This window comes from Mastigoproctus giganteus, chromosome 6, assembly GCF_048544385.1.
Source record: "Mastigoproctus giganteus isolate SK-2022 chromosome 6, ASM4854438v1, whole genome shotgun sequence".
Lineage (NCBI taxonomy): Eukaryota > Metazoa > Arthropoda > Arachnida > Uropygi > Thelyphonidae > Mastigoproctus > Mastigoproctus giganteus.
Window position 1 is genome coordinate 3580656 of NC_143580.1, and position 72089 is coordinate 3652744.

At 40.0% G+C, this 72089-nt stretch overlaps 2 protein-coding genes and 4 non-coding genes across 6 annotated transcripts; 4 read left to right on the forward strand and 2 right to left on the reverse strand.

Moving 5' to 3' along the window:
- The first annotated feature begins 5028 nt into the window (after positions 1 to 5028).
- On the forward strand, positions 5029 to 5101 carry TRNAV-UAC (transfer RNA valine (anticodon UAC)). Its single transcript has one exon. It is a non-coding gene; the product is annotated as a tRNA-Val (tRNA).
- Positions 5102 to 7713: 2612 nt separating this feature from the next.
- On the forward strand, positions 7714 to 7786 carry TRNAV-UAC (transfer RNA valine (anticodon UAC)). The gene has a single exon. It is a non-coding gene; the product is annotated as a tRNA-Val (tRNA).
- A 4683-nt stretch (positions 7787 to 12469) lies between these two features.
- LOC150083823 (clotting factor B-like) lies at positions 12470 to 52954 on the reverse strand. The gene is made up of 5 exons (XM_090375387.1): positions 52928 to 52954; positions 20842 to 20942; positions 17569 to 17825; positions 15944 to 16107; positions 12470 to 12628 (listed from the first exon to the last, which is right to left on the reverse strand). Exons 1-5 carry the CDS (start codon positions 52952 to 52954, stop codon positions 12470 to 12472), a joined length of 708 nt encoding a protein of 235 aa, XP_090231513.1.
- TRNAV-UAC (transfer RNA valine (anticodon UAC)) lies at positions 40791 to 40863 on the forward strand. The gene has a single exon. It is a non-coding gene; the product is annotated as a tRNA-Val (tRNA).
- On the forward strand, positions 43485 to 43555 carry TRNAE-UUC (transfer RNA glutamic acid (anticodon UUC)). Its single transcript has one exon. It is a non-coding gene; the product is annotated as a tRNA-Glu (tRNA).
- Positions 52955 to 59375: 6421 nt separating the features above from the next.
- LOC150083826 (clotting factor G beta subunit-like) lies at positions 59376 to 70254 on the reverse strand. The gene is made up of 6 exons (XM_090375388.1): positions 70230 to 70254; positions 66608 to 66672; positions 65625 to 65725; positions 61428 to 61684; positions 59825 to 59988; positions 59376 to 59534 (listed from the first exon to the last, which is right to left on the reverse strand). Exons 1-6 carry the CDS (start codon positions 70252 to 70254, stop codon positions 59376 to 59378), a joined length of 771 nt encoding a protein of 256 aa, XP_090231514.1.
- Between the last annotated feature and the right edge of the window lie 1835 nt (positions 70255 to 72089).

Below are 72089 nucleotides of genomic sequence, written 5' to 3' on the forward strand. Positions count from 1 at the left end.
TCTATTCTATAGTTATCGAGGTAACAACTGGGAGATGACCTGTTTGATTTCTGATTAATGCCTTTAAACTAATATTTGTGTCGTTTTAATAAGTCCTTAATCTATCGGATACGTCTAGTTCGTACCCGTGTCCTACAACCTGAGCGTCTAATAAAACAACTCTGTCATTACGAATTCACTAGATCGGGTTTCCTCAACCTAGCAGCTGTAAGACAGAAGAGCTCTTTCAAAAGCCTTCACTGTTTCTGGGAGAGACGATGCACAACAATATTCTCAATTCCATCATATGTTTTGATGCTGGCACCATAAGAGAGGTAACATCGTTCAGCAACATGGGCTAGAAAGACTGCTTGACCTGGCTAATGTTGGTAGAGCATTGATTCTGGTTTTAATTAGTTAATGTACTCATGGCCGTATAAGAGCCGGGAACTGTATTTAACCCAACGATGCTGGGAACACACTTCTGAAGATTCTTTGAAAGTATTCCCATCATACTATGCTCATGGGGCAGACGGTAGTACAACAGTGGGTCCAAAGTGAACGCCCTCGTACACCACTCATTTGTGTGGATGGAAGAAAATTACTGATATCAGGCGAGCATTAAAAAGAGTCTTCGAAACATAAAGACTTCTTCAGTGATTTTACGTGCAAAATTTACTCCAGAATGAAGTGATTTAGCAGATGGATTTTAACGAAATTTTCACATCGTGCACCATTTCATGAGGTGCGTTAGTTCGTGTGGTGTACAGTAAAGTGCAAGAAATATCTTTTGCATCGGTCACAGCAAACCCCACTTTACTTTCTGCAAGAGAGCGAATTGAGTCGTGTTGAATGCGGTAAACAGCGGAAATATGCGATATTGCCAATATGCAATAAATAGAGTGGCAGATAAAATATTTATGGACCCTCTTCTCAACGAGGCTGGGTTAGTCGATTTCAGGCGAGGGTAGCATGCTTTTTCTCCTAGGGAAACTCTGGTTTTTCGTACGGGAAACAGAAAATCTACCTCAGAACGGATCCAATTTGCAGACAATATACACGGAACACGGATGCTCCTAAAACCCTATTACAACAACAACAACAACAACAACGATAACGAATTATGAGTAAGCACAAAACCTTGCATATTTAAAAATCTGATCTGCTAATGCACGGATCACAAGAAAATATGATGGCAGTTTTTCTATCAAATCTCGGTCCGTTTCTTTTCCTTGAAGAGGGAACTTTTTGGCTTATTTATGATTGGCCTAAATTGTCCAATTTAAAATTAACCAAAAATAATAAAGAACTGTTTTAACACAGATCAAGACAAGAACAGATTTCTCGTAGGACACGTTCTTTTTTAGGACTTTTAATGTCATGATTTTATTGTGAAAATAAGGCAATATCCATAAAATGCAAAACACAAGTAAGACTTGCTCAGTCCCTTTCAGCTGCCCTGTAGTACTTTTGTTTTGGGGATAGTTGAGAGGTAGTGAAGCGGAAAAGGGGCACAGAGAAGGCTCAAACCTCACTGCAAAACTGTTTATTTTCAAGGATATTAAAAAAAAAAGAGTATAATGTAACGAACGTATTCGCCGGGGATTGAAGAGGAAACCCTTCGCGTGTTGGACGTATGTGATGGCAACTGTGCCACAAAAGGGAATGAAGAGAACTTGTTTTCTGAATCTTTTCAAATATGATATTTGGTTACATTGGTTCACTTTTCAGGTGGAATTAGTTTAATCCCTGAAATAATGCGACAACGAAACGAAAGATTCTTTCGTGATTGGGGGTGGTAACTGCCTCCAAGTAGAATGCAAGAGATCATCAGTTACATGCATCAAAATACCCGTGATAGAGTGGGCACGGATATAAGAGATGAGCTTGAATCATTTCATTTCCACTTTTCTTTTTAGGGTACCAACTCTTTAATGCAATATTAAGAATAAAACGAATATTCTTCGAATTGCCGTAATAAAATTAATCTAGATTACACCGCCTTGGATAGTTATTACTGTGGGCTTTTATTTGTAACAGTTATTACTGTGGATAGTTATTACTGTGGGCTTTTATTTGTAACAGTAACTTTGGCCATATCGCTCTGTATACAATGTCAGCTAATGGTGTGTGTTCTGCAGTCTGTTTGCTGAAAAAAAACTCAAGTTTTAGGAGAAAAACTATGCAACCAATGTCTGAAATCGAAAACCTCAGCCACGTTGTGAACAAGACCCATAAAAATTCGTCGCATCATTGACGAGATTCGACCCCGAAGATATTCCTGCATGGTGTTAAGAGGACGGTGATTATACCAACTGTGCTACCGACGAGGGCGCACTGAGAGCTGTTGCACTGACTAGTAATTAAAAGTGAAAACCAAGCCATACAGTTCGCTGTCCATAAACATCTATAGAAAATAATTGATAATGATTCCTAGATGTTTATAGTCAGCAGAAAACGAACCTCTCTTCCCTGCAACACATTCAGAACTTCCAAAAGAAAGTCACCCACTTTGCGGCGATGACATTTAGGATATCACGTCGACGTTGGGACCTAAATCAAAGTTCCATTCGACTTCTTTAACAAAGAGTCTTCGTGCTTGTAGTCGCTGACGCTGCCAGTATCGGATTTCATAAAGCAAAATTTCTTACCATTCAACATAAACTGAACACCGTGTACAGTGATGCCTGTTGCTTACCCTATTAAGAACGTGTAGAACTGTCTCCACCTGTTCTCTTCAAGTTCTTGCAGAACTTCTGCCTCTTGACCTGCTTATAATTTATAAATGATCTTCATACCATATCAGAAAGGGCTATCCTGTTAGCTCTTCTGGCATCACTGATAACCCATCTACAAATTCAAAGACAAAAAATCTTGTACTGAACTTAGTAATCAATGGCAGAACAGATGGTCCACTGTGTTGAATTGTTGAAGATTATTGATACGCCGAACTTAATTTCTGCTAGTTGGATGTAGATGTCTGTGTAGAGGTTATCACAATCCACTATCACGCGAAGGTTCAAGGTGCAGTCCATGAAAAGAACAATTTCTTTTTTAATCGTCCTCCCTCTTCATACTGGTTTTCAGTCAACAATTCAGGGTCTCTTCTATAATATATCTACGTGTACGTGTCGTGGGAAGAACCAGAAATTTTCTTTCCTCGGTTTATTTAAAAGCAGATTTTGTTGATTCGTAAATAACTCAAAAAGAAAATTCCTGCTGAAAAAGAGAAAGGGACATTTTCTGCTAGTGGAAGGACAGTGTGGTGCTTCTCCAAAAAAAGGAACAATATTTGCGAGAAGCACCTTCTGAACTTAATATAACATTTCTACATACGACTCCTAACATGGATAACCGTGTGTTGCCTTAATGAGACCCTTCGTGTCAGCTGGAACATGAGCCATTTTCTTCTTTGCATCCGGGCCTATGAAACAAATTACTCAAACGGTTGCGTAGTAACCAGCACTTGATATATAAATATTGAGGTACTAAAGAGTGCGCAAAGGGAGGGGGAGGCTGATGTCCGATTTAAAGTAACCAAAGGGGAAAAGAAAAACGACATCTGGGAATTTTCCTGTCCTTTGAAAAACAGGAATGTAAAAGAGAAGCAAGATTTAATCATTAATTAATTCAGCTCCCCTCGATTATTCCTTTATTCGAAACGCTGTGCATGTGGTCGAAAGGAGCCACTGCTTGTTTTTAACACCGGTCCAAAAACAATGTTCTTGCCAGGTATCGAACCTGGGACATTCCGCGTGTTAATCAGATGTGATAACCACTCCACCACAAGTACAACTTGCCAGGTTTTTATTCTCTTCTGTGGTGTATTTCCCTCATGGTACTTCCCTGTTGCACAAATATTTTCCCCAGAAATAATGCGACATTCACACCGAGATTCTGTAGCGATCGCAGCAGAAACCACTTCGCAGGACTGAAGAAATAATTTTTAAAGCCAGGGAAATATCATTTGAAAATATAAAAGATGAACTTCGACTACTAAATGCGCGCCCACCGTGTCATTTTCTCAAGGATAATACTAACATTATCACATGTCCATAAAAAGAGTTAAAACGTAAAAAAGTCAAATCACTTTCCAATGAGCTGATAGCCGATTGGAAAGTAATTAGCGTATAGAGACAAAACTCGTATATCCAGTGACTTGCTCTAGATTGTCCTAAATCCTGTTGCAGTAGCCGACCGTCATTAATGCCATTAACCACCCTGCCAACCTTTATCATCTGTATATATCGTTGAGAATATATCTGCCTGATATATCCTCACCGATATCAATAATAAATATTGAAAACAACGATGGGCCGGCACTGAACCCTGGGGACTGGAATAGTTGAATATTGCGCCATTTCATGAGGTGCAATAGTTGATCTAGTCTTGACGATAATATACCAGGTGGCCACTTTGTCCCAGTTTCACACAAAATTCAATCCCATGCCCTCCCTTAAAGTGCAAGAAATATCGTTTGCATCGAGCACAACAAACAACAAACCCCACTTTACTTTCCACGAAAGAGGGAATTCGCTCGTGTTTAATGGCAGAATCTCTTGTAGTGCGAAAGAGTGGAAATATGCAAGAGATTGGCAGATAAAAGATAACAAAGAGGAAACAAAAAGGCTGAGGGAGAAGGTGATTACATCATGTTTGCGATGATTTAGACACATGAAGAGAACGAGCTTGGAGAGATTACCTTGTTTGGCATGAAAATGGACAAGAAGAGACCGAGAGGAAGACCCAGGAAGAGATGGCGAGATCAGATTAGAGAAGATGTGGAAACAAAGGGAATTGAGTGGGACAAAATGACAGAAGTCAAGACAAGACCTGGGAAGACAGAAAAAGATAGCAGGCTTTGATGCACCTGAACCAACCTTAGGTTTGACCAGTGATGAAGATGAAGAAAAAAGATAAGAAATATTATGGGTAAACGCAAAACCCTGCATATATAGAATTGTGAAATTATGTGAAATTTGTTAACACACGGATAACCAGAAACGGCCGTGCTATGCGAATTGCTGTTAATTGGAAAGAACTTCATGTGTACTTGTGGTGTAGTGGTTATCACATCCGCTTTACACGCGGAAGGTCCCAGGTTCGATGCCTGGCAAGTACAGAAACGTTGGTTAATAATTTTTTTATCTGTCAAATTTCGATACATTTCTTGTTTTTCAAGAGACCTTTTTTGGCTTATTTATGAATGGGTGATGTCAGATTTAATATTAACCGAGATAAATATAAAGAACTGTTTAAACACAAATCGAGACAAGAACTTATTTCTCTTGGGATAGTTTTTTGTTTTTTTTTGACACCGGAGATTTTTCTATTTCTTGTAAAAATAAGGCAATAAGGGAAGGCAAAACACAATTAAAACTTGCGGAACACCCTTTGAGGTGCCCTGAAGTAGTTCACTTTGGAACTGCTGAAGGGGATGGACGACGAGAATTGAAGAAGAAAACGAAGCGAGGAGAAGGTCGAAATCTCGCTGCAGAACTGTTTATTTTCACCAGTACTCAAAAAACGAAAAAAAAAAAAAAAGAGATAGAGAGAAGGAGTGAGAAAACCGTAGCCATTGCACTTGCCAGGGATCCAAGTGAAAAAATCAGATCCAGGGATCTGATTTTTTTCTAGCATGAGGTTTTGTCACGAGGGTGTCCTTTCCTGGGAGATTTAATTTTATCCCACAAACAGAGCGATAATGAAGCTCAAGTTGTTCTCTTGTTTGTGGCGAAGGACGCACCCAGGTAGGATATAAAAGAACATTGGGTAGGTGCAGTTTCATATGCAAAATAGAGTAAAAACAAATACAAGGAATAAACTTAAATCCAAATGACCCATAAACTTTTTTCTTGTTTTGTTTCAAGGGCCCTTTATTCCAAAACGATTAAAACCAAAATATGGAAATAAAATTAAATTACAACACACGGCGTATAAAAATTTGACTCAAGGACAACAAGCATTTCTAAAAAGATGCTAACAGGTTATTGAAATACAATTCAGGTACCAAAGTTGAATGAAGATATATGCCACTATTTCACGAGATCCGATTTTCTCTTTCTCTCCAAAATTTTGTATCTGACTCCCCAGTTATTTTCTCTTCTTCAATTGAAAACTCACCCTCGGCGTTCTTTGTGCAGGTTCTTTTATGTACTTCTAGCAGTCCTCTCCCAACTAAGATCATTTGCCGAACTTTAGTCTGAAGTCTGCACCTTGTAATCTTTTCTTCACATGACATCGATTACCACCCTATCGCCATCGTGGTTGCCCTTCCCTAAACCCTTTCAACAAGTTCTATGTCTTTCGTCGTGGGGCCTCCACACTGGGACACAACATTGCAAACACGAAACAAACGGATAATGACTAGTACCCAGTGCATGAAAAATACGCTGAAAATTTGGTATCTCTCTCTCTCTCTCTCTCTCTCTCTCTCTCTCTCTCTCTCTCTCTCTCTCTCTCTCTCTCTCTCTCTCTCTCTATTGAACCATTCAAACAAAACTTGACACTGCAAGGATGTTTTTATCCTGTCCAATTAACAAAGTGTACAAGATCCCACCTGCTCTCTTCAAGTTCTTGCTTGACTCCTGTGTCTCGACCTGCTCACAATTTATAAAGGATTTTCATACCATATGAAACAGGGCTTTTCTCCAATCACTCATGACCATCTGCAGATGCTAAGACAGGAAAAAATCTAAATATTCGTCTGAACTTAGTAATCAATGAATATATGGTCCAGTAAAGGAAAAGGAGGCAGAAAATCCATAACTTTTCCCCCTGAAATAAAAAATACCTCAATACCAAACAGGACACATTTGCTAGGGTACAAGATTTTGCTGCACGACAGGTCTTCAAAAGTTGCCCTTCTCTAACAACTTCATCTGCAGCGAGTCTTTTGTAACACAAGCTTTCTCCTCCTTGGACTACATTCATTTTTTCCGTTATTCTCTTTCCCTTTCTTTGCTCTTTTCTTTTTATTTATTTCTTTTTATTTTATTATTTTTTGCAGGCATTTAGATTTGTGCTAGACGCTGGATTTTGCTGGCTCTAGGATTTGGGTTCTCCGGCTACGGGATCGGTGGTATCGATCGGTCTTGCTGAATGCTCAAAATCAATCCAATCTCATTTTCGACAATCAGTACAAGATGTCGAGGCCTTTCACATTTCGCTCTTTATTGTAGTTCACTTCTTCGTGTGGGCTTTACTGTGGTCCACTTCTGAGGTGATCCTTCCTGGTGACCAACTGGCCAGAGACATACTACACATACATAACATTTCACCCACATTTTTGACTGTTTTACACCGTTCTGCTTTTTCACAGAGTAGCACAGCGGAGTTGAACTAACATTCCGGTTCCACATTACATAAAATACTATACTTATCTACATTTCAGGTCATGGTTCATTGACCATTTATCGTCAAGATACCTGATCACAGAAGTTTTTGTTTTTGCTTTTGTAAGTTTAAACTTAAACTGAAACAGTTCAATCACTGCTCAGTTTCTTGTTTGAAGATTTCTGCCCCTCGGATTGCACATTCGACGTATCATAACGGACGAAGTTCTCAGGTTCGAACCAAAAAACCGCATTACCACAGAAGCAATTTAAACAGTATTCTATGAGCGACCTTTGCTCAATACAGTTACCTTTCTCGTGTTTCATTTCATGTCGATCTGCGTCAGTGGATTATTGATCCTCTGAACTTAGTTGCTAGTAGTAGGATATGCACGTCCGTGCACTTGTGGTGTAGTGGTTATCACATCCGCTTTACACGCGGAAGGTCCCAGGTTCGATCCCTGGCAAGTGCAGTTAGTATACGTGAAATATTCTTGTTTTTTCCTTGAACTTCACCAAATTTCAGTTCCTCCAAGAAAATAGTTTGTTGGCTTATTTATGAATGGGTCATAACCGATTTTAAATTAACCAAGAAATATTTAAAAGAAGCATTTTAAAATAGATGAAGACAAGAAGTAAGGGTATGTTTAGAGTATTTTTAAGGTAGGTTTCCCTAGAGATCGGGAATGTTCCTTTTCTTCTGAAAAACAGAGCGTGAAATAGGAATGTAAGACACAAATATGAGTTGCTCACCCCTCCAGCACTGTTTGAGAGAAGTTTTTTTTAATCAAGACAAGAAGTGAGTTTCTGTTTTGGTGCACTTTCGTAGAGACCGGGAATTCTGTCCCTTGAAGAACAAAGGCCAAACAGGATTACAAAACAGATATAAGATTATAATATCATGTATTCGTATCATCATATATCAAGATCATGTATTAAATTAGTTCCTATCGATTATTTATTTTCGAGACACTGTGAAGGTGGTCGAACTGTTTACTGTCAAAGACAAAAAATAGAATAAGAAAGAATTGTTCTTGCCAGGTTCGAACCTCAAAACTTTCCCGGGTAATACAGATGTGATAACCACTACACCACAATACAATCAAATTGTTCCCTGAATCATTCTTATCCAGGATGTGATTGGTTAGATTGGAGTATTCCAATTTAAACCAATCACAAAGCCCAGGAAAAAATCTACCGCTAGAGAGTCAATTTAATCCAGTTTGAATTGGTCCTGGCCCTGGCCCTCTAATGGACCTCTAATTGGACCTCTAGCAAGCCGCTAGAGGTCCAATCTAGTTGTGTGATTTTTTGTGCCAGAGTTATGATTGTATCGCCTAAAAACACAATTATAACCCTGATATGCAAATAATATGAAAAATAAATAAAATATGCTGAGCAGACAAGAACAGGCATTAAAGAAATGAAACTTAACTGTACCAACAGCAAGGAAACAATGAATACCTCTTAAAACAAAGTGAAGAAGTGGATTGGAACAACGCGCCACTTAAGTCCTTGTGGGTGTCGCAGACATTCTCTCGGATATGCCAAGCTGTGCTTGCTACCTGGGAGTCTAAAACGCTGATGGAGCTGATATTTGGGTGACATTCAAATCAAGTGGACCCAATTTTGTCGAAGTCCTGTCGGTCTGTGACAGCGAAATCCTCTGCTTTGCGCCTTCGCGATGATAACACTGTTAGTAATCATGGGTATAACCCCCATGTGCAAGACCTGAAATATGTCAGCTGGCACACTGTGGGTGACCACCGAGGTGCGACCCAATGTAAGCAGGAGTCGACGTGTGGTTCCCGAACCACACGGAGGAATGCCGCCCCTCTGTGTTACCAGAAATACTAGGTGGTAGATGACTCTCATCAACCGATGCAATGCCAACATTTGCTTATTGGAGGAACCCATGTTTAGTCTCCAGAGCATATCTCTGGTAAACCCTCCCCCCATCTCTTACACACTTTCTCCAGGCGCTACAATTTACAGAGCTTAAGCCTTTCTTCGTAAGAGCACCCCTTTGTAACAGCACCCCTCACCAGTCTTGTTGCCTTTCTCTTTACTCGTTCTAGCAACTCTACATCCTTCCTAAAAGAGGCCTCCACACCTGTACACAGACCTCTACGTGTGGCCTGACCATTGCCTTATAAAATGGAACAATCACCTCCTTTTCCCTGCTAGCAAAATTCCTATACATCGTTGACGATACCCCATGACCTGCTATGGCAGCCTATCTGCACTGCTCTGAAAACTTCATATCTGACTGCACAATCACCCCCAGGTGCTTTTCATTCTCCACTACCCTGACCACAGTTGGTACGTTCCTCTAGGGTATCCAATGGGGGTCATGGGGTATCGTCAACGATGTATAGGAATTTTGCTAGTAGAGAAAAGGAGGTGATTGTTCCATTTTATAAGGCAATGGTCAGGCCACACCTGGAGTTCTGTGTACAGGTGTGGAGGCCTCTCTTCTACCCATATGCAGTACTTTGCATTTGTCAATGTTAAACTTCAGTTGCCTCTTCTCAACCCATCTGCCAATTGTTTCCACATCCTGTTGCAGCAGCATACTGTCATTACTATCATTAACAACCCTACCAACATTTGTATCATCTGCAATAAAGAAATAAGCCATTAATACTTACATGATTACAAATGATTACACTGTCGTATATCGCACGATCCTGGTGTCATTATCAAGTGTCAACCAACAGAATTTCCCGACAAGACAACAATATAGTGTTCTTTGTTTATATCATAAAGTACATGCCATGGCAAAATAGCAGTATATCAAAATAATACACTGGTGTGCAAAATTTAAGGACCAGTCAGTTTTTCACCTGTAGCTTCTCATAGTAATGGCGTGGATATGGGTAAAGCATACCAAAGGAACCTCGTGAGGTACAGAAATGATGAAGGAAACAAAACGGTACAGAGGGACTTGATTCAAAAATGGCAACATAGCGCTGGCTGCCATGATACAGATGCATCACTTTCAAAGATGGAACAAAGAGAAGAGGTGGTCCTCAGTAGGAGATATGGCCACCCCTAATGTCGATGCAGGCTTTCACCGCTGTCCGTACTTAAAAAAATGTTGTTGATAAGTTCTTGCGGTAACATCGCCCATTCCTCTGTCATTCTTCAGCTGGTGAACATTTTCTGGTGGGTATGGACGTGCCGCTAGGCGTCTCCCCAGAGTGTCCCATATGTGTTCGATGGGATTTAGATCGAAGGGAACGGGCAGGTCAATCCATACGAACAGTGTCCTCACTTTACAAAAGCATATCAACAGCTGCAGTGCGATGGGGCGTGGCGTTATCATCCATAAAAACGAACTCGAGGCAAATGGCACCTCGGAACAGACGCAAATGGGGAAGGATTACCTCAGTACAGTTACACCGATTACAGTTACACCTTCCAGTACCTGGAGTTGTGTTCGTCTATCCAAGATAACGCCTCCCCAGACGAGAACACCTAAACCGCCATATCGATCCCTTTCAGTGATGTTTCCGAGGTGATACCGTGTGTCAACCTCTCGCCAGATTTGCTGATTCCAGAATCGCTACCGAGACTGAATCTACTCTCATCAGTAAAAAGTACCTTAAGTAAAGATTTTGTGGTTGTAACTTTTAGAAATAGTGTTGGTCCTTACGTTTTGCACACCAGTGTATCAAAGCTGTAGTATTCTACAACTGTTGAAACTGTTGAGGAAAGACAGTTTTATTCTACAACTGTCTTTCCTCAATTTCAATCTATGCTCCCTCAGTTTCGTAATCTGAGGAAGAGGAACAATCCCATCAGCATTGACCGAAGGTTTGCCTTCGCTCAATTCTGATGTGATTCTTCCTCTGTTCAACCCTTCCAACGCCTTAAACACCTCAATAATGAATGCATCAGTATAACCACCCTCTGCAGATCGTTGTATTGCGTCATATCTGTCTCAGCGGAAGTCGAGGCTCACATGGAGAGAGAGAGAGAGAGAGAGAGAGAGAGAGAGAGAGAGAGATATTAGACATCAAATTCAAGTAAGTAAACAAAATTTATTAAGACATATTCTCTTCATTTTCAAATAAAAATTAGATACTTTAAAACACTTAAAAATATTTTTAATTAATATCTAAAAAAATCCCATTACAAAGTTGCAATAAAGAAATTATTGAAGATCAATTATATCTTATTGCGGGGAAAATTCCAAATATACGATTGTGTTGTCACACAACTGCGGGAAGGAGAAAAAGAGTTCAGAATAATCGCATTGTACGTTGATTACTGTGAGGAGAAGAAGTACTAACGGAGATCTTTGAACGAAGAATGAGTACCGATATTTGTAGTACCTTGGAAAGCAAAGAGTGGGAGCTGTGTTCAAGACATTAAAAATGGAATGAAGAAAAAGCAGACAGTGGGAGGGGGCAATAATTTCAACTACAGTTTTGTTGTCTGTGGGCGACTGCATTAGAAGATCTGTACCTAGCTGTTGTCATACAACCGTTTGGACTGGTTGCAACACTTTTGACCTCTCACAGGCCTGTCGAACACGTGGGCGCACCACCATATATTGTAACTGATTTCATCCCTACGACTAAAGAGTCAAAGGGCAAAATGTCCTCAGTGTGCAGGTAGCCTTAACGGTACCCAGCATCTCGATATTGAGTCACAGTATGTGTCTGGGGAGACCCAGCTGTCCAGTAAGAGAGAGGAGAGGTGTAGGGGGGGGGGGGGACTCTGCACTAAAAGCTCTACAGATCAATATCTGGCAAGTACGATGGTTTGCATATGATCTTTCCCATTGGAAAGATCATAAAGATAGTTTTTCTAGACCAGAGGTGAGCAAGAGTCGATCACAACTGACTGGGTGGTCGCCATGTTTAGAAATAAAAACGTATGTACTCATTAAAAAAACAATCCAAGCATCCAGGAAAACATAAACAGTTTTTTAAAGCATGACAAAATTTGTTTGCGGTTTACTATTAAGCACGATGTCGGTGGCCGAGTGCTATCTTCTAATGAACCCGTCTTGCAACAACATGGATTGCTGTGATTGCACAAAGAGTCCAGTAACGGCAATTCCATAGCACACTTCCAAAGGCAAGCTACTACGTGTCCTAAAGAACTAAGTGGCCTTATTATAAAGCTTATCGTTAAACGTTATATTAAGATCGCGTGTTTTCTTTTATCCACTTCAGAAATTGGGTCACTCTGGTGTATACTCCAGGATAACCGGGTGAGGCACATCCATAACCAAAGGAAACGATTCCGAATATGGTCCACGCACGGCCTTCTTTCCTCATCAGCGGGCCTCCAGAGTCACCCTGCAAAGACCATAGAAAAATCTTTAAATATATGCTCTTCAATAAAATATCGCGGCAAGCAATTACTTTAAAATTACCACTCCTCTTTCCGTGGAGTCTCTCTTGAAAGTTGCAGTTCTTCATGATTGTCGTAGGGTTTTAGGCGATCAGCAACTAAGACCATGTTACGCCATAAGTATTATATGCCTGTACGTTGCGTGTACACGTTACTCTTCTTTACATTCAGCTTATTGCGCCAAATGTTAGGCCAGGGGTTAACAAAGACAGGGGTTAACAGTAATATTACAATATGTAAGAAAAATAAATTAATAATTTATAATAAAGTATAATACAATTAAAAACATCACAATGTACAAAGAATATATAGGTGGAAAACTGCAAGGTTGGTTGGTAAGCCATCTTCATGTCATATTGCTGGCTTGCGGCATTAAGGCGAGCTTCAAGGAGTAACATTATGGACAGGGGAGTACAATTTAAGGATGCGGCCTCTGTATTCCCATCACAGGAAAACTTATTAAGGTCAGCATCCAAAGACTGGGCACATGAAAGTAGCTGAAATGGCGAAACCTATCGGATAGGTGGAGACGGCTGAGATGTGGGACAGAGTTGGAGTCACTCTGTGGGAAAGCTGAGAGATTCTCTAAGAGCACAGGTCCCAAACTGATGGTGCCAAAATCTTGCCAGTGATCATTTTTACAGTTGTGGTAAGGTAATTGTAATCAGCTAGAGTAGGCTATCCAGTCTTGAACACTTTGCGACTGCTTCCACATTTTGTGCAGATGCTGTTTGAGCTTGAAGCTCATATTAAGATGAGGAGTCCACCATGCTCTGGACCGAGGCATAATAGAAATTCTCGTTGATGCTGAAAGTTTCGCAATCGTCTTAAGCCAATTAGTAAGCAGATTTACTGCAATTTGAAGATCACAGTTTTCTAGGACTGACCACTGGATGGCAGAGGCAGCATCAGCACATTTAGCAATGCTGAAAAATCTGGAACTAACTATTACTCTGTTTAGTTGAATTCACAACATTGAAGTTTGGAGCACGTATCTGTAAAAGAACAATAATTGGCTCGTGGTCCGAATTAAAATAAGTCTCTGGCAGGTAATCAGGTGTGCAAAGAAAGGAGGCAAGGATGAGATCTAGTTGCTTGTTACCTGTGGTCGGGTGGTCGTTGATCATTTTTAACCCCGTACAAGGTAGATTTGATAGGAGCATTTGCTGAAGGTTAGCTAGCTGGGGAGGAAGATTAAAGTCTCCACAGATAACGTGCAAGGCTGAAGGATGAAGCTGGTTAATGATTCAGTTTGATATTTCATGGATGGCGTCATATGAAGGTGCTGGGGGTATATATATAGCAATTACATCTATAAGGACGCTATGGTAGCTGAGAGTAACAGCGAGAGCTTCATGTGCTGGTGTTTGGCTAGAAACTTGATGAACAAGTGAGGCCTGTGAGCTCTTAAAGAAAATGGCAACATCGCCTCCTCTTTGGCCAATTCTAGAAGTAAACGCTGATTTATACCTAGCTGGAGTACAAGATGTAAAAATTTTTTCTTCATCTTTATCAAGCCAGGTTTCTGTAACACAGAGAATATCGATATCATTAGCGAGCAAAATTTGATCAATGGTCCAGTTTGTTGAGGAGGCTTCTAACGTTCTGGTACAAGACGCTGATTATGCAAGTTTTTTGGATCTTTTTAAGGCATGTGTCTCTAGTATTTTTATTCAAGGCAGGCTTTCGAATTTGTCGATTCGTGACCCACGTTGGAATGAGCATTCTCGAACTGTTTATCATTGGTGATTGAAGGCTGATGGTACCAATTTGATGATGCCGATTTTTGTCACCACTGGTATAATTTTGAATTATGCTGCGCACATTTTGAGAAATTGCCCAGAATATGGGGCATTCGTGCTTGTTCCCCTGCAGCCTGATTGCTATCGAGGAGGGTCAATTAGTTGAGGTTGTTGATGGGGGCTCTTTTTCTCAAAAAATGGTCTGATATATATACCTTGGGGCCAGGAGGCTGGATCTATAACTTTTTGGTAGACATTATAAGGAAGGAGGCATAGTATGTTTGCCGGCTTTTAAGCCGCCTAAACTGAATTAAGAGTTTCATATAAGAGGTTATGTTCCTCGTTAAACATTCTCCTTATAGATTCGGAAGATGTTCTAGGTCCAAATCTGATCCAGTTTATAACATCTCCATAGCTTTATGGAGATGTTATATTTCTTGACAGTGTCAGACAAGATTTGGAAGGCGCCTCCGTAGCCAGGTGGGAAGGAGCAGCACACGCGTCTTGATTAGACTGGGGTTCGAGCCAGTGACCACCAAATACGGAGGATGCGGAAAGGTCAGGGAATGACCACCGCATATCCCGGAGCAATATGTCCTTAGTTGCTAATGCTCCTAAAAATCAAAACAAACAAACAAACAAGATTTGGAGGCTGTTACTTGGCGGGGTAAGGAGATCTGGTTATGAATATTAGCGTGATGGGGAAGGTAATCAATATTGGTATTATGAAGGCATCCAGAGGAATTTGAGGTAGGGTTGGCTGTGGTAATGAGGGAATTTTGTGTATCTCCAGATAGGACGTAAGTATCACTAGAAGGGCTGATGGTAAGCATACCGGCATGTGACGTGGGCAGCTTGATGGGCGTTAATTGAATTACTGTTTAGTTCTTGGGCTTGTAGGGACTGTTTGTTATTTTCTGGTGGGTTCTCTGGTTGGGATACTTCTTCACAAGATTGCATCTGTAGTTGGTCACCAGCCTTCTGCTGAGTGCATGACTGGGCCCTGCTAACGTGCTCAGTCGGAGTGTCTGGAGATCTATCTACTAATTGTCTCGAGTGAATTTGAGCGTGGGAGCCAGGCTTTATAAAGCTAGGAGATTTGACAGGTTGGGTAGTTTTGTCCGTTTAAGTATTATTGGTGGCTGAGATTTCAGCTTGCCAATTTCGCTCACCAAAGAGCAGTGGTTGGAGAGCATATGAGTGATATGTTTATTTTGGTTCCTCAGTGAGTAAACCTCATCCTTCAGATCCAAAATTTGGGACTTCAAATGGTAAATTAGGAGGATCAAGAAGTCTACATTGTCTGGCTGTAGAGGAGGGGTCAATACTGTAGCTTCGGCGTTAATTCTTGGAGAATCATCTTCACTTTGAAAAGTATCTGTTGTGACTAGTGTCTGGTTTGAGGTGGAGAACACGTTAACGACTGAGGCACAGTTTTGATCATTAGTTTCCAATGGAGAATTGGACTGATAAGCGCTGCATATACGCACGTGCTTAAAAATAAAGTTATTATCCTACCTGGCAAGCATCTTTTCCTCCTTTTGCGAGTCCTGCGCAGAGCTGGTGGTTTGTAATACCGCGTGGTAATCGACCCAACAATTTCCTGCTGTAAGAATTGTTACATTCTTTATTTGAAACCACTGGAACTGTTACCTCTTGCAATACTTTGCTGCTCACGCCACCTGAAGGAAAAGGAGAATTCACTGCATGTGATTAGTGGATCAGCAATCACTGTTAGACAATTATAATCTCTAAAAACAGGTCTCGGTCTCTCTCTCTCTCTCTCTCTCTCTCTCTCTCTCTCTCTCTCTCTCTCTAAACAAGAACTTTCTGTTTGAGATCCGTTTTCAACTATCCTGTTGTATCCTGTTTCTTATATTCATATTGCGCCTTATATAATATTCTGTAAATTGGGTTTGTTTTGTGTTCTTTGCTGCTTGCTGAACGAAAATCCTAAGTTTCTGGAGGGGAAAAAATGCTGCCCTCGGGTGAGGCAGACTAACTTAGCGACGTTGTGGAAAAAGGCCCATAAAAATTCCTCGAATCGTCAATGCGATTCGAATGTACGTATTTTCCACCAGTTGTGGGAATGACGTTGATTTTATGCGATTGATTCTACCAACTGTGTTACCGCGAAGGTTTCACCTATCTTAGATGGCGCACTATGGCCATACATGCCCATTCGCCTAAAAATTTCCAAAACAAACAAACAAACCTATCTTATGGAAAATTAAAAACGGATGAACATCTACAGATGAAACTATGCACTGAAGGTTTCCAAACACTCTGTCAGGTACACTGACTCCCGAGTTCCACGCGTGGTGGGAGAACCTAGCAGTATGGCAGCTTCGTCACTGTGAACATCTAATAGCCAAGAACACGTCGTGTCAATCCTTTCAAATAACCTGCAGTCCTTCCCGTCCACAAAATGTGGTATTACTGGATTTCAAATCTGGCCTGGGAAGGTAAGGAAGAAGATTAAATTCTTCAAGACATAAGATTCCCACTCAACATATCAGCATAGAAAAGAAACAGTGCGCTGTAAATCCACATGCCCACAGGCCAATTTGCTTCCAAAATGTTTGAAGTTTAGAAAAGAACCACCCGACATTTCGAGATGTGCTTCTTACACTGACACAACAATTCACCAATCCTTCAAATTCCCTAGCACTCGAGGGGTAGCACAGGGCCCGTTCGAATCCCACCAATGATGCAAGGGATTTTTATGTGCTCTTTTCCATAACTTCGTTCAGTTCAGATAATTGGTCTCAAGCGAGGGCTACATGGTTTCATGGTTTTTTTTCTCCAAGAAAACAGAAGTTTCCGACAGAAAAAACTTCTTTCTTCTGTCAAGAAAACAGAAAAATCGACAACAGAAGAAAGCAATACTTTAAAGTCACAGTAAAATGTGTAACTTCTTCCTGTAAATAAGATATTTTGAAAAGATATACACTGTATTATCCTCAGGATCCTACAATTTTTCCCTCAGGAAGAAGTATTACTCGTGATTGCTGTGAATAAAAATATAAAATAAAATAAATTCGATCTGCTAACATCCCACGTAAGAGTAAACTGGCTTTTGATTCTGTCTCTTTCGCTGGTGTGTTGAGGGTAGGAATAAACTATCAACTCGCGACACCTACCAAAACTAACGTCACCCCAACCTATAACCGTCATATCACTGCCTGCGAAGTTCTTCTTAGCCATCTGGGGGGTTGGCAGACAAATGGGCTTCATCCTGTCCGTGTATCGAACGTTATTTTTCAGACGAATAACAGCGATGTCGTAATAATCTCGCCTGTGGTTGTACCTTTCGTGAAGTTTTATGCGGTCGACGTCATAAGCCGCACCATCTTGCCGAGTGTGGGCTCCTAAACGGACCACGAAGCGAGAAGGGGTCCTGTAAAGGGAAAAAACACCAATCAGTAAAGATCCACCTACAAAGAAAGAAGATACAAATCCAGCAGTTATGCGATTGATTTCATTCGTTTAATTAAAAGACCACTTCATGCACGAAGTGTAAGAAGGACAGCACAACGTGAATGGCGAAACCACTCCAAACTCCGTCGCAGATGGTTTCCAAGTGGAAACCATCTGCGACGGAGTTTGGAGTGGTTTCGCCATTCACGTTGCATTCACGATGGTTTCCACTTGGAAACCATCGTCGCAGATGGTTTCCAAGTGGAAACCATCTGCGACGATGAAATTTGCAAATACGAGGTGTGGTATTAAATTCCCGTCTAGTGCAACAAAAAGAAGAGCAAGTGAAGGAGCTCAAAAATGGTTTATTTTTATTCAAAGTAATCACCACCTGATTGAATACACTTATTACACCATTCTAAAAGTTTCTAAAAAGAATCATCGAAGGTATCCAAATAGATTATGTTCAATTGGGCGGTTACGTTTTTCTTGATGTCCTCAAAATCCTGAAATTTTTCCTTTGAGGAAATTTGCCCCTTTGAGAAGAAGAAGTCCTCTTGTGCTAAATCGCGAGAGTAGGGCAAAAGGTTGAACTGTGCAGTTATGTATTTCTTCAGAAATGTCTTCGCAACAAGAGCGGAATGGGGGAGGCATTGTCATGCAACAAGAACCAGCTGCTTTTCTCACCAAATCGCTCCCTCATCAGGGAAATACATTTCAATAGTCTTAGAAGCACTTGTACATAGAACGCAGCATTGACTCTCAAACCTTGAGATATAAGGGATTTCCAAAAAGTACGGTAAAGTGTGTTATTGTCATACGGCACCAGGGGTTTCTCCCATCTCCGCGTTGCTTTCATTGTGGATGAACCAGTTCACTGGGAAATGCCAGAGATTTAAAAGTGTGAGGGACTTGTTCATGTGTAGTGTCGTGTACCGTTGTTCATCTGGTCATTTAGCCGCTAGACCCCTGCTGAGGCCCAACGTTGCCCCACTTACGCCCCGTGGAGGTAGACCAGGAACCCAGTAGACTCAGTTTTACTCTGGCAAGTCCTGCCGCTTACTTTCCTGAGATTTCAGCGGCCAGGACCTATAAAAAAAAAATAAATAATAAATAAATAAAATAAAAAAAATAAAAAATAAAAAATCCTTAGGTTAGTGACGATGCACACACATATATATACACATGTACAATTTCATACACATGTATACATACACATATGAGTTGGCGTGGGGGTATGATCGCTAAGGTTGTTATGCCGAATTTGGGCTCAAGGATTTTTGGCATGTTAATTTTTGTTGTGTGGGGCTTTCGTTAGCATAAAGATAGAAGTGGGGAGGAGACAGAAGACTGGGGGGTGAGAGACAGAAATATGGGACCAATAGAGTAGGTAGCCCCAGTTTTCAGTGAGGCATGCCCATGCCCCACCAGAGTAGAAGACGTAGGGTGGCGAAAGTAAGGTAACACATTTTTTTCTTAATAATGGTGAAAAGGAATGAGATGAAACTCGGTGGACAGATAGACCCGTTAATAACGTTCAAAAAGACCGCCAGTGCAGTGTTGCGGTAATGTCGCCTCCCACCAGATTCCAGTTACAAAATGGCGACTACCGTGCGAGTGTGGTCCAAAAGAGGTGTTCGTGAAGTTATTCGCTTTTTGCAAGCAAAAGGGTCTTCACTAAGTGACATTCACCGTGAACTGGTTGCTGTGTATGGCGAAAAGGTGATGACATAGAAGAATATGTGTTTTTGGTGCAATGAATTTAAAGTGGGGCGTGTTGACATTGAAGATCGACATTTTAGCCACGGTGTTCTAGAATCGTTAAGGCGTTCTGTTGGTGGATTTCTTGCCGAAGGGAGGAACAATCTATGCACAGCTTTACTGTGCAACGTTGGAAAAACTGAAAGCCAACATTCGACGATTACGACAAGGACTCCTGACAAGCGGTGTGATTTTGTTCCACGACAAGGCAACTTCACACATTGCCCACACCGCTCGTGAGTGGTTGCGCCGTAATAGTTCAGAAATTCTGTCACGTCCCCCACCCCTACAGCCCAGACTTAGCGCCTTCAGACTTCCATTTGTTCGGCCCTCTGAAAAAACACCTTTCAGGAAAGCATTTCACCACGGATGAGGAAGTTCATCAGGCGGTGCGATATTGGTTACAGCGTGTGGGCATGGACTTCTTCAGTACTGGTATTGATAAACTGATTCATCGTTGAGACAAGTGCATCAATAAAACTGGAGACTTTGTGAAGAAGTAGTGCATGTTCACTTATTTCTTGGTGTGTAATTTCAAATTCATATTATTAAACATCATCGAGAGAAAAAATGTGTTACCTTACTTTTCGGAAACCCTCGTATAAATTCCATGTGAATAATTGCAAAAGCATTACACAGAAAGTTAAGAGGTATAAATTCCGCGTGAATAACACCGTACTTGTCGAAAACCAAGTCATCCCCTTGATCTTGGACTTCTGCAAACGAAACTTTTTGGGCTTGGTGATGATTTTGACGTTCACTGCATGCTCTGACGCCTGGTCTTTGGGTCATATTGAAACACTTAACCTGAATCTCCAATGACCATATAGTTGAGGAAATATGGTTATCCATCAATTCTAGATGAAGACTTCGCAGGATGAGTCTCTTCATTGCTTCTGCTCATCCGTGTGACTGAACGGCACAAATTTCGCTATGCTCTGGGGTGATCATAAATTCTGTATGGACATGTCCACAATGCAATAACCTATTATGTTGCTATCTACCCGTCATTTTTGATTTGGAACATTTCACCTTTGCAAGGTGAAATGTTCCAATACATGTTGGACAGTGAGTATCATTTTTAAATATTTGCTGAGTGCTTTGGGGTTGGTACACGCTGAATACTCAACGTACACAACACGATACAACATCGGATACCTGCATTCATATGATATGCAAATTGATTTGCCGTAGCATAGACCAATCGATTGTCATTTGTAGTACACACCACTCACCTGCTAGACTGCAAACAGTGGGCGGCCGTCAGGATATACTTGGGAGTGATGAGAACACCACCACATTCTATGCGATTTCTTCCTGCCCTCATGATGGCGGCCTGAAATGGAAAAAATAATATGATAATAATAGAATTCACAATCTTGCAAATTAAACAACGGTGTAGTGACAGTGAACAGTAATAAAATACAATTGGATGTGTTGGGAGTAAATTGAGGGCCGTTCTAACTACCTCACCCAGTGACCCTTGGTGAAACTTCCCGAATTTCCAGATGGAAAAGCGATTAGAATAGAGTGCAAAAAAAATTCAGATATATACTGTAACATACTTCCCATTACCAGTACATTCTCAGTACATTCTAAACACACAAAACGGATTATTGTGTACCGAAAAGCTGATGTCAATATCGCGTGCAATTTAGCAGCCTGCGCCCACCTTTAGCTGAAGTAGCCAAACCCGCGTGCCACAGGGAAAGGAGCTCTGTCATGCTGGCGAGAGGAGGGGCTGGAAAGTGAACTTGCCGCTGCGATCACCTCAAAGTATCCGATGTGTTAAAAATGCATGAAAGGAGCCAGCTGCTTGAATGTTTTGTGTTGGAGAGCATTGGAGGACTGCAGTCTGATCGGTGATAGATAGTGTGCCAGATGTTGTTCAATATTCATCGAAGAGATGACCACAGACCCAGGGGAATATTCCAAGTGTTTGAGACTGTCAGTAGACCAAGGGCAAAGACCTGATCTCAATTCTCCATCCTGTTTACATTTAAATAAATAACCATCTTGCTTACATTTAAACAAATAGCCATCTTGTTCATATTTAAACTAAAAAGGAGACATACCATCCAGGGCCAGGAGAAAGGGACTGCTTCTACGCCGCCGACTATGAACTTTCTGCCATTGCTACCTGAAGAGAAGAAAGTAAAATCATCGGTCAAACTTTGTAAACATCAACTGATTTTTAAGAGTTCATATATAACAATTCAGATCCCAACCCGCCCGTCCCCTATATTGACTTGTAACTTAGGAAAACAATTGCCTCCACGGAAATCCTTGGAGTGTAACAACAGGGGTTGCTTAAAGTTTAAAAAGATCGAATAAAAAAGCTACAGCTTATCAAAACTCACTCACTAGAAGGAGTTTCTACATAGCTCAGATCGTGAAGAGGAACGTAGATCCGCATGACCAAGATAAGAAATCCCAAAGGCAGAGATACAAGTGAATGTGCTTGTTTCAAAAAGTCTTCGACTCTAGACTTATTAAAGTCTAAATATATTGTCAAAATTATTTCTGTGTAACCATCTTTTGTGTAGTCGTAGGTATCACAGTTGGTATAATCACCGTCTTTCCCACACTGGATGGAAAAGACGTGGTTCGAATCCGGTCGGTATTATGTGCAAAAATTTCGTGTGTTCTCTGGTCAGTTTCCCTTTTAGCTGGACTCAAAACCAGAGTTTCAGGGAGAAAAATGCTTGTTATCCTTCACTGAGACCAAATTCACATCCACAAATTGAAACGATCCCTTATATTTCACCCTGGATAAATTCTATTAGCTCCTCATTCGTTTTTCACATCTAAGTGTGACAAAATTTCCCCTCCAATCTACTTTAGGGATCGCACAGTGACGTAGTTCCTGGTATTTATTAGCTTATAACCTTATAAGAATATTCACATACGAATATTGATGCAACAATTTATTCAGCTCATCAGTTATCAGTTTAGATAGCAAATGAGCAAAAAAAGGGATCAGAAACGGTCATCAATTATGTTTCCACAGCTAGAAGTTAGAGAACAATATAGCTCGGCCTGATATTCCTGGGGTTTGGAAAAGAGAGCCATTCCCATCAGAAACAGGTTCTCGTGCCAGGAATGAGGTTAAAGTAAGTGTTCACGCTAAAAGTAAGCAGATGAACTAAACTCAGCAGACGAGTCAAGACGCTGAGCTTCAACTTACTACGAGCAGTAATCAGTAATCTTTCTTTTAACTGTCAAACGTCTAAAGAAAAACTGCAGCGATCTTCGCTAAAGAAAATAACACGAAACGAAACGTCATAGTGCTACAAAGCTGAGACCATCCTTAACTCATCATCAAATACAAGGACCTGATATTACACAAGGACGGCAGGCGGTGGGCTGGATGGAATCGCTTTGTGCTGCACCTCTTCTGTAAAATGCGATTCCATCCAGCCCACCGCCTGCCGTCCTTGTGTAATAGGAGTATTAGCAACTAAGGTCATATTGCTCCGGGATATGCGGTGGTCATTCCCTGACCTTTCCGCATCCTCCGTATTTGGTGGTCACAGGCTCGAACCCCGGTCTAATCAAGAAGCGTGTGCGCACTGCTGCTCCTGATCACCTGGCTACGGAGGCGCCGCTTACAGCACCGAAACACACTGTGGACTTTCATAATGTAAACTTATCGTAACTGGTCCAAGGAATGTTGGACCAGGTACGATGTCTTAGTCTTAGACAGTGTGTCGTCCCAATTGTAAAGTTTGGAGGTGGCACCAAAGTCTGAGGCTGGTCCTCGTGAACAACCAGTGGTTTGAGCCTATTGGTCATCATTTGTAGAAGAAATTATCCCCATCAGAGGTTTAGTTACATATACGCTTATAATACTGGTATAAATCAGTATCTTGAGATAATCCGTGTCTCCTGCTTTTTATTTTGCTCAATTAAACCCTTAACTTCTCTTGTTATCCATTTGGGCATCTCTGTTTTGCGGAATTTTTCCACTGGAATAAATGCCTTCTTAGTTACAGGATAAATTTCTTGAAAACTTTCCACAATGAATTCCTATCTATCAGCTTATCTTGTCTTCAGTTTACACAACCCCAAGAAATATCACGTATATCCACTAAGCCACTTCTATTGAAACTGAAGCTCTCCCCTTTTCCCTTGATCACAGAAATCTCTTTGGACACTACGCATTTTATGACACTGTTGTCACTCCCCGTTGTTGGTTCTCGCACTGTCAAAGTTCTGGATGCAGTTTGGATCCTTGGTAAGAACCATGTTGAAAATAGAGCTTCCTCGTGCTTTCTCAGATGTTGAAATAAATATTAATCATCCAGATTGCTCAAAAGGTTGTCCTTCCACGATTTTTAATCTACAAGAGGCAGGTTGAAGTTGCCCATAATGATGCAATGACCCTGGCTGCCCATTCAAGTTGCCGCTAAAAATTTTTGTCAAACGTCTCAGAGTTGTTCGGTCTCTGGATGGCACCACGTTATCGAAATTAAAATATTATCAAACTGAAAATTATCATGGAATTTATACACCAAACTTGTAAAGTGGCATGTGCGTGCTCTGATCGAAGGCTGTACAGGCGCAAAACAATAACAGCAATAATTTCTTTAATAATTACAATAATTTATTAGGAAAAAACAACGTACTTACTAGTTCTCCCGACGCTTCCACTGGGCCGAATTCCACACCCTATATAAGAACATAGAAATTACACCAATCAGGACACGGTATTGTGGGCAAAACATGTAGATAAACACATGCACGTAGCAAACAGATATGCAGGGCCGAATTTAAACTTGTTCTGCACTAAGCTACAACATGTATGAGGCCCTTCTCTCTTACCTTTCTCTCTCTCTCCTTCATGACAATATTAAAATTGAATTTTTTAAGGTGGAGCGAGGTCCCTTGTAATGTGAGGCCCTAAGCTGTAGCTTGTTTAGCTTATATGTAAATCTGACCCTGCAGATATGCACAAACATTGTATGCCTTGTGCAGAAAACGTAAGTACAGGAGTAAAGATGTACCTTGTGCAGCGACTAAGGTAGCCATCCAAGTGCTGGAAAGTAAGGACATCAGTACAATCCACGAGACCTTCATCTTCTGTCTTTCTGCAAAAAAAGTTAATAAATGGGTATTTAATATTAGCTTCGACAATAAAAATCTAAAACATAAATAATACTTCAGAAATATTTAAGAACTTTCTAGAATATTCAAGAATATTCCAGAAAGGTGAAAAAGACTCCTGAATGCAGTAAAATATTGTACAAGGTACTTGAAGGTTGTAGATGATTCATTCTAGAATATTATAGAAAGTGGAAGTATTATTTCAATATTACAGAGAAACGCAGATGAGTGTAGAGTGTTTTTCAATAATATAAATTGAGGAGTAGGAGCTGTAACTTCCACAATTGAACACCCGTCGTTCAGAAAGAGTGTTTGGTAAAAGTTTTGTGTCTTTCGAGATAAACATGGCCAGAAATAAGGAATTGAGTGTTGAAAATGGAAGCGCTATTGTAATTCTGTACGAAGGGGGAGTATCAAAAAGTTCGTACCCTTATCTAGAAATGATAGCCCTGGAAAGATGAAACACACACAGGAACTTCAATCCTTTTCTAAGTATTCTCCATGTATAGTAACACATATCTCCCATCTATGGATCAATTATTGATCATAGAATTCCGCACGTTTTGTCTGAAACCTCGATTCCACTTCATTGATGACTTCCTGAGACGAATCAAAGCGACGTCCACACAATGGTTTCTTCATTTCTCGAAACAAGAAGAATCCGAAGGTACTAGGTCAGGAGAATAGGTTGGATGCTGCAGTAGTTCGAAGCCGCACTGGGCAATAAAATTGTAGGTGGTACCGGCCGTGTGAGCCGGTACATTGTCTCACAGAGGACGGACACCTTTGTTAACATTCCATGCCCTTTCACCTTCAAAGCACTGCGTAACTTTTGCAAAAGATTTCTGCATTGGACCCATGAGGTAAGTAATCTGTCAGAATAACCCCTTTTCTGTCCCAAAACACGGACAGCATCACCTTCTTCACGGATGGAGTGGTCTTTGCCTTTTTGGGTGGTGGGGAGGCTGTGTGCTTCCACTGTTTTGACATGTCTTTAGTCTCCAAATCATACTGGTACACCCAACATTCGTCATTTGTCACCAACCGATCAAAAAAGTTTTCAACATCCGCATTACACAAATCCAACAGTTGGCGAGAACATTGCATTCGACAAAGGCGTAAGCAATCTTGGGACCCATCGTGCAGAGATCTTAGACATGCGCAGATGGTCAAGTAAAATGACTGTGCGTGTAGCACAGTGGTATCGTCACCGTCATCTCCACACCGAGTGTAAAAGGCCCAGGCTGTAATCCAGTCGATCATACGAGGAACTTTAATGGGCTTTTTTCACTCCGTGGCTGAGTTAGTCGGTTTCAGGCGTCGATAGCAAAGTTTTCCCCCCAAAAACTGGGGTTTTTTTGTCCCGCAAAACAGACAAATCGACCATAGAACACACGCAATTTACAGACATAACACATATACGGCATATAGAGAAATTATGGATGATATAATAGTTTCAGGTTTGAGGTTTTTTGAGGTCATGTAAAATGCTGTGGGCAGACCCACAACTAATTCCCGCTGCATTTGCGATGAAATGAATTGCCACACGTCTGTCACTCAGTACCAGCTGCTCAACCTTTGCAACCGTCTCAGTGTCATTGGAAGTCGATGGACTTCCTTCTCTTGGCTCGTCAAAGACACTTGTAGGACCGTTTGGAACTACTTGGAATTCCAGTTTCTACTTTTTGCAGTATCATAGGATGGACAATTCAGAATTGTCCATCCTATGACACAGCTTTCATTTCTTCGTCAATTTCCTGAGCTTTCTTGCTCTGCAAATGCAGGAACTTGATCACTGCTCGATATTCCACTTTGTCAACCATAGCGGTTCTTCCTCAGATTCCTCTGGTGTACGATCACTTACAGGAATGAAATTTCACATGTTAATTATTGAATATATCGACAACTTATATTAAAAACGACATCTTCCTACTCATGTTTTATCTAGGTCAGGGTACGAGCTTTTTGATACCTCCCTCGTATAAAGAAAGTTATTCCATGAAAAGTATTGGCAAAAAAACTAGATGGTTCATTTAAAGGAGTACAAACTGCCATTCGACGATTCAAGGAGAATGGCAGTAAGGACGACCAGGATGACCGCACGCAACAATGATAGCACAAGATAAGATCATAATACTGATTTCAAAACGCAATCGACAACTTATTGCACCTGAAATCCGAGCTGAGTTCAATAGGAACTGAGAAATTCACTTGTCTGCATCTACCGTAAAACGTCGTCTTAAACAAACTGACGTAGGCTAAGAGCCATCACCATTGGACAACTGAGGAGTGGTAACGCGTACTGTGAACGGATTATCCAAATTTGAACATTTTCGATCCAACCATACAGTTTATGTGAGAAGATCAACTGAAGAAAAAATGGTTCCACATTGTTTAGTGCCCTACAATCAAGCACGGTGTGCGTTCCACCGCGATCATGGCTATAAAAACATTCTTGAACATAATGCAATACCCTCTAGACTTCGACTTTATGGAAGAAATTTTATTATATCAAAACAATGACCCGAAGCACAGCTCTTGAACTGAGAACTAAACAACAAGAGAGGTTTTTGCAAATTATGTTGTGGCCACCCCCAATCGCCGGATTTAATCCCAATACAGCTTTATTGGAATCATCTAGAGTCTAGATTTTATAGATCAAGAGATCTAGATTCTAGACCGTCAAGTCCGTGAAGTCTACCCATCTTCATAAAATTTATGGGAACCCTTGCAGATCGCTTGGAGTAATGTTAAGGAAGACACTATCAAAAAATTAATCTCTAGGTTGTCACATTTGTGTAAGGTAGGGATAAAATCCGGTGAAAGACATTTTGATGAAAAATCAGTATAGTCGTTAATATGGCACAGAGCCGTCCGGGGTGACCCAAGATTTCTTGGGAAATAAACTGATTTTAATAATAATAAAAAAAATAAAAAGAAAAGGCATGTACAATATACTACACATATATGCTGCCTGTATTGTGAATAATACCCCAATAGCAAAGCAAGCTATTTTGTTCTCGGAAACAATCAAACTATAAGGAATAACCTAATACAAGAGCAGATGGAGAGTTAGGATTTACGTAAACAAATAAATAAAATGCCAAAACTGTGTCACGCATAACAGTCAAGCGTTCCCTGGTAGGTTTACCTGTTCTGTTAAGTTTTTTGGAGGAAAAATCTTTTCTCTTCTAGCGTGAAACCGTCTAACTCATCCACAATATTAGGGCCTTTTCCACCCGGTGTTGGGAGGACGGTGACGATACCACTGTGCTACACGTGCAGACATATAGAGGAATAGGAGTAATGCACATCAGGATGTGCCAACGAGCTCCTGACGCACTGCTCAAAGAGCCGCGTACGTCTTCTGCCTCATCCTGACAAAGCGAGGCTGAAAGGTGAGTCCAAGAGCCCAATTGAGGCCAAGGTCAATACGGGAGATCACCTTTTTCACCGGATACCCACTAACAAAGATTTGGATATCATTTTTACCTCTCTTTTCGGTTATCGGTAGTTGGCCGATTTGGAAGAGCTCAGATGCAGCCCAATTGTGGCAAGATAATTTTCCAAGCTCAATATCTGCCTACAAGCTTGTTGATTGGTATCACGAATCTCATAATTATGAACTGGGCTCACGTAGAACTTAAGATCGTCGGCGTAAGAGACAAAGTTTGGATGATTTTCGGCTAGGTTTTTGGGCTCCAAAACTGCTGCGAACAGGACAGAGAAAAGCACACTCCCCTGCAGGATACCTCTTGTGACGTCAATGATACCCGAAAGTCGTTGTGGGTCACAGACAGATGTCTAGAAAATAAAATTGACTTCAAAATTTAATAACCTTTCAAAAATCTATATGTGACTACCTACGTAAAGCCGCCATGCATTAGCATCTCCATAAGTCCCCTTTTCATTCTGATGATGAGAAACGTTTTCCACAGACATAGCATTTCCCCACCACACCTAGAATGAGCCATGCCACAATTCCAAAGATCTGCCCGCCCTGCATGGTGCACACTCGACCCTGCATGTATTTCGAATCGACAACAATTTTTAGGTATCACGCTTACACCTACATTAAGTCACTTACCTCACGACATCGTCCCACAAAAAGCAACCAGGCTGATTCCACTTTTAATCACCAATGCGTGATACACCTTAAATACTTTGTGTAGTTATCCGTAGGTTTCCCCCCAACAAGAGGCACAGAAATTTTCCCATTAATGATGTAACCGCACATGCTTACAGGCACGATACACGTGTGCTTCGTGGCTTAATTTACTTTGGTGCGAAATAAAAAGCAAACTGGCAAAGATCCCCACCTACGAGAATCTCACGTTCTGGCAAAATGGTGGAATGCTTTTGCGCAACTCTGACGACCTCATTGCTCAACTGAGTGATATTAAACGTAAAAATAAAACTGTACGATTACAGTTATTCCTAAGAAAAACCTATGGAAAATTAACAACCCTGTTCTGGTATATCCCGACACTCCTAGAACTTATCCCAGGAAGAATGGTCTGCTTTTTTGTTTTTCTTCTTCTTCTTCTTCTTTTTGAAATTGCTCGACTTATTTATTCTTGATTTATTTTAATGTATCGGCATAAATAAATAATAAATCAAGCATTTGAAATAATTTACAGAAAAGGGTGTATTATAACACCCTGCTTCCTAAAGGGAGGTAAATGGATATGTCAGCTCTGTTGCAATGAGAAAGACGATTTTATTTACATATTGCGTGCCAGGATAAAGTAATATCTTCTTATCCCAACCTTCTTACACAAAGGAGATTCTGTACCTCGGAGCATTCCTGGTAAAGTAGGCCAGTGTGGCTATTGAAAATGCACCTGTGTCAACACAACTAAAAATAAGAGAACCATCCACAAAGTTCTCCATTTCACTTTTCATGAGAATCTCTATTCATCGGGAAATATCAGTACTGGAGCGTCTATATGATGGAAAGAAGAGGACATTTTCCTGCTAAATGAATCTAATCTTTCACCTCTAGCTTGTGGATTGGCGAAGTATTAGTATTTCTTCAGTCCAAAGGAATCTCTCACAAGTGCAATAATGCATTCACATTGGTCTTTAATTTTAATGTAGCTGTGGAGTCTTCCCGAAAATTACTGGGTATTTACCATTGAGAGCCATAATTGCCTTATGGCTCGAATGTTTTTCTAATAACTAATCTCCTGTATTATCAATATCGCTAATTTCATACTGCTCACGCTCACTCTCACACTTTCTGCTCCAATTTATACAGCAGTCTTCCAGATGCAACAGTGTCAAAAGTTTTCCTGAAATCCAAGTATATGATATCAAAATTATTTTAGGCATTCAGTTCCTTTGTGACCACATCATAGTATCCAATCAAATTGGTCAGACAAGACTTCCCCTTAACAAACCTGTGTCTTAACTATTACTGCAGTCTTGTCTAGATGATCCTGCAATGCTTCTTTAACCAGTGACTCCGTTATCTTCCCCGGAACAGAAGTTAAACTAACAAGTCTGTAATTTTTCGTGTCACCCTTAGATCCTTGTTTTTGAATTGGGGATACAATGGTACTTCTCCAGTCCGTACAGACCTCCCCTGAATCCAATGATGCTTTGATAATTATGGCTACTTGTTTGCTTACTTCCTTTTGCTACCCCCTTAATATAACCGGATAGATCCCTTCCTTTGTTTTACTTTCATCCCAGGTGCCTTCCTTTAATTTAACTTCAACAATTTATCGTCTACTTTTCTCTGTTATTCCAAAATCATTTAGCTCAATGTTAGAGCTTCATAAACTTCTGGTATCCCCTTCCATAAAGAATTCCTTACGGATGCATGTAGATGAAGTAAAATACTCATTCGGTTTGTCAGCAACCTGGGCAGAATCACAACCATCAACTCAGGTCAAACTGAATGAGTATTTCACATGTACATTCACACGAGCAGATATTCAGGGAAAGGAATGCCAGAAGTTTATCTAACTCTGGCAGGGAGCTAAATGATTTTGTAATAACTGAGAGCAAAGTGGAGAAATTGTTGAGGTTATTTGAACATAAGAAAAGCACCTGGGTTGGATGAAATGTATCCAGTTATATTAAAGGAGGTGGCAAAGGAAGTAAGCAAACCCTTAGCCATAATTATGAGAGCTTCTTTGGACTCAGAGGATGTCCCCATGGGCTGGAGATGTGGAAATGTGTCCCCATTCACAAAGGAAGATCAAAGTATGACACAAGGAAGTAATTACAGAGCTGTTAGTTTAACTTCTGTTCCGGGGAAATTAAAGAGGTCTCTGGTTAAAGAAGTAATGCAGGAACATCTAGACAAGACTGCAGTTATAGTTCAGACAAAGCACGGGTTTGTTAAGGGAAAGTATTGTCCGACCAATTTGATTGGATACTATTATGCAGTCACAAAGGAACTGGATGTAAAAAATAATTTTGATATCATATACTTGGATTTTAGGAAAGCTTTTGACACTGTTGCGCATGGAAGACTATTGTACAACTTGGAGCAAATCAGTGGACACTGCTCATCCTGTCCCAAAACTGGGACCAACACTTCGGGTTGGCCTTCTTGTTGCTTTCTGGGTTTATTAATGATATTGATGAAGGTATGTCAGGTTTAATGTCCAAGTTTGCAGACAATACAAAGAGTTGTTAATAACACTAATGATAGTAAACTACTGCAACAGGATCTAGAAAAATTGAGCAGATGGGCCGAGTGGTGGCAACTGAATTTTAACTTTGACAAATGTAAAGTACTGCATATGGACAGCAGTAACCGCAGAGTGATTTATCAACTGTGTGGTTCCAAACTCAGGGTAGTGGAGAATGAGAAAACTTTGTGCAGGAATGGAGTACCATTCAGACACGAGTGTTTCACGCAGTTCCTTGAGATTCGACAGAGGTGTAGTACTGCAGTGAACAGCCATTTCCAGCTCGTCCCAAACATGTTCGATAGGGTTGAGATGCAGGGACTGAGTGGGCCACTGCAGCAAAGAAAAGTCATTGTCATGTTCCTCGAACCATTCCATAGTGCTTCGGGCTTTGTGCGCCGGCATATTATCCTGCTGGAAGTAACCATCTGACTAAGGACAAACTGTCAACATGAACGGATGCACTTGGTCAGCAATGAGGTTTAGACGTGAATGCCACATCGTTGCATTTCACGTCTGCATGCCAACGATGTGGCATTCAGACGTGAATCTATGGGTATCAATGGACCCAAAGTGTTCCAAGAAAATATTCCCCACACCATAACACTGCCGCCCACCACCTTGCACAGTAGTCGTTAGGCATGACGGGTCCAGGGATTCATGTTGTTTTCTCCAAATTCTGAGCCTTCCATCAACATGATGCCCCAGGAACTTCGACTCGTCAGACCAAGCAACTGTTTTCCAATCCTCGATAGTCCAGTGCTGGTGTTGCTGTGCCCACAGGAGGTGTGCTTTCTTGTTCTTCATTGATAACAAAGGTACGCGATGTGGCCGTCGGCTGTTGTAGCCCATGTGTTTTGTTCTGCGCACCAAGGTTGTATTCCGACGTGATGTGCAACATCGTGGCCCATCTGTTTGCTTGCACAATTCTATCCATCCTCCTCTGACTTCTCTCATCAATAAGCGATTTTCTTCCACAGGAGTCCCGTTGAGAGGATGTTTTCTGTTCGTTGCACCATTCTTGATACACGCTTGAAACTGTGGTGCGTGAAAAGTTCAGGAGAACTGCCGTTTCAGAGATGCTTTTGTCCAGCACGTCTTGCACCTACTACCATGCAACGTTCAAAGTCTGTTAGATCATTTTCCCCTTCTTTAGACCTGGGAATAATTGTGCAGTCAGATATGAAGTTTTCGGAGCAGTGCAGACAGTCTGCAAGAATAGCTCATGGTGTCTTCTCAATGATATACAGGAATATTTCTAGCAGGGATAAAAAAGTGATTATCTCCTTGTATAAGGCAATGGTCAGTGCACACCTTGAGTACTGTATGCAGGTCTGGAGGCCTCATTTTAGGAAGGACGTAGAGCTGCTGGAATGAGTACAGAGAAGGGCAACGAGATTGGTAAGTGGAACAAAAGGTTGCTCTTACGAAGAAAGGCTTTAGCTCTGGAAATTATAGTGTCTGGGGACTAGACACCCTCGAGGGGATCTGATTGAGGTGCATAAGGTCTTGAATAGTTTGAGAACTCAATGCGATTCTTCCTCTTGTCCAGACTAATTGCCTGGGTGGACATAAATTCAAATTGAGGACAGTTGTAGAACAGATGTGCGAAAATTTTCCGTTAGTCAGCGGGTGATTGATTGCTGGAACAACTTCCATCTGTTGTTTTTGAAGTTCACAGCTTAAATAAATTCAAGGCAGAACTTGACAAACATTTGGAATGAATGGATGGGTGAAATGGGATTGTTTATTTAGCTAATGCTGTATAAACTTGCTTTCTTGCATCATCTGCTTTTATATAATGATTGTATCTAACACAATAATTCTCCTCAAATCTGTCAGAGAATCACAATTGTCATAACTTACTATTTTCTCCTATTTATATAAAATACACACACACACACACATATTTGTTATTAAAGAATAAATCAGTTTATTAAAATAAATTCTTATATTATTCATTTAACAGAAAGATGTCACTAATTAAAAAAAAAAACAGTACACATACAAGTGTACAAGAAAACAGAAGTGTATTTTCTTGTACAGTAAGTGTAAATACTATTTGATATCCTAAATACTGAACACGTGTATTTCTTCATGGATGTGGCTGTAATACGTTTAATGGCATATAAAGTATATTATGTGTTTCTGTTTCACTAGATGTAAATATGGTTGCCTATATAATTACCTAAGTAGAGATATTCGATCATGAAATATTTAAAATATTTTTAAATAATTTAAAAAATATGAGGCAACGTATAAACTTCCATCTTATGGTTGTTTTTTTTTTTTTCAATTGGACATCCAGTTTTCTCTCTGACCACTCCCTGAAGATGATGGTAGATGGTTCTGTTCTTCTCACTGTTCTACTAATGCTGCTATTTACAAGATTCATTTTTTCTCCCATCGTTTCCTCTTGTATATTAATGATCTCCTTCTTCACCACCTTCCACTGACTTTGAAGAAGCACAATACATTCCACCTTCCAGTTTGAGAAACCCTGTAAATGTTAATCTGAAAGTAATTCTTCAATGGGGTGAAGAAAACAACTGTAATCCCTCTAAAATCTGAGTTATTTCTCACTGCCTGCTGTGAGAAATAACTCAGACCACATTTATCATCGATGATATCTAAGATATATACAGAAAATCGCATATCTCTACCACAGATTACCCTGATCTGTAATCTCTGTTTGGTTAAAAGCACACCACAAAAATTTCTTCTGCTGCATCAAAAAAACTGAGTTTTTCTTTTCTTTTTTTTTCATTACTTACTAGCTATTCACTTTTACAATTCTGAAATCCTCCCTATTATGGAATATTTTTCCAATATCTGTGATTCGTCACATTATTTAGACTGCTATCTAAAAGATAGCAGTCTAAATAATGACGACGACCCCCCCACAAACTTTCTCTCCATTTTGTCACGCAGATGTTTAGTGTCTACTGCATGCTTTTCTAGACATTTCCATGGGCACTGTTCTGAATTGGCACCTATGTCCCTTACAAACCATTCTGAACATATGCCTGAACTAGTCAAAATCCATTCATTGTTCAACTCCAAACTCACAAATCAACTTGCCCTCTTCCTCCTTTATCTCCTCTACTTTTGTTCTTTTGAAATAACTTTCCTTCACATATATTTCCTGAAAATTAGCATCTTCAGCAATTCACGTCCATATGCACAGTACTAAGTACTGTCCATATGGACTTGAATCGGACTGTTTAAAAACAGAGAGCGGGAATTATAGAAGCCAATTGAGAAGAACAGTGCCCATGGAAGTATCTGTAGAAAAGGAATGTAGCAGAAACTGAACATCCATGAGACAGAAAATGGAGAGACTCGGAGATGAGTTATTAACTAACTGTACTCTTCTGAATGAAATCTAGAAGCCTGAGAGAGGTTTTGGGGGCACCATCCCGGATGTGGGAACAATATTCCCTGGCAGGGCGGATTTGCGATTTGTACAGAGTGAACAGCTGTTTGGAAGAAAATTAATGTCGAGGGCAAAAGAGAAAACCAAGTTTTTTAGAAGTGTTTATAGAAAATTATATTATAAATTTATAATATAATTCATGATATTTTAATATATCAGAATAAGGATAGAATATTTTTGTATTTTAACCAAATTAACCAATGAATGCATAATGCTAACCAAAATATGAAGTGCAGAAAAGACCAGTTAATAAAAAATTCACCAAGTTCATGTACACCGGTGTTCACAGTGAACTTCAATAATTTTTCTTAATGCTTTTCTGGGTTATCCTTCAAAACAGTTTGTATTTACTGTACCTTAAATATTTTCTGAGAAATAAAAATTAAAATCATAAAGATCATTTACAACTTTATTACAACTTTATATCATCAATTACAGCTTTATACAACTGCTTCTAGTAGCGCTTATCAAAACATCTACTTCGACTTCAACCTTTTAACAAATACTACTTCTGAGTTATTCCTGAAACCATAATCCTGAAGAAGGGAATTACCTTGAGACAATTTCTGATTATCATAATAGAGCCAATAAGTCCTCCATACGTACCTCTAATTGATGGTCCTCAGGGTGCCTTTTCTGGTCTGGTCCTAATCTGAGGGTAGGGACATTTAAAATCGGTGGGAAGATAAAAGCTAGAGAAACAAGTATGGTGGGGGGGAGAAGCAAACTATAGAAGAAGAATACTTAGCCTTAACTTCAAGGGATGTATCAGGACAGTAAAACACGAATACTTAGCCCTAATTGTATAATAATGTCAGGAGTGCTGCCAATAAAACAGGTGAATTCGAACTCCTGGTTAGGAAAACTAATTTTGTCCCAACCAGGAGTTGAAATATAATAGTGCATTAGTTGTGCAATTATGTCATTATAATAGGACAAGTAATGCCTAATGCTTCTTCCATAACAGAAATGTAGTGCCACCTGAAAGTTGGGGATGAATATCACTATGGTACGTAAAGTCCATTTAAGAAGAATAAGGAAGACAGAAACGTGGTGAAGTCATGCTTCTTATCAAGAGCAGCCTGAACACGAAAAGAATTTTGCTGACTGGCTTTTTCTCCTGACTTTTTCTAAGTTCAGAAGTTATGCCACCAGCATACAAACTACATGTTGTGAGTTAGTTGGAAGCAAAGGTATGAGTGAGATTGAACTACAGACTATGACTGGTAAAAGCCTCTAGAACCAAATGGAATGGTTAAGCAAGTTTGAATGTCTTCCTATGGGTGACTTCAGTCAGCTCCTAATTGATTCGTATAAGTGGGAGGGAAACTCACCAAGGAAGAACCAAATTTTTAAATAAACTAGATGATTATTCACTGTATTCAGCATATTATAGAAAATATTAAGGGTAAGAATATTCTAAACCCCCCACCATTACTCACAAATCAGATGATATCATACATATTCGAGCCTCAAAACAGAAAAACCAAGTGCAAACTACCCTGGTTAGAAAGGACATTGTTTTATTAGGAGACTCCATTGTCAGGGAAACGGGGAATATTTTTTGTAATAAAGATAGGTGGAGCAGAACCAGGGTATGTCTGCCGGGAGCAACTATTGATGATGTCACCAACAGACTGTCGGATTTTAAAGGGGGTAAAGAAAATATTATTATTCATGTGGGGACAAACGATATTAAACGTACACGATCTGACGATTTGTTGGAAAAATACAGGACCATGCTGAGGAAATGTCGCGAGCTAGGCCATAATGTCTATGTGTCTGCAATTCTGCCCAGACACGATAGGAGGGATTATATGTTAAGAGCCTTGTGGATTAACTCAAGACTTGAAGGAATCTGCAAGGCTTTAGGGGGTAAATTTCTATCAGCATGGCCCACACTTGTAGGTAGAAGGAATTTGTTTTGTAGAGACGGGATACACTTAAACAAAGGTGGTGCAAAAGTTTTTGCCAGTATTATTGAGGATACCTTAAAGGCTCAGGGAAACTGCTAGTTAGGGGGGATGTGGGTAATACTGACACGCGTTTATCTGATAATATTGGTCAATGTAACTCTTGCACATACCTTAAGAGTTCTTATCTGTTACCCCAACTGGACGTATTAACTAGATGTTCTGGGGGCAAAGACGTTTCACGTGAGCAGGTAGCTAATATCAGGGAAGAGAGCCTAAAAAACTTCAAGGGTTGTGTTAGGGTTGTTAAATATACAAGAACAGTAAATCTTAATTGTTTATACAGTAACGTTAGAAGTGTCGTCAATAAAATGAGCGAATTCGAACTGCTGGTTAAAACAAGTAACGCGGACATAACAGGGCTTACGGAGACGTGGTGCCACCCGGAAATTGGGGATGATGAGTTTCAGTACGGCTTGTATAATGTATTTAGGAAGGATAGAGTAGATAGAAGGGGTGGTGGGGTAATGCTTCTTATCAGAAGCAGCCTGAGTGCGACGATAGCTTTCCCAGATTCAGACATTTCACATGCTAGTATAGAGTCTGTATGGTGTGAGATAGTTGGAAACAAAGGTACAATGCGAGTAGGCGTAATCTACAGACCAGGTGATTGTGAAGACTATGACAAAAGCCTCTACATGCAAATGGAATGGGCAAGTAAGCGTCAATGCCTTATTATGGGTGATTTCAATTTGCCTCTAATTGATTGGAGTAAATGGGAAGGAAACTCGACAGGGGGAACAAAATTTTTAAATCAACTAGATGACTGTTATTTGTATCAACATGTCAGGGAAAGTACTAGAGAAAAGAATATCCTAGACCTCATCATCACACATGAATCAGATGACATAACAGGGCTGACAGTAGAGGAACCAGTAGCAGGAAGTGATCACGGAGTTCTACGGTGGATGATGACGAGAGAGGTAGCAGAAGTAAAAGGCAAAGGAATGGGTTTTAATTTCAGAAAAGGAAATTACGATGCCTTAAGGTACTACATGGCCTCTATTAACTGGGTAGATATCGCGCAGAGAATGAATACAATTGAACTGTGGTACGCTTTTAAAACATTAATCACAGATGCCTTGAATGCGTATATACCATTAAAAAAATACTCCACGAGAAGGGTTCCAAGTTGGATGAATAGTGAAGTTGCCACATTACTTGAGCAGAAAAAGGTGGCATGGAAACGTTACAGAGCAATAAAAAGTACTGAAGCCTATAACAGCTACAAGGTGGTGTGTAATAGAGCCACAGAAAAGGTTCGACAGGCAAAGGCAGTTTATGAGAAATCACTAGCAAACAGAGCAAAGAGGGGGGATAAAGAATTCTTCACATATATAAATGCCAAGAAGAGCAGGACAAACCAGATCGGACCTTTACGTAAGGGAAAGGGAATAGTAATAAATACACCAGCTGCCGTTGCAGATGAACTCAACAGTTATTTTGCATCGATATTTACAAATGAAAAGCCTTTTGTGGCAATGGGAAATTGTGGGAGCGAAGTTAAAAAATATGTAATTAATGATATTGAAATTTCCCAAGATTATTTAATGAAAAAACTTTCGAGCCTACAGACTAGTAAGGCTCCTGGAGTTGATGGAATATACCCTATAATCTTGAGAGAGGCGGCAAGCGAGTGCATTGAACCACTGAGGCTGGTTATGCGAGCATCACTAGACTCTGGGGAGATTCCCTTGGATTGGAAAAGTGCAAATGTATCTCCCATACATAAGGGTGGCTCTAAAAGTGAAGTTGGAAATTATCGACCTGTCAGTCTGACTTCAGTAGTAGGGAAAATCATGGAGGCATTGATCAAGGGTGGAATTCAGGATCATTTGGATAGAATTGAAATTCTCAAGGATACTCAGTATGGTTTTGTAAAGGGAAAATCATGTTTAACAAATCTGGTTCGCTATTTCGAAAGGGTCACTCACGAGTTGGATTTAGGGAATAATTTCGACATTGTTTATTTAGATTTCAGCAAAGCTTTTGACTCAGTCCCACATGAGCGGTTGCTTTATAAGCTGGAACAGGTTGGAATCACTGGGAAAATCCTTAGATGGATAGAAGGATGGCTTCAGGGCAGGAGGCAGAGGGTTGTGATAAATGGCTATTCCTCAGATTGGGTTGATGTAAGAAGTGGGGTTCCCCAAGGATCAGTATTAGGACCACTGTTGTTTTTAATTTTCATAAACGACATTGATGAAGGGATAGAGGGCGTGATGTCTAAATTTGCAGATGATGTTAAAATTGGTAGAGTAGTTAATGATCACTGTCAAGCTGAGCTTCTTCAGAAAGACCTAGATAGACTTCAAGAATGGTCAGAAAAATGGCAGCTGTGCTTTAATCCAACAAAGTGTAAGGTATTACACCTGGGAAACAGTAATCCCAAAATAACTTATTCACTTGGTGGAGTTCAACTAAACCCAGTACTGGAGGAAAGGGACTTGGGTGTTACGATACGGTCAGACATGAAATTCTCTGAGCATTGTAAACAGGTTGCAAGGAAGGCCCATGGTGTCCTATCGATGATCTATCGAACTTTTGCAAGTAGAGATAGGGACGTGATAATCCCATTATATAAGGCCTATGTTAGACCACACTTGGAATACTGTGTTCAAGTATGGAGACCGCACCTAAAGAAAGACATCGAGCTTCTTGAAAGGGTGCAAAGAAGGGTAACTCGCCTGGTGAGATCGGCAAAAGGGCGTCCTTATGAAGAAAGACTTCGAATATGTGGGTTGCAGAGTTTGGAAACTAGACACCTTAGAGGAGATTTGATTGAGGTGTTTAAGGCTCTGAGAGGCATCAGTAAAATGAATGAGGACAAAATTTTCAAGATTATAAATGATGCTAGAACTAGGGGACATAAATTCAAGTTACGCGGGGAAATGTTTAGATTGGACTGCAGGAAGTTTTATTTTAGCCAGCGAGTTATAAATTACTGGAATAAGTTGCCTTCATGGGTGGTAGAGGCCGACAGTTTGGGAATTCAAAGGTCATCTGGATAGTACTTTCGGGTAAGGGAAGCGCATAGGATGATAGGATTAATTTCCTTTTTATTTAATTTTTAATTTCATTTTATTATTTTTATTTATTTATTAATTATTATTATTTATTTATTTAATTTTTGTTTTTATCATTGTTTTGTTCGGATTTTTTTTTTTTTTTTTTTTTTGGCTGGTGCAGCATAAGCCATAGGCTTTCTTGCACCATACGGCCGTTACTAATACTAATACTAATACTAATATTAATATTTTATAAATGACAGCCAGGGACGAGGTAGTAGGCTTCTTCTTTCTTGAGCAAATTTTAATTACAAGTGCTTAACAATTCGGTCTTTATTTATTTTAACTTATTTTAAACTTCATTTCCACTTCAATACCATGCAACTAAGCAGATAAATTGAGGTGAGTACCTCAATTAAGCTCTTATTGCTATTATTATTATTGCTATTATCAGATTTAATATTATTATTAACCCCACTTTACTTTCCACGAGAGAGGAAATTCGCTCGTGTTTAATGGCAGTGTCTCTTGTAGTGCGAAAGAGGGAAAATATGCAAGAGATTGGCAGATAAAACATAACAAAGAGGGAACAGAAAGGGTGAGGGAGTGATTACATCGTGTTTGCGATGGTTTGGACACATGAAGAGAACGAGCTTGGAGAGATTACCTTGTTTGAAATGAAAATGGACAAGAAGAGACCGAGAGGAAGACCCAGGAAGAGATGGCGACATCAGATTAGAGAAGATGTGGAAACAAAGGGAATTGAGTGGGACAGAATGACAGAAGTCAAGACAAGACCTGGGAAGACAGAAAAAGATAGCAGGCTTTGATGCACCTGAACCAACCTTAGGTTTGACCAGTGATGAAGATGAAGAAAAAAGATAAGAAATATGATGGGTAAACGCAAAACCCTGCATATATAGAATTGTGAATTTATGTGAAATTTGTTAACACGCGGATCACCAGAAATGGCCGTGCAATGCAAATTGCTGTTAATTGGAAAGAACTGCATGTGTACTTGTGGTGTAGTGGTTATCACATCCGCTTTACACGCGGAAGGTCCCAGGTTCAATACCTGGCAAGTACAGAAACGTTGGATAATATTTCTTTCGTGCTTTTTATCTGTCAAATTTCGATACATTTCCTCTCTTTCAAGAGAAAAATTTTGGCTTATTTGTGAATGGGTGATGTCAGATTTAACATTAACCAAGATAAATAATAAAGAATTGTTTCAACACTGATCGAGACAAGAACTTATTTCTCTTGGGATAGTTTTTTTTTTTTTTTTTTTTTGACACCGGAGATTTTTCTATTTCTTGTAAAATTAAGGCAACAGGGGAATGCGAAACACAATTAAAACTTGCAAAACCCCCTTTGAGGTTCTCTGTAGTAGTTCATTTTGGAACTGCTGAGGGGATGGACGACGAGAATTGAAGAGGAAAACGAAGCGGGCAGAAGGTCGAAATCTCGCTGCAGAATTGTTTATTTTCAACAGTACTCAGAGAGAGAGAGAGAGAGAGAGAGAGTGATAACAGTAGCAATTGCACTTGCCAGGGATCCAAGTCAAAAATTCAGATCAGACATAATAATGATATAATTCAGATCTAATAACTAGATTTTTTTCTAGCATGAGGTTTTGTCACGTGGGTGTCCTTTCCTGGGAGAATTAATTTTATCCCACAAACAGAGCGATAATGAAGCCCAAGTTGTTCTCGTGTTTATGGTGAAGGACGCACCCAAGTAGGATAGAAGCGAACGTTGGTTAGATGTAGTTTCATATCCAAGATAGAGTAAAAACAAATACAAGGAATAAACTTGAATCACCAAATGACCCATCCAATTTTTTTTTTTTTTTTGTTTCAAGAATACCAACCCTTTATTCCAAAACGATAAAAACCAAAATATGGAAAGAAAATTAAACTACAACACACGGCGTATAAAAATTTGACGCAAAGAGCAACAAGCAGTTCTAAAAAGATGCTAACAGGTTATTGAAATACCATTCAGGTACCAAAGTTGAATGAAGATACTTGCCATTTATTTGCATGGTGACCTACATCTGCCCAAAAGTAAAGTTCACGAGATCAGGTTTTCTCTTTCTCTCCAAAATTTTGTATCTTACTCTCCAGTCCTTCTCTCTCTCTCTCTCTCTCTCTTCTTCAATTGAAAACTTACCCTCCGCATTCTTTTTGCAGATTCTTTTATGTACTTCTAACAGCCCCCCCCCCCAACCAAGATACCCATTTGCCGAGTTTTAATTGGAAGTCTGCACCTTGTAATCTTTTCTTCACATGGACATCGATTACTACCCTATCGCCATCGTGGTTGCTCTTCTCTGAACTCTTTCAACGAGTTCTGTCTTTCGTCGTGGGGCCTCCACACCTGGACACAACATTGCAAATACGAAACAAACGGATAATGACTAGTGACCTGCGCATGAAAAATACGCTTAAAATTTGGTATATACAACGTAACTGCAATCCCAAAGGCCTTTTCTTTCTGGATTCCATTTAACCTCTCTGTGTATTGAACCATTCAAGCAAAACTTGAAATTGCATGCTTTTGTCCTGTTCTATTAATAAATTGCACAACTGATCCCACCTGCTCTTTTCAAGTCTTTGCTAGACTCCTACCTCTCGACCTGCTCATAATTTATTAAGGATTTTCATACTATATGAAACAGGGCTATCTTTATAGCTTTTCTCCAATCACTTATGGTCATCTGCAGATCCTAAGACAGAAAAAAATCAAAATGTTCGTCTGTACTAAGTAATCAATGAATAGATGGTCCAGTGCAGAAGGAAAAGTAGGCAGAATTTACTTATAAAATCCATAACTTTTCCTCACCAAATAACAAAATACCTCATTGCCAAACAGGACACATTTGCTAGGCTACAAGATTTTGCACGACGGGTCTTCAACAGTTGCCCTCCAATAACAACTTCATCTGTAGCGACTCTCATTGTAATACAGGCCTTCTCCTTATTGGACTACCTTCATTTTCTCTGTTGTTCTCTTTCCCTCCCCTTACTCTTCTTTTCATTTATATTTTATTTTTATTATTTTTTGCAGGCATTTAGATTTGTGCTAGACGCTGGATTTTGCTGGCTCTAGGATTTGGGGTTCCCGGCTACGGGATCGGTGGTATCGATTAGCCTTGCTGAATGCTCAAAATGACTCCAATCTGATTTTGGACAATCACTACAAGATGTCGAGGCCCGCCACTGTTCGATCTTTATTGTGGTCCACTTCTTCGTGGTATTGAAGAGCACCGGGTAGGCTTTTGAGGTGATCATTTCTGGTGGCTGTTTTACACCGTTCTGCTTCTTCACAAACGAATAGCCACATTACATAAAATACTATACTTATATAAATTTCAGGTCATGGTTCATTGACCATGGTTCATTGACCAAGTTTTTGTTTTTGCTTTTGTAAGTTTAAACTTAAACTGAAACAGCTCAATTACTCCTCAGTTTCTTGTTTGAAGATTTCTGCCCCTCGGATTGCGCATTCGACGTATCATAACGCGCGAAGTTCTAGGGTTCGAACCAAAAAATCAAATTACAGCAGAAGCAATTTAAACAGTATTCTATGAGCGATCATTGCTCAATACAGTTACCTTTCTCGTGTTTCATTTCATGTCGATCTGCGTCAGTGAATTATTGATCCTATGAACTTAGTTGTTAGTAGCAGGATATGCACGGCCGTGCACTTGTGGTGTAGTGGTTATCACATCCGCTTTCCGCGGAAGGTCCCAGGTTCGATCCCTGGCGAGTGCAGTTAGTATACGTGAAATATTCTTGTTTTTTTATTGAACTGCGCCAAATTTCAGTTCCTCCAAGAAAATAGTTTTTTGGGTTATTTATGAATGGGTCGTAACCAATTTTAAATTAACCATGAAATATTTAAAAGAAGCATTTTAAAACTGATGAAGACAAGAAGTAAAGGTATGTCTAGAGTATTTTTAAGGTAGGTTTTTCTAGAGATCGGGAATGTTCCTTTTATTCTGAAAAACAGAGCGTGAAATAGGAATGTAAGACACAAATATGAGTTGCTCACCCCTCCAGCACTGTTTGAGAGAAGTTTTTTTGATCAAGACAAGAAGTGAGTTTCTGTTTTGGTGCATTTTCGTAGAGACCGGGAATTTTTCTGTCCCTTGAAGAACAAAGGCCAAACAGGATTTCAAAACAGATATAAGATTATCATATCATGTATTCGCATCATCATACAAATTTGTATATCAAGATCATGTATTGAATCAGCTCCTATCGATTATTTATTTTCGAGACGCTGTGGGGGTCGAATGGATCGAACTATTTACTGTCAAAGACAAAAAATAGAATAATAAAGAATTATACTTATGAGGCTCGAACCTCAAACCTTCTCCGTGTAATACAAATAACCACCACACCTCTAAATATTTTTTTCATTGAATCATTCTTGTCCAGGATGTGATTGATTAAATTGGAGTATTCCAATTTAAACCAATCACAAAACCTAGGAAAGAATCTCCCGATAGAGAGTCAATTTAATCCAGTTTGAATTGGCCCTGGCCCTCTAATGGCACGTGCTAGAGGTTTAATCTACTTGTGTGATTTTTTGTGCTAGAGTTATTATTGTATTGCCTAACAAGACAATTATAACCCTGATATGCAAAATAAATAAAATATTCTGATCAGACAAGAACAGGCATTAAAGAAATGAAACTAATTAGCAAATACCGGATGAATCGAAATATGGACCCCCGTTAGGGATGAATTTAGGAACTAAAAACAAAATCGATTGCACGTCTAGCAAGTGATGCACGCTTGCCATCTTTCGATGTGAGCAAGTCTCCATTATTCGCAGAAAATGCATAAAAATATATAAAAATATTAATATCAAGCTAGAAATGTGATGAGGACTAATGAGAACCACGTCAGGAGAACTAACTGAGCTCAGTGCGGAATCTACATATACAAAGGAAAACCACCTTAAGGAATTGAATATCAATAACATTAATATTTACTAAGGCGAAGAGTGGGGGGGGGGAACAAGACATAAATAAAACTATAAGAAAATGCTAAATTTTGAAAAGGAAGAGAGATAAGAACTAATTTGGAATAGAATATGCAATATCGAAGGTAGAACAAGAAAACAATGAAGTGTGGAGGGGGTGAAAAATTGATTATATTTATATTATTTATCTATCCTTTATTTAAACAACTCCCCGTTATAATATCTCCTCACTTGCGCATCTGACTATTGCTTCACAAAAAATTCTAAGTTCAAGGGGAAAATCTCCTTAATGTGTTTAGTTCCCTTTGTACTCAGAACAACAAAAAAACACACAAAGGTTGTATATAAAAAAATCAGTTTATTAGACATATTTACATGAGCATAATTAAAACCAAATAATAATTGAATTCATACATACGACAACATGATTTGGTCTCACCTACATGTGTATATAAGCATCATACACATACATCAGTAAAAATCATTAACAAGCTAACATTAATCCCTTCCTTTTCTAGAAATACTTAATACTGCATCAATTAAATACCATTAGTGAAACAATATCAATTCCATTCTATCCCTTTCTTCATGTTTAATACTGCATCAGTTAAACAAGAAATATCAATTCCATTACATTCCTTTCTACATATACTTAGTGCTGCATCAATTAAATACCATTAGTAAAAATCTCAATTCCATTCTATCCCCTCCTACATTCGTTTAATACTGCAACAGTTAAATTCCATTAACAAGAAACATCAATTCCATGCTATTCCTTTCTACATATACTTAATACTGCCTCAATTAAATACTATCAACAAGAATTATCAATTCCATCCATTCCTTTCTACATATACTTAATACTGCTTCATTTAATTACCAATAATAAGAACCATCAATTCCATTCTATTCCTTTCTACATATATTTAGCACTTCACCAATTAAATATTATTAACAAGAAATATCAATTCCATTCCATTCCTCCCTACATATACTTAATACTGCATCAATTAAATACTATTCACAAGAATTATCAATTCCATTTCCTTCCTCCCTACATATACTTAATACCGCATCAATTAAACAAGAAATATCAGTTCCATCCATTCCTTTCTACATATACTTTCTACTGCTTCATTTAAATACCAATAATAAGAAATATCAATTCCATCCATTCCTTTCTACATTATCATATATCCAACATTCTAAATATCTTATATCTAATAAATTTCCCCCTTTTTAATGTTCTTCCTTCCTGATTCTTCCCTAAACTATCTTTACCATTAGGTATTTCTAAGGTCCTGCTGACCAATTTACTAGGTTTCTACAGTTCTTGGTGTGTGTGAAGGTACTGTGTACTACAAACTAGCGACTTACTTGTAGAACTCGGCGGAGCGTCATCTTTCACCCTTCCTATCAGGTACAGCTTATTTCACTATCTGGGGCGGCGTCTTACTATTCTTAAAGAATTAGGCACTGGTAGTAGGGGAAACTAAAGGGGAAATCCACTAAAGGGGAAATCACCAAGAAGTTACTCCCTAGCGTAAACAGAGTCTTTCCAAAACTCCCGAGTTGGTTCCAACCAGGGCTCCACGTCACCTTTCTGCTCACACGGCACGGGCCATTTAATGCAAAACTATCTAGCTTCCGAATCACTGAGGATCCCCGTTGCCTCTGTGGCCACGAGGAAACATCTCATGTATGACTGCGACCAGTATGAGGACCTGCGATGCAGGCTCACCACTGCTATCACCTACTTCCCGCAGAACATGGAACAGCATCTTCTCGACTCGGAACAAGAATACAAAGCCCTTACCATTTTTGCACAGAAACTCTTTGCTAGAAGGCGAGCACTTATAGCAAACCACCATGCACAGCACCCAGATGCTGATGATGAATCCCAAAACCAGGACTAGAGAAAACCGGAATACACAAGAAAACTGTACCCACAACTACGAACATGACCATCATTTAGCCTTGTTCACGAGGGAACTGACAACCAGGAAGACCTACGTCTGAACCAGAGACAACCTGACACAGGACTTGATTCATGTATGACCCTGCAACTGAGATCTGACTCCTACATTGAAAAAAAAAAAAAGGAGATCCAGTTCAGATCGCTTGGACACCCACGTGCTCACAACTGTCAATGCCTGATGGCGATCTGTACCGGGCTCCCTTGCCTGGTACCTTTACTCCCTTTCCCCTGGTGGGGAGGAGGAGGCAGTCTTGTCTCCTCTCCACCCCTGCCAACCCTGATTCTTCTCCTGGTGGGGCTTGGGTCTGCCTCACTGAAAATCCTGGCGTCGCCTTCTCTATCGTCCCCATACTTCTGTCTTTTCCCCCCAGCCTTCAGTCTCCCCCCTACTCTGCCTAATACGCCAGCGTATAACCCCACACAAACTGCAAAAACTTAACTTCGCCCAAATTAAACCGCATACACCTCAATTGGCTTTTCTAATTCCAGAGCTCACCCCTACCGAGTATTTTTTTTTCTTTTTAGGCCCTAGTCACTGAAATCTCAGGAAACTAGGTGGCAGGGCCTGCCAGAGTAAAACTTCATTCTGTGTACCTGGTCTGCCTCCACGAGGCCAAGTGTGGACAACGTTGGCCCTCAGTAGGGGTCCAGCGGCTAAACGGCCAGATGAACAACGATACACAACACCACACATATACAAAATCCACACACTTTTAAATCTCTGGCCTTCCCAGTGAACTGGTACACCTACAATGAAAGCAACGCGGAGATGGGGGAAACCCCTGGTACCGTTAGACATCAATACACTTTACACTTTACACACACTGGTAGTAGTGCTGCCAGGTAGGTTTCGGCTCCATTTTATTCAGCCCGCTTGATGCACTTCTCCTGTTTCGGAATGGCTACTATCATGTCGGTCGGAGTTCCGATTCCAGCACTTTGCTTTCCAAGATTTCAGGAATCTTGGCCTTTTTTTTCGGCAGATTTGATTTCACCTTTTTCTTTGTGAGAGACTCGTTTGTCTTTCACATATTTCTTCCCAACTCCAAGACGATCCAAAGAGCCAACATTGACTATGTTCCAAATAACTCAAAAAAAAAAAGAACTCTGACTTTCTCGACTACTAACCCATTCCCTCGCACCGACCAAAATCTAAACTATCTCCTTCCTAAACCATTTTCATTCACACCGCCAAAATCTCAACTTAGCGTGTCTTGCAACTCGTTCACTGCCTTTTTTTTCCCCTCTTACTGCCGATTTCGCCACGCCCATTTCCCAGTGACTTTCTACCAATCTTACATTTACTTTCGGATTCTATCTCATTCCATTTGTTGGAAAACCCCTTATTCCGCTGGTCCAGTAGCACGTGATCAATACACCCCTATTTCAACCTGCTGGATCTGCGGCCATCCGGTGTGCCAAAAAAAACAACATTATCCCTCTCGTATAACGCCTTGTCTCCATAGCGTTCTAAAACCACAAAAGTGACATTAGTGACCACAGCATCTATATTTGGAAACTTGTGTGTGCGTTTAAGAACCGACTTCCGGTCTAGCGACTGAAGTAAATTGCCCCTACTATATTGACCTTGCATAAACATTAACTTGTTTGTTTCGCAAAACCACTTGCTGCTTTTGCCGTAGTATTTACCGTCTATTCCCTGCTTACAATGGAAGTTATGCTAATGGCTCTGTTTTTCATTACTACTACCCACTAATTTTATAATTCTTACTGGATAATTCTTGTTATTGAAACTGCGGACATTACCATATTATCCTACTAACGGCAAGAATCCAAAGGAAAATTAACTTCCAAAGTCTTTATAAAAAAATTTATTTTTGTAAGATTCGAAAATCTTACAGAACACCTCTCTTAAAACAAAGTGAAGAAATGGATTTGAACAACGTGCCACTTAAGTCCTTGAGGGCGTCGCAGCCATTCTCTCGGATATGCCAAGCTGTGCTTGCTACCTGGGAATCTAAAACGCTGATGGAACTGATATTCGGGTGAAACTCAAGTCAAATGGACCTAATTTCGGCGAAGTCCTGTCGGTCTGTGACAGCGAAATCCTCTGCTTTGCGCCTTCGCGATAATAACACTGTTAGTAACCATGGGCATAAACCCCCATGTGCAAGACCTAAAATATAGCACCTGGCACACTTTGGGTGACCACCGAGGTGCGGACCAACGTAAGCAGGAGTCGAGGTGTGCCGCCCACACCACACAGAGGAATGCGACCAATCTGTGTTACCGGATAGGCAGTAACACAGATGCCTACTGACTACAGACATCCAGCACATCGGGAGAACGTACGATTTGTCTGATGAGGAACTGGGAAACTACGACGGATCTACTATTCTATTAGTTAAAGAAGAAGAATCTTCCAAACAACTTGAAGACTGGGGTAAATTTCCTTCTAAAGTGAAAAAATGTTCTTCAAAACTGTACAGACAAACGGTGCTGAAACGAATATTCCAGATTCTGGTAAGGAAAAGCTTGATCCGACAACGTTATCTGACAAAGCTATTAGGTGGGGGTATAACTTTTGAAGTACTTCCAGGATCCTCTGCAGATTTCAATGATGCTGCTGACAATGAGCTCAGAAATACAGAGAAAGACGAAACATTCTTGTTGAGATTGAACAACCTGCTTCACAATTCATGAAGCCAGAAGTACTTACGTTGGATAGAAATCTGTCTTACATTATTGAGTATGTAAAGCGATTCTTGTTTCTTGTACGTTTTATAAATCTATTTAAGAAATAATTGAATGGTGTGTTTTATATTTCCTTAATATTCAGATTCCGTTGCTTTCTTTGTATTTTCGTAAAACCTTCTGCATTAGTCCACTCCGCAGCTGTAATGACGTCCCCTTAGTATAGTGATGAAACAATTGAACCATTAGGATCGCACCACAAGGATGGATGGGGTCGGGTGGAGTGTCCTGGATCCTAACTCCTGGTATTCTATGGTTTGTAGAGAGCAGGGTGAGGAGAGAGTGGTGGTGAACCAAAGGGGTAGTTATGCTACTGATCCAATGGCTGCAGAATTTCACTGGATGGAACCGTTATAATTATTGCTCAATGAAATAAGACCATCTTCGTATTACTTCTGCGTTCATTTTCATTGGGAAGTAAAATCAGGCGGTTTGCTATCTGCGACTCCTATCCCGAAAGCATCTTGCTTAGTTAAGATTTTTAAAATTAGTTTGTTACCTGTCATAACAAATCAGCCTAGGTCTATCAAGCCAAAAAAACTCTGGTCTAGCACTTCTACCAGAGGGTGCGGGAGTTTTGTGCGGTCAGCACAGACAGTATAGTAGACTCGGGCCCAGCTCCACGTTCATAAGGACGGGCATCAGGTGACAGTTATCCTAGGTGATAACTGCTGTCTGGTGGATGGATGTCCTGTATAACATAAACTCACACTTACACAAACCTAACACTTTTTTTTTTCAGGATTGTTTAAGTATAATAAAGTTAGAGATATTAGGTGGATTTGGACAAATGTCTAGGGGCCACCAAAGACAATAATAATAAATAAATAAAAATAATAAACCAAAACAAATTCAGTACAGAATCCAGAACGTTTTGAAGTGACAACATTATTAGATGGACGGCATTGAAAAGTCAGACAATGTCACGAATCTTTAAAACAAAGAAATTAGTGAAAGCCTATTTATGTACCTATCCATATTTATACATATACAGGGTGTTTCAGTTAAACGTTTCAGAACTTCTAGGAGGGGTAGGGTACATCCTGACAACTCGAAATCATATAGCAATGTGGGGTCGGAAATGCTTTCCTGAAGCGGTGTTGTACACAGAAGCACCATAAAGAAAAGAGACCGTAAGTGAGAAATCGTTTTAATAATACATGAAAAGAAGCAAAAGGTACATGGATTAAAGTAAGTGTTCGAAGTTTCTTCCACGGGCTACAATGCACGCCTCACATCTCCGACGCATGGACATCCGAACATTCTGGAATACTCCAGGCGAATTTCTTCGGCAGCTACTGTGATTCTTGCAACCAGCTCCTCAGCATTGTCAACAGGGGTGTCATAAACTAGCGATTTCATATGACCCCAGAAATAAAAATCAAGACATGATAGGTCGGGTGACCGAGCAGGCCAACGCACGGGACCACCACGTCCGATCCACTGTTGACCAAATGTGACATCCAGGTAGTTACGAACATCTCCGCTATCATGGGCAGGGGCTCCATCGTGTTGGAACCACATTGTCTGTTGCGTCGATGCAGAAATCTGTTCATCTCTCAAAAGTTGTGGCAATACTTGCTGCAGAAAGATCAAGTAGATAGGTCCGGTTAGACGACACGGTAACAGGTAAGGTCCGATGAGGTGATCTCCCATAATACCGGCCCATACATTGACCGAAAATCGAATCTGTGCTGCACGACGTCGTATTGCATGCGGGTTCTCGACCGCCCAGATATGGTCGTTATGCGTGTTGAAAATTCCTTCCCTTGTGAAGGATGCCTCATCGGAAAACAACACTTCAGCAGGAAAAAGGGGATTTGTAGCACATTTTCCAAGGTACCACTGTGCGAAAGCAATACGAGGTGCATAATCCTCCGGTTGCTGTGTCTGGACACGCCGCCTGGAGTATTCCAGAATGTTCGGATGTCCATGCGTCGGAGATGTGAGGCGTGCATTGTAACCCGTGGAAGAAACTTCGAACACTTACTTTAATCCATGTACCTTTTGCTTCTTTTCATGTATTATTAAAACGATTTCTCACTTACGGTCTCTTTTCTTTATGGTGCTTCTGTGTACAACACCGCTTCAGGAAAGCATTTCCGACCCCACATTGCTATATGATTTCGAGTTGTCAGGATGTACCCTACCCCTCTTAGAAGTTCTGAAACGTTTAACTGAAACACCCTGTATAAGTAAGTAAAAAATTGTAGAGATAACAGAAGTCAGTACAAACCAATAAAAAAAGAGATGAAAGAAGAAGGGAGAAAACATGGGATAAAAATAATACATATATATATATATATAGATGTTATTCAGTATTAAATACAGTATATACATGATCTTATTGTCGTTTATCTCACAATCCTGATGTCGTTCTCAAGTGTCAGCCATCAAAATTGCACTCTGGGCTGTTAATGTAATATGAGGACAGGAGTATCTGTTGCTGTCCTAAAATATTCCCTCATTTCGCCTCCTCTTGGCTAACCCGCTACACTACTGCGTTCCTACCATTCTATATTTTTATTCCTCGTGAGCCATTAGTTTACCGAACGCAACAGCGAGATGCTCCTTTTCTGCTGTAGCCCACTTTTCTCGCATAAACAAAGTTTGGCGACTATTTTGTTTTAACAAACCGCTACTTTATTACTTTTTATGGGATGTACTACTTCTTATGTTTAATACCCACCCCAAAATTACATTCCTAATTTTATTTTAATTCAATTTAATTTCAGATAAATTTAATTTAATTTTATTTTATTCTCTCTAACTTGTTGTTTCAAATTTCTGACACGTGGGGTAGCTAGCATATTTAAATTTAATTTTAATTTTGACTACTTCCTTTACTTAGCTTTTTCCGATTTCTATCACACGGGTTCGCCAGCACCATAAATACTTTATATCAGATTTATTAATATCTTTGGAAGAAGAAAACCACCGATCTTTCCAGAGTTGAACCAGGTGGTTCCAGCAACGAGGATTTTTTTTTTCCGTTTTAGGGTCGCAGTGGATATTAACATTTAAGGCTAAAAAGTCTAATGAGATGCCATAGCTAAGGTAATTGCAAAAATCTCGATAATCGATTTGGAGGTCCAGAGTTACGCAACCGTTTAAAACCTGGAGCGCAGCTGTTGAGACAGTGCGACAGGTACGACTCATCATTAAGGGCATACGTCTTTGGATAGGGGAGAGTTTCTCTTGAATGTCAACCTTCTTAGTATACCAAAACCAGGCGCCAACGCCATAGGTACAAATCGGAACAAACACCAATTTGTACAAAAGACGAAGGGTGCGATGATTAATACCCCAGAATTGATGCGAAACACGGACAACCATATTTGACTATTTTATCTTAAAGGTGCAAGACATGTTTCTAGAGGTTTAACTTACGCTCTATATGGTCTGATCTATTGTTCTCCTCGTGCTATTGAGTGCCTTTCTCGTCGCTACTCCCCCTTACCTCAGATTTCTTAGCCTCGGAAGACATGGCTCGCTATAACTGAACATTTTGGCCCAGGAGAAAGCTAGAAACGTTTATTTTTTGATCTAAATCTAACTTCCCACAAGACTCTCTGATCTGTCTCAGGTTTTAAAACAAGTTCTCTTAATCTGTTGAATTTTTCAGCGTCCACCACTGGACATTTTATGAACTGTAAAGTGTGTAAAGTGTGTTTAAGGTCAAACAGAAGCAGGGGTTTCCCCCATCTCCATGCGGTTTACACTGTGGGTGTATCAGTTGACTGGAAAATCGAAGATTTAAAAGTGTGTGGAGTCTGTGTATGTGTGATGCCATGTACCGTTGTTCTTCTCCTTTAGCCGCCAGACCCCTGCTGAGGCCCGACGTCGCCCACTTTCGCCAAGTGGAGGCAGACCAGGTACCCAGTAGTTTATAGTTCACTCTGGCAGGTCCTGCCACCTAATTTCCTGAGATTTCAGTGGCTAGGGAAAAAAATGATAATGATCGCGTTGTGGGAAGCACTAGGAGAAGGCCGAAAATGGTGGGCGAAATTAATTTAGATTGATGACTTTTGATTGTGTGTGGCGTACACATTGCTTGCAGATACAATGGGGGGAGAAGTTGAATTTTATGAACTATTAACTTTCAAAGTTTCCCAAATATTTCTTGACTTTTATCAAACAGGCTGAAATATGGATACTAACTAACGTTAGTACTAGAGAAAGCGCGTTTCCAGATATAACTGATTTTCCTTCTTTGCACTTCACTGACAAGAATCAGACTGCTAGATCGGGTAAAAATATAACTATGATGACCAGAGTGATAAACCTGGTGGTGATACAGTACCTAGAGTAATATTGACTACAAACATTTCATTAACACAACCCAAAGCTACACTGGCGGACAAAAAAACTGCATCACCTCAAAAAAAGTAAAATTTGTAGTGAAACGTATGAGATATTGTTTGATTACAGTCAGGCTTGATGTAACCGAGTGGTCATGAGCGAGAGTGCCTTTCACGCGTTCCTTGAGTAACCCGGGTTCAAGCCCGTGACTGATAAATATTTGTATTGACGATTTATTGTAAACTCTTCTGACTTGGTTGTCGTCCCTGAGTATAAACAGCAAATTTAATTTAGTTTGTCGCAAAGCAAAGGTATTGTGTCACATAACACTTCTATTGCATCAGACAGTAATTGCAAGGTATTACATCAGCCGTTTCTATAAACACGGCATTATTATCCTGTTTTGCGGTGGTGTAAGCATGGCTCCATATGCTCAATTGACATTAAGAAAAAAAGTGTAGCTGTTGCTCTGTCCCAGAAAGGGCTTTTTACACGTTTTATCTGATAAAATAGGCTGTCAACAGTATCCCAGGTGCTAAAATTTAAGCATGATGTGAAGAGAAGACCTAGATCAGGCCGTAAGAGAGTGACTACGCCTTCCCAATATCGATATTTGAAACTTCGTAATCGTCATGCATTTTCCATGCGTAATCGCATTTTCCAAAGACAGCTTTCGGAATGTGGTCTACATGCCTATCGACCCAAGAAGAAGAAACTTTTATCGACCCAACAAATGAGGAAGAAGCCACTTGCTTGGACTAAAACGTTTCATGGACAAAATAGCAATGGGATCTTTTCTGACGAATCGAAATTCAACCTGCAATGCTCGAATGTGAAGCGATATGTCAGAAGACGAAAATCGGAGGCATACCATCCTGACTGCATAACACCCACTGTAAAGTTCCCAGATGGTCTGGGGTTGCATAACAAGCAAAGGGGTGGGGCGAATTAAGTTTATTAACGGAACGGTGAATGCAGAAACCTACACTGCTATCTTGGAGGAGTGCCTGAAACCCGTTATTAGGGATCACCATAGAGACGTCCAAAACTGCATTTTTCAACAGGACTCAGCACCTTGCCACACAGCAAAATTGGTACGTGTTATGCTATTTAGATTTAATGATGAGTTTGTCTTCTTGTCTCACAAGCCTTAAAACATACTTAGATCAATGTTTTTCCTCGTTTTTCTCCCTCAAGTTGCCGTCATACCGCAGAAATGCTGGCATTACAGTGTTGGACTGGCCCGGATTTGAATAGTCCACATTTTAACCCTATTGAAAATTTCTGGTACATAATGTCTAAAATTGCTCAGAAGAAGCCAACAAGTAAGATTCAAGACAAGGCATTGATACCCCATATATTATGATTTTGAAGAAAATATATGAGATGCTACCTCCTTTATTAGACTAGAAAAAGGCAGTAGCAAATTTAAAATCGAGAAAGGAGTTCGAAAAGGGGACACAATATCTCCGAAGCTGTTTACTGCTGCCCTTGAGGAAGCTTTCAGAAGATTAGACTGGTCGCAGAAAGGAGTCAATGTGAACGGAGAGTACCTAAACCATTTACGATTTGCAGATGACATTGTGGTCATAAGCCACGATCCCAAAGAATTAGAGGAAAATCTTAATCACTTATGCACAGTTAGTAAGGATTTTGGACTAAAGATGAATATGGCTAAAACAAAAGTAATGATGAACAAGTATGCCATAGAAAGGGATATAATGATTGAAGGAGCAATAATTGAAAAGGTGGAGTCATATACTTATCTGGGACAAGTCATTAGCTGTAATAATGATAAATGGCTGGAAGTCAAGAGAAGAATAAATTTTGGATGGATAGCATTCAGGAAAATAGTCACATACGGAGGAACAATATCCCAACTTGTCTGAAACGTAAAATAATGAACCAATGTATACTCCCCACCATGACTTATGGAAGTGAAACTTGGGCACTCACCAAAAGAATGGAAGAGAAGCTGAAAACTACACAGCGAAGAATGGAACGAATTATATTGGGAATCAGACTGTTAGATAAGAAGAGAAACACATGGATTAGGCAGCAAACTCAAGTAAAGGACATTCTTATCAAAACTAAAGAACTAAAATGGTCTCGGGCAGGACACATAGCTGGAAGACATGATGACAGATAGACTAAGAAAATAACAGAATGGCACCCAAGAGGAGAAAACCTGGAAGACAACAACGGAGATGGACAGATGAAATTTATGAGTTTGTGGGTAGTAAATGGATGGCCATTGCACAAAACAGAAGCAACTGGAAAGTTGCTGGAGAGGCCTTCATCCTGCAGTGAATTGATAATGGCTGATGATGATGATGATATCCAGAAGTTGATTAACTTTATGCTAGATCGCTTCAAGGCTGCAATTGGTCGTAATTGGCTGTCATTGGTCGTAATTGGTCGCAATTACAAGGCTGTAATTGCAGCTCGAGGAGGAACAACAAAATATTCAAGACTTATTTTGCTGATTTTACTGATTTACAGTACATAACTATTAGGTTAACTTGTCATTTCAGTTCATACACGCAATTACAATAAAATGTATGTTTGGTTGTGATGATTGCCATTTGCATGATTTCTCATATTTCTATTAATTATGCATTTTACCCTTTGGGAAGATATTTATGGCAATTAGGTATAACAGGTGGAGTGTTTTTATTGGATTTCATTCAGAGAGATGTATATCCCATCTAACAAATGCATTTCGAACATTTCTGCAACCCACAATGCAGCGCAGAACACATTATTTGCAAAATTCACAAGTGATGCAGTTTTTTTTTTTTGTTCCCCACTATATATCTTAACTCTCAGCTTTGGACCAAGAAATTGCTGCTGGTGTCCCAGCTTTTTCTAAGTTGCTAGTGTATTTAAATAGAACACTATGAATATAATACTGTCTGATAAAGATAATAGTCAAGATGTTTCTTGTTTCTTTCTCAGTGTTTTGTAGAGGAATATGATGACCATAGGTACAAATGGCATCTCATTTCAGGTAGCTACAACTGAATTCATCAATGACAGCTGATTACACCACGGGTACAACTGACATCTGGTTTCAGCTAGCTACAACTGAATGCACAATATAACAGTCCTCGCAGATGGTTTTATTGCGTCATATCAGCTTCAGCGGAGGTTGAGGCTCACATGAAAATTTCTCAACCATCAGAAGTATGATTCTTTTTATGGTGCCCATACAAAATGCAATATCGCTCTAAGTTGCTTCTAGTGAGCAAAAACTGACACAGATTCTGATCCGTGCATACTGCATCCAGGATAAAAATAATAATAATTAAACAATATTAATTATCGCCCTAATATTAAATCAAAATTAAATTATCATCTCAATATCTAAAATTAATTAATATTAAATAATAATTTTACATCTTCACGCACCGATTTTTATATCCATTTCACTAGAAATTAAAAACGAATAGAAAGAGTGGATAATGCAATATTAGTAGACAATTTTATGTTAATTATCCACTCTTTCTGTTAATTTTTAATTTCTAGTGACAGGAATTAAAAACCGGTACCGGAGTGATAGATTAAAATTCAGATGATAATTTTAATTTCCACAGAATTAAATACAGACCGAAAGATGGCGCCACGTAGATGAAGATTACTTAACTGCAACTATGGTTACTAGATTCCAAAACATTTTGATTATGCCAATCTCATTAACACGAGTAACCACGTGATGTTTCTTTAAAAAATAATTATTTTTCACACTGAAAATGCTAAGTAGAAGCTTATTATACATATCAGTCTGCGTAAGTTTTGTTAATAATTGATAATTGCTTTCTGTACGTCTTTCAGCCTAAGAATGTATCCCCAATTCACAAAAAAGGATTCTATTTTTTAACTCCGTTTAATGTCTTTTATTTTTCTTTTTAATTCAGTTTATAACTGACAATTCGTCATCATGAAAGAAACAAATCTTCTCCCAAGTTCTACAGGGCGTCCGAAAAATCTGGAACCAGTGGTGTAAAAATATGTTTTTACAAACTGGAGTGCGTCGTTTGTTCGATGACACGTTTCCTCATCGATGGCTTGGGAGGAGAGGACCAGCAGAGTGGCCATCACGATCACCTGACCTTAACCCACTGGACTTTTCATTTTAGGGATTGGGAAAATCCGAGATCTCCGTCATCTTAGGGAGAGAATTACCAAGGCTTGTGCTGCTGTCGATCACAATATGCCGAGAGGAATCCAAACAAACATGATACACCGGCTTAGAAAATGCGTGGAGAGTCTGGGTGGACACGCTGAACAAATATTGTAAATGAGAGTAAGCATACGTAGTTTAAATCCCATTGGTTCCAGACTTTTCGGACACCGTGTGTTTGCCTTTCACAATAAGCATTACAAGCTTCGATGAATCATTCTTAAACCAACCACTACAAACAAAGACACTAACTGGAGACGTTCTTTCCCAACTGAGGAGGGAGAGAGATTAGCCATCACATTCAAGTTAGTAAACAAAATTTATTAGGACATATTCTCTTCATTTTCAAATAACAATTGTACACTTTAAAACACGTTAAAAATATTTTTTAACTAATATATGAAACAATCCCATTACAAAGTTTCAATAAAGAAATTATTGAAGATCAATTATATCTTATTGCGGGGGAAAATTCACAACTGCTGGAAGGAGAAAAAGAGTTCAGAATAAATCCATTGTACATTGATTACTGTGAGGAGAAGACGTACTAAGAGAGATCTTTGGACCAAGAATGAGTACCAATATTTGTGGTACCTTGGAAAGCAGAGAGTGGGAGCTGTGTTCAAGAACAGTAAAAAGGGAATGAAGAAAAAGCAGACAGTGGGAGGGTGGGGAGGGAATTCGACCACAGTTCTGTTGTCTCTGGGCGCCTGCATTAGAAGTTCTGTACCTATCTAGCTGCTGTCGTACAACCGTTTATTCATCTGGAATTTGGGACTGGTTGCAACACTTTTGCCCTGTCACAGGTCTGTCAAACACGTGGGTGCACCTCCATATATTGTAACTGGTTTCATCCCTACGACTAAAGAGTCAAAGGGCAAAATGTCCTCCATGTGTTGGTAGCCTTAAAGGCACCCAGCATCTCGCTATTGAGTCACAATATGTGGTGTTTGCGCGAAACCACAGCCGTCCAGTAAGAGAGAGGAGAGGTGTGGGAGGGGTGTTCTGCACTAAAAGCTTTTAAGATCAATATCTGGCTAGTATGATGGTTTCCATATGATTGATCTTTCCAATCGGAAAGATCATAAAGATAGTTTTTCTAGACCAGAGGTGAGCAAGAGTCGATCACAACTGACTGGGTGGTCGCCATGTTTAGAAATAAAAACGTATGTACTCATTAAAAAAACAACCCAAGCATCCAGCAAAACATAGAACAGTTTTTTAAAGCATTACAAAATTTGTTTGCGGTTTAATATTAAACACGATATCGGCGATCGAGTGTTATCTTCTAATGAACCCGTCTTGCAACAACATGGATTGCTGTGATTACACAAAGAGCCCATAGCACACGTCCAAAGGCAAACTGTTGCGTATCCCAAAGAACTAAGTATCCTTATTATAAATCTTATTGTTAAAAGTTATATTAAGATAGCGTGTTTTCTTTTATCCACTTCAGAAATTGGGTCACTCTGGTGTATACTCCAGGATAATCGGGTGAGGCACATCCATAGCCAAAGGAAACGATTCCGAACACGGTCCAAACACGGCCTTCTTTCCTCATCAGTGGGCCTCCAGAGTCACCCTGCAAAGACCATAGAAAAATCTTTTAATATATGCTCTCCAATAAAATATCGCTTCAACTAATTACTTTAAAATTAGCACTCCCCTTTCCGTGGAGTCTCTCTTGAAAGTTGCAGTCCTTCATGGTTGTTGTAGGGTTTTAGGCGATCAGCAACTAAGACCATGTTACGCCATAAGTATTATATGCCTGTATGTTGCGTGTACACGTTACTCTTCTTTACATTCAGCTTATTGCACCAACGATATAAAAATATTATACTCACGTATTTAAAAATAAAGTTATTATCCTACCTGGCAGGCATCTTTTCCTCCTTTTGCGAGTCCTGCACAGAGCTGGTGGTTTGTAATACCACGTGGTAACCGACCCAACGATTTCCTGCTGTAAGAACTGTTACATTCTTTATTTGAAACCACTGGAACTGTTACCTCTTGCAATACTTTGCTGCTCACGCCACCTGAATGAAAAGGAGAATTCACTGCACGTGATTAGTGTATCAGCAGTCACGGTTAGACAATTATAATCTCTATAAACAGGTCTCTCTCTCTCTCTCTCTCTCTCTCTCTCTCTCTCTCTCTCTCTCTCTCTCTCTCTCTCTCTAACAAGAATTTTCTGTTTGAGATCCATTTCATTTATACTGTTGTAGGGTTTTACACACATCAACAACTCAGGCCATTTTGCGCCGTATGAAATATTTTGTAATTGACTTTGTTCTGTGTTCGATTTGCTGTTTGCTGGACAAAAAAATCCAAGTCTCGGGATGGAACAAAGAAAAAAACATGCTGCCCTCGACTGAGACCTACTAAATTAGCGGCGTTTTGGGAAAAGGCCCATAAAAATTCCTCGCATCATCGATGGGATTCGAATTCAGGTCTTTTCCAGCCGGTGTGGGGAGGACGGTGATTTTATGAGATCGATTCTACCACTGTCACCGTGAGGGTTCCACCTATCTTAGGGAAAAGTAAAAACAGACAAACATCTAGATATGAAACCATGCATTGAGGTTTCCAAACTCTCCATCAGGCACACTGACTCCAGCGTTCCATCCGTGGTGGGGCAGCGTTCCATCCGCGGTATGGCAACTTCGTCAGTGTGAATATCTAATAAGTGACAGCCAGGCACAGGTCGTATCAGTACTTCCAAATAATCTGTAGTCATTCCCCATTCATACAATGATGTATTATTGAATTTCAAATCTGGCCTGGGAAGGTAAGGAAGAAGATTAAAGTCTTCAAGACTGTTACATAAGATTCTCAATTAAGGTGTCAGCACAGAAAAGGAACAGCGCACTGTAAACCCACATGCCTACAGGCCAATTCGCTTTCAAAATGGTCGGAGTTTAGGAAAGAACCGCCCCCACCATTCGAGATATGCTTCTTGCAGAACAATTTACCAACCCACATCTTCCTAGCACCCGAATGTAGCACAGTGTATATAAGCATAATCCTTCCCACTGCGGGTAGAAAAAGGGCCGGTTTGGAACACCGCCGATGATACAACAGATTTTCATGTCCTCTTTCCCATAACGTCGTTGAGTTATTGGTCTCAAGCGATGGATGCATGGGTTTTCTCCCGGAAAAACAGAAGTTTCCGGGAAAAAAAACACCTTTCTTCTGTCAAGCAAACAGGAGAATCGACAACAGAAAGAAAGTTACTTTAAAGTCACAGTAGAATGTGTAACTTCCTCCTGCAAATAAGATATTTGTAAAAGATATGTACTGTATTATCCTAAAATCCTTTATTTTTCCTTAAGGAAAAGAATTATCTTTTCGTGAATGCTGTAAATAAAAATATAAAATAAAATAATTCGATCTGCTAACATTACATCTCTCTCTCTGTCTCTCTCTCTCTGAATGTGTTGAGGGAAGGAATAAACTATCAACTTGCGACACCTACCAAAACTGTCGACTCCCCAACCTATAACCATCATATCACTGCCTGCGAAGTTCTTCTTAGCCATCTGGGGGGTCGGCAGACAAATGGGCTTGATCCTCTCAGTGTAGTGGACTTCGTTTTTCAGGCGGATAACAGCAATGTCGTAATAGTCTCGCCTGTGGTTGTACCTTTCGTGAAGTTTTATGCGGTCGACGTCATAAGCCGTACCGTTTTGCCGAGTGTGGATTTCTAAACGAACCACGAAGTGAGAAGGAGTCCTGAAAAGGAAAAAAATACCAATTATTAAATATCCACCTACAAGGAAAGAAGATAAAAATCCAGCAGTTATGCGATTGATTTCCACTTCAGGTTTCCAAGTGGTTTCCATCTGCAACGATGAAATTTGAAAATACGAGGTGTGGCATTAAAATTGCCGACTAGTGCAACAAAAAGAAGAGCAAGTGAAGGAGCTGAAAATTGGTTTATTTTTATTTAAAGTAATCACCACCTGATTGAATGACCTTATTACACCGTCCTAAAAGTTTCTGAAAAGAATTAGCGAAGGCATCCAAATAGATTATTTTCAATTCGGCGGTTACGTTTTTCTTGATGTCCTCAAAATCCTGAAATCTCTTTCCTTTGAGGGAATTTGTCCCTTGGAGAAGAGGAAGAAGTCCGCTGGTGTTAGATCAGGCGAATAGGTCAGAATTCCGTATTTCGTCAGAAATGTCTTCGCAACAAGCGCGGAATGGTGGGGAGGCATTGTTATGCAACAAGAACCAGCTGCTTTTCTCACCAAATCGCTGGCTCACCAGGAAAATACATTTCAATAGTCTTTAAAGCGCTTGCACATAGAACGCAGCATTGACTCTCTCTCCCCTTGAGGTATAAATTCCGTGTGAATAACGCCCTACTTGTCGAAAACGAGTCATTCCCTTGATCTTGGACTTCTGCGAACGAATCTCTTTGGGGCTTGGTGATGATTTTGAAGTTCACTTTATGCTCCGACGCTTCGTCTTTGGGTCATATTGAAAAACTTAACCCTCATTTCATATTGAAAAACTTAACCTGACCATATAGTCGAGGAAATATAGTTATCTCGTAGTCTGGATGAAATCTTCGCGTGATGAGTCTCTTCATTGCTTCTGCTCATCCGTGTGACAGCGGTATAAATTTTGCAGAGACCTTCCTTCTCCCTAAATCTTCGTGCAGAATTCGACGAATCGAGTCCTTCATATCAACTCATCAGCCATCATTCTGAGGATCAAACGACGATCTCCTACCACAGTTTTAGAAATTTTGTGGACGAGTTTACGGACTCCCACTTCTTAGGTCATCGAAAACATCCTATGCGATGACCTAAGAAGTGACATGATGATGACCTAATTGTCGGCTTTGAATCTCTTATAACTATTCAAAAACGATTTAACGTTTCACCCTCATAAACAGTTTTCAACTTTTCATACGTTTCAGTTGCAGGTTTTTCCCAGTTTAAATTTAGCGAAATTTGGCATTTTCTCGTTGCTCCATTGCAAAATCATTACCCAGAAAGTTAATGCCACTAACAAAACTGGTTGTTACTTGCAACCTACTAGACAATCTCTGTACCACCATCTGTTAGAGGAATCTAGAACTACAGCATACTACTTCCGTTTATTTTCAAACTCATCGAACATGACTCATCCGGGAACCATTGTCACATCTAGCATACATTTATGTCAGATCATGGACCAGAGTACTAAATCAGATCTCATCACAAAATGAAACAGCGAACTGATGTGGAAAGCAAAGCGACAATGGATGCATTACCCCCTTTCTCGAAACTAAATGAGGGCATCAACGAACGTCTACTTTGTGATAGGGAGTGTTTTCAAGTATGGCTGCCTCTAAACAATTGCCACAATACAGGCGAAATAGACTTGTTTAGATTGTCACAATGGAAAAAAAAACAAAAAAACTGACATATTAGGACCACCCGAGACCTAATTCATCTGCCCACGTGAATTAAATCGATAAATTGGGTGTGTTCTCTGGTCTGTTTTGCCGTTCTAGCCTGTCTCTCGAGTTGTCCAGGGTGCTGCAGTGATATTTTCTCAATCTCTTTCTTTTAACTGTCGATATGCTCTGGGGTGATCATGTTTTACGTGAAATTAATATCACCAGGGAAAACTTAAAGGAAGCTATTAACTCGCTCCCCAGTAAAGCAACGATCGGGCCGGACCAGTTCCCGCTATTCATGGTAAAAATATGTAGTGCTTTACATAATAGACCCGCTCCACCAACGAATACTTAATGAGGAGGTTATCCCAACGAAAACATAGAAGAGATATTACGTAAAACCAGTTCCAAAAATAAACAATCCTAAAACCAGTAAAGATTTCAGGCCCATTTCAATCGGATGCTCTTTGCAAAAAACATTTGAGAAAGCAATCCTGAACACCGTCAATCTGCACTGCTTTGGAGACAGGCTAGAATATTTACATTCTGTGCTTCCTCGAAGGTCGACTATTACAAATTTAATGGAGACGCTACTCCGAATACAGCTAGCTTTAAATAATAAACAACAGTTGGACATCGTTTTCCTGGATGTAGCAGCAGCCTTCGACAACGTCTCAATCCCAGCTATAACAGTAATCCTCAAGGAGTATTTCCTCATTTCAGGAAGCACTTTAAGCATTCTGACTAACACCTTTCAAGATAGACAAATTATCACAATAAACGGGAAACAAACAGCAACTTACTGTATCTCCACGGGAGTACCCCAAGGGGGCGTATTATCCACTACCTTCTTTGAAATATCACTAGCCCCATTTTTTAGCTCAAAACTGTGAACAGTTCATTACATACGCAGACGATTTGAAATATTTTGTTATCTCTAAAGAACAAGAAACTGCATTTCATATATCCAAGGAAGCAACAAGACCATCAGGAAACTAGAAGAATATCTACACTACATTGGACTGAAACTTAATGAAAAGAAAACTGCCCAAATGACCTTCACCGAAAAGTAGAAAAACGATCTTTGCGAACAATACCAGAGTCCAAAAATCCCCCGAAGATGTCGACGTTGGCCTTAAGTAGGATGAAGGATTAAACTTCATACCTCACTTCGAACACATTAGGAAAAAGACATACGCAGCCCTCTGGAACACTAGACAAGAACTCGCCGGTCTCCAAAGCCTTCATCTTATGATTCAATACATCCTTGAATGCGTTACACCGATTCCGTTGTACGCATCGACTCGGGGGTCATCGGCCCCCGAGAACAACATCAAGGCATTCTTAGGAGTAGAATACTGGCTCCTGAGATGGCTAAACAAGATCGCCGGGAAACCGTTTACCATCTGAAGAGCGGTCTTGTTTGCCAATCTGGACATCACACACTGGAAGCATACTGTCATTACTAAAATATATTGACTTTGGCAAAGCTATTAACAGAGAGAGAGAGAGAGAGAGAGAGAGAGAGAGAGAGAGAGAGAGAATAGATGCGCCGAAAGTGGGAAACGTGATCACTCGCCCTCGGATGATACGACCGAGAACAAATAGGGAAGAATGAAGTCTCAAGTGCGAATTGACTCAGTTGGACTCTCTGGGAAGATTCTTCCCAGCAAATACTCTTTGGTTCTTTAATAATTTAAACGTAGATCCAGAGAAAATAAGTACACACAAAATGTACAGGACAGAAATCTTTGGTAATATGTACCGGCAGGTACAAATATAATAAGAACACTAATTTAATAATAATATTTAGCTTTCATCAATTATTTAGTAATTAATTAAAACTATTTAATAATTAAGTTATTAACCATATGCTCTGTGTTTTTTCATCTCCAAATTTTGTAAATAAGTTCATGTAAATACATTTATAAGTGCTGAAATAATGTAACCGCACCCTCTAGCCAAATGCTGTTAATGGGGTGTCTCGAAAGGGAAATAAAATGGTATTCTCTATGGACATGTCCACAATGCAACAACCTACAACAACCTACTATGTTGCTATCTACCCGTCATTTGACTTTGCAAGGTGAAGTGTTCCAATACATGTTGGACAGTGAGTATCATTTTTAAATATTTGCTGAGTTCTTTGGGGATGGTACACGCTGAATACTCAACGAACACAACACGATACAACATCGGTCACCTGCATTCATATGATATGCAAATTGATTTGTCGTAGTATAGACCAATCGATTGTCATTTGTAGTACACACCACTCACCTGCTAGACTGGAAACAGTGGGCGGCCGTCAGGATATACTTCGGAGTGATGAGAACACCACCACATTCTATGCGATTTCTTCCTGCCCTCATGATGGCGGCCTGAAATGGAAAAAATAATATGATAATAATAGAATTCACAATCTTGCAAATTAAACAACGGTGTAGTGACAGTGAACAGTAATAAAATACAATTGGATGGGTTGGGAGTGAACTGAGGGCCCGTTCTAATCTACCTCACTCAGTGACCCTTGGTGAAACTTCCCAAATTTCCAGATGGAAAAGAGATTAGAATAGTGTGTATATATATACGTATACCTGTCTCACAGTGGCACCAGGACAATTCGTCCATCTCTTCCAATTGTCATGAAGACAAAAAAAAAAAAAAAAATCAGATGCCAGCAATCCCGCTCATCAATTGCAATGTACAATTAATAGCCAGCATGCAGTTGGCAATTGAGAATAGTGTGCACAAAAAAAATTCAGTTATGCACCATATAATACTTCCCACTTCAAACGCAATAATCCGTTTTGTAAACATACAAAACGGATTATTTCGTACCAAAAAGCTGACGCCAGTATCGCGTGCAATTTAGCAGCCTGCGTCCACCTTGCTGAAGTAGCCAAACCGGTATGCCACAGGAAAAAGGACTCTGGCATGCTGGAGAGAGGAGAGGCAGGAAAGCGAGCTTGTCGCTGCGATCGCCTCAAAGTATCCGATGTGTCAAGAATGTATGAAGGGAACCAGCTGCTTGAATGTTTTGTGTTGGAAAGCATTGGAGGACTGCAGTCTGATCGGTGATAGATAGTGTGCCAGATGTTGCTCAATATTCATCGAAGAGTTGACCACAGATCCAGGGGAATATTTCAAGTTATTGAGACTGTCAGTAGACCAAGGGCAAAGACCTGATCGCAATTCTCCATCCTGTTTGCATTTAAACAAATAACCATCGTGTTTATATTTAAACTAAAAAGGAGACATACCATCCATGGCCAGGAGTAAGGGACTGCTTCTACGCCGCCGACTATGAACCTTCTGCCATTGCTACCTGAAGAGAAGAAAGTAAAATCATCGATCAAACTTTGTAAACATCAACTGATTTTGATGAGCACATATATAAAGATTCATATCCCAACCCTCCCCTCCCCGACATTGACTTACAACTTAGGAAAACAATGGCCTCCAAGGAAATCCTTGGAGTGCAACAACAGGGGTTGCTTAAAGTTTAAAAAGATCGAATAAAAAAGCTACAGCTTATCAAAACTCACTCACTAGAAGGAGTTTCTACATAGCTCAGATCGTGCAGAGGAACGCGGATCCGAATGAGCAAGATAAGAAATATTACGTGGTTCCAAGGGCAGGGATACAGGTGAGCGTGCTTGTTTCAAAAATCTTCGAATCTAGACTTATTAAAATCTAAATATATTGTCAAAATTATTTCTGTGTATGTAACCATCTTTTGTGTAGTCGTAGGTAGCACAGTTGGTATAATCACCGTCTTTCCCACATTGGATGGAAAAGACATGGTTCGAATCCGGTCAGTATAACTTCCAAAAATTTCTCTGGTCAGTTTGCTTTTTAGCTAGACTCAAAACCACAGTTTCAGGGAGAAAAATGCTTATTATCCACGCCTGAGATCCATTTCGCATCCACAGACTGAAAAGATCCCTTAAATTTCACCCTGGATAAATTCTATTAGCTCCTCCTTCGTTTTTCATATCCAATTGTGACAATTTCTCCTACAATCTATTTTAGTGATCGCACAATGACGTAGTTCTTGGTACTTATAAGCTTATAACCTTATAAGAATGTTCACATACAGTGGTGTGCAAAACGTATGGACCAATCAGGTTTTCACCTGTAGCTTCTCATAGGAGTGGCCTGGTTATGGGAAAAACATATCAAAGGAACCTCGTGAGGTACAGAAATGATGAAGGAAACAACACCGACACAACAACGGAAACAAAACGGTACAGAGGGACTTTATTCAAAAATGGCAACATAGCACTGACTGCCATGATACAGATGCATCATTGCCAAAGATGGAACTAAGGGAAGAGGTCGTCTTCAGTAGGAGATATGGCTACCCTTAATGTCGATGGAGGCTTTGCACCGCCTGTCTATACATAGAACAATGTTGTTGATAAGTTCTTGTCCATTCCTCTGTCATTGTCCACTCCTCTGTCAGCGCCATCTTCAGCTGGTGAACATTTTCTGGTGGGTGTGAACGTGCCGCTAGGCGTCTCCCCAGAGTGTTCCATATATGTTCGATGGGATGTAGATCGGTGGAACGGGAGGCCAATCCATACGAACAATGTCCTCACTTTTCAAAAGCATATTAACAGCTGCAGTGCAATGGGGTGTGGCATTGTCATCCATAAACACGAACTTGGGGCCAATGGCACCTCGGAACAGACGCACATGAGGAAGGATTACCTCAGTACAGTAGCGTGCACCGGTTACAGTACTGCCTTCCAGTATCTGGAGTTGTGTACGTCCATCCAAGATAATGCCTCTCCCGAAACAAGAACACCTCGACCGCCATATCGATCCCTTTCAGTGATGTTTGCGGGGTGATACCGTGTGCCAACCTCTCGCCAGATTAGCTGACATCCAGAATCGCTGCTAAGACTGAATCCACTCTCATCAGTAAAGAATACCTTACCCCATTGTGCTGCTGTCCAATCGTTGTGTTCGATGCACCACTGTACACGGTGTCTCCGATGGGCAGGTGTTAAAGGGACACAGCGTACTTGCCGTCGGGCAAACAGTCCACATTTGTGGAGTCGCCTGGCAGCAGTAAATCGCGATATCCTGCGTCCAGCTAGTTTGCAATGGTGTCGATCCCTCTTGGCCTGTAGGAGTATTAGCGATCATCATTGGGCGTTGTTTTTCGTGGACGACTACCACTGGTCCTTCGAACAGCTGTACCTGTCGTTCTGAAAGCCGACCACGCACGTGAGGCGGTTCTATGGGCGATACTGAACTCTGCAGCCACACTCCTCGCACTTTGACCCTCCTTGAGCTTCCCAATTATTCAACCCCGGGTAAAGTGATTCAGAAGTTTTTTTACTGGCCATTTCGTTGTTTGCAGCAGTGTATGAATCGTACCAATGGAACGTCTGTAACAATCGTGCTCACCATTCGGTAATTTGCACATAATTGCTGAACTCGTGTTTTTATCTGTTTATGTGAGCCCTCATCACGATTCAAATCTTCTCTCTTACAGTTCACCTATGACAGCATTAAACAGATTTTTTTAAGATGGAGCTAGGCCCCTTGTAATTGTTGTATATGCGGCTGCCATATGATTTCCTAGGGTTACTCACGTCACAGTGAAGGCCAAACTCTTATCATTGCAGAGAAAGATGATACTGGCAACATACAGATGCTGCAGAACAACATCAACTAAAGCATTACAAGTGATCTCAGGTTGTATCCCGATTGACCTTTATGTGGCATACCGAGGTATGATTTCTAACTGAAAGAAAGGTTTGGCAACTCAAATCCTCGACATTGCAAGTAATCCGGCCACGGACATTCGGAAGGAAAAAATTAATCTTTGGACAAAATTCACTGAGAAGTGGAAATACAGATGGCAATCCAGTGAAACAGGACTCACTACCAGGGAGTTCATTGAAGATGCAACATTTGCTGTAAATAAGAAAGTTATGGGATGGTTTTATCCTTCAATGACAACGTCATATTTAATAACTGGACATGGTTCACTGCGGGATAAATTGTGTAAATTGGGACTTGAACCTGACCCTTTGTGTTTTTGTGGGGCAGTAGAAGATTGGAGGCATGTTCTGCTTTACTGCCCGGCTTATGACTACTTTAGACAAGAACTATTTAACAGCACTCAACCTATTAGGACTGAAAACCTCGATATTTTGATTCAAGATGCCAAGAACTTTGCAGCATTCCAATAATTTTCTGACAAGGTGTTTAAAAGAAGACGCACCTTGCTTACTAATTGAAAGCAGACTGATGTAGTCATGAAATTATATTTCTACCTTACAACTGTTAACTTAAATTAGTAATAATATAGTATGTATGAAATGGTATTAAATATACATATTTTTTTTATACATAGAATTTAATTTTCTTTGTTTCTTTTTTGTTTATTATTATTATTTTTTTTTTCTATTTAATTATTTATTTTCTTTTATTTTTTTGTCCTCTCGGGATGGGCAGCCTGAGGGATCATGTCCTTTGATATTGCACTCCTGCACAAATTGGTGCAGCAGCACTAGATAATAGAAACAGACACAACAACTCATGCTTAGAAAGGGGCAGTGATTGACAGGGTTTTGATCGCTGTAGAGTGGTGTAAACGCAGTTACTCTCTCTCTCTCTCTCTCTCTCTCTCTCTCTCTCTCTCTCTCTCTCTCTCTCTCTCTCTCAACACAGATTTTCCAAGGTGGAGTTCGACTAAACGTGTAGATGCCACCCAAAACAAGTACATCCGCATCCGCAGGCCCCTTGTAATGAGGGGCCCTAAGCTGTAACTTGTTTGTGCTTATATGTAAATCCGGCCCTGCAAATAAGCACAAACATTGTACGCCATATGCAGAAAACGTAAGTAGAGTAGTAAAGACGTACCTTTTGCAACGACTAAGGTAGCCATCGAAGTACTGGCAAGAAAGGAAATCGATACAACCCACGAGACCCATCTTCTGTCTTTCTGCAAAAAAAAGTTAATAAATGGGTATTTAATATTAGCTTCGACAATAAAAATCTAAAACATAAATAATACTTAAGAAATATTTAAGAACTTTCTAGAACATTCAAGAATATTCCTGAAAGGTGAAAAAGACTCCTGAATGCAGTAAAATATTGTACAAGGTACTTGAAGGTTGTAGATGATTCTAGAATATTCTAGAAAGTGGAAGTATTATTTAAATATTACAGAGGAATGCAGATGAGTGTAGAGTGTTTTTCAATAATATAAATTGAGGAGTAGGAGCTGTAACTTCTACAATCGAACACCCGTCATTCAGAAAGAGTGTTTGGTAAAAGTTTTGTGTCTTTCGAGATAAACATGGCCAGAAATAAGGAACTGAGTGTTGAAAATGGAAGCGCTATTGTAATTCTGTACGAGGGTGTATCAAAAAGTTCGTACCCTTATCTAGAAATGATAGCCCTGGAAAAGTGAAACTTCACAGGAACTTTAATCCTTTTCTATGTACTCTCCATGTATAGTGACATTTCTCCCATCTATGGATCAGTTATTGATCATAGAAGTCCACACTCTTTGTCTGAAACCTCGATTCCACTTCATTGATGACTTCCTGAGACAAAATTCGCTTGCCTACATCACTGTAAAACTTCGTCTTAAACAAGCATGACTTCATGTTCGTCCTGACGGCTTATTTAAACCAGATTAAATAAGCGGTTCAAAACCCTTATTTAAAGCGGAAAATCGAAAGGATTGGTTGACGCAGGCTCAAAGCCATCAATATTGGACAATTGAGGAGTGGAAAAATGCACTGTGGATAGAGAAACAAATTTGAAATTTTTGGATCCAACTATAGAGTTTATGCGAGACGATCAACTGAAGAAAAAATGGTGCCACGTTGTTGAATGCCCTACAGTCAAGCACAGTGGGGGTTTCACCACAATCATGGCTACAAAAACATTCTTGAACATAATAGTCTCTGGACTTCGACTTTGTGGAAGAAATTTTACATTATAACAACACAATGATCCGAAGCACAGCTCTTGAACTGAGCAACTAAACAACAAGAGAGGTTATTGCAAATTATGTTGTGTCAACCCAAAACAGCCTGATTTAATCCCAGTACAGCTATTTTGAAATCATCTAGAGTCTAAAGAGTCTAGATCTCTAGATCTTTAAAGATCTAAAGATCTAGATTCTAGACCGTCAAGTCCGTGAAGTCTACGCATCTTCATAAAATTTATGGGAAACCTTGCAGATCGCTTGGAGTAATGTTAGAGAAGACATCATAAATTTAATCTCCAAGTTACCACATCTGTGTAAGGTAGTGATAAAATCTGGTGGAAGACATTTTGATGAAAGATCAGTGTAGTTGTTAATACGAAAAGGCATCTACAATGTAAATTGTTGCCGTTTTGTAATGCGGTGCCATTGTCGTCAGTTATATACCCCAACAGCAAAGCAAGTTATAATTTTCTTGGAAACAATCAAACTAGAAGAAATAACCCAAACAAGAGCAGATTGAGAGTTACGAGTTACGTAAACAAATAAATAAATAAATTGCCAAAATTGTCACGCTCAAAAACAGTCAAAGTTGTCATGCGTTTCCTAGTCGGTTCACCTGTTCTGTTCAGTTTTTGGGATGAAAAATCTTTGCTCTTCTCGCCTGAAACCGTTCTCAGCCACGGTAGTAAGACCTTTTCCATCCGGCGTGGGGGAGATGGTGACGATACCACTGTGCTACACGCGCAAACATAGAGAGGAGGGGATAGGAGTAATACACC

Coding starts and splice junctions, on each gene's coding strand:
- LOC150083823 (XM_090375387.1), bottom strand. CDS start 52,954: ATGTCTTCCGAGGCTAAGAAATCTGAG. Junction 20,943..52,927: donor CCGAGGCTAAGAAATCTGAG/GTAAGGGGGAGT, acceptor TTTCCATTTCAG/GCCGCCATCATGAGGGCAGG. Junction 17,826..20,841: donor CACTGTTTGCAGTCTAGCAG/GTGAGTGGTGTG, acceptor TTCCCTTTACAG/GACCCCTTCTCGCTTCGTGG.
- LOC150083826 (XM_090375388.1), bottom strand. CDS start 70,254: ATGGCTACCTTAGTCGTTGCAAAAG. Junction 59,989..61,427: donor TTGGGGAGTCGACAGTTTTG/GTAGGTGTCGCA, acceptor CTTTTCATTCAG/GTGGCGTGAGCAGCAAAGTA. Junction 59,535..59,824: donor GAGGAAAAGATGCCTGCCAG/GTAGGATAATAA, acceptor TGGTCTTTGCAG/GGTGACTCTGGAGGCCCACT.